The sequence below is a fragment of the Pieris napi genome, chromosome 3 (genome assembly GCF_905475465.1).
Source record: "Pieris napi chromosome 3, ilPieNapi1.2, whole genome shotgun sequence".
Classification (NCBI taxonomy): Eukaryota; Metazoa; Arthropoda; class Insecta; order Lepidoptera; family Pieridae; genus Pieris; species Pieris napi.
Window position 1 is genome coordinate 7,922,804 of NC_062236.1, and position 60,948 is coordinate 7,983,751.

General features: G+C 32.7%; 1 protein-coding gene across 1 annotated transcript; it reads left to right on the forward strand.

The window, feature by feature from the left end:
• The first annotated feature begins 2,664 nt into the window (after positions 1–2,664).
• Positions 2,665–58,576, forward strand: LOC125063779 (homeobox protein BarH-like 1b). Its single transcript, XM_047670398.1, has 2 exons — positions 2,665–3,250; positions 57,635–58,576. The coding sequence occupies exons 1-2, from the start codon at positions 2,734–2,736 to the stop codon at positions 58,024–58,026; spliced, it is 909 nt and encodes a 302-aa protein (XP_047526354.1). The 5' UTR covers positions 2,665–2,733; the 3' UTR covers positions 58,027–58,576.
• The last annotated feature ends 2,372 nt before the right edge of the window (positions 58,577–60,948 follow it).

Below are 60,948 nucleotides of genomic sequence, written 5' to 3' on the forward strand. Positions count from 1 at the left end.
GGAATTCAAAATTGTAATTGTAATAACTATTAAGTTTGTTATGGAAGAGCTAGGACCCCTGACACAGGTATTTTTTACTTATAAATAATAATAATAATAAATAATAAAAGCCTTTAATAAGATAGAAAATTTTACATAATTTTAAACTTAAACTAATAACACTAGTGAGTCGGTGACACCGACAACCCTTCTGTTTGCCCAACTTTGGCAAAGGCCTCCTCCATTTCTTTCCACTCTGCTCTGTTCTGAGCTTTCCTGGTCCAAATTTTCCCAGTTACGGATTTTATTTCGTCTTCCCACCTTCAAACTGTCTACCTCGTTTTCTTTCCTTATTTCTTGGGTACCAATATATTAATTTTTTACTTATAAGGGTTCCCAAATACTTTATACCTAATGTATTTTTTATGATGATTAAACATGTTTTTATTTTATTTAGAAATAAATTGCCCCACGTTCTTTTGCCTTCCACCTTGACGACAACCAGCTTGTCCAGGTTACCTGGTTCGCGACAGGTGATATGACCAAAGTAAGATAGAACTCGTGTTGTTGAGACCCTCGTACGAACTCTGAGGCTGTAACCTAATAATTCTAAATCAAAAACACCAGAATAACATAGACGTGAAACTCAATTTTCTCGTAAATAACAATAGGTTAACAGCAGGTGCGGTTAACAAATCATCATATAATAATGAATAATCAACCCAAGTCAATGTATTAGATTACTTTTTCCACACCGTGGTTGCTCGCGATGCGTGAAGTTAATGTAAACAAACAAAATGGCCGCCGTGCGTGTGTCAAATTTAATGGAATTAATTGGCTTATATACGGTTATATATGATTTAGATGGTTGAGGTGTCAGTTTTGAATGATTTAAATGAAGGCGATTCGATTTTTATATTACCTAATATATCGTTGCAAAGAAATTAGTACATTCAGATTGATTAACTTTTTTTTTTATAAATGTTTTCTAGATCATTCCCCGACTATGTAGTCGTCGGAGATATTAAAAAAAATACTTGGTTTGACTCTCGATGCTAATTGATAAACAGATCTCCAATATATGCAAGAAAGCAACAAATATTTTCAAACAATAAGCAAGGGCGGCGAGAATTGGCTGGGGTTTACATCGAGATGTAATTCGTATTAATACAGATTGATTAACTTTAAAAAAACAGCGCAATCAGGTATACACAAATAGGCGTGCAAATGTCATCATGCGTACCACCTCCTTTAATTAATTATAATGCGTAAAATCCAGAGTAATGTGTTGGTAGAAGGAAGAAATCGTGGCAACGTTAAGGAGTCAACCGGTATTGCGACTGCGGAAGAGTTGCTGGCTCACGCTTCACGTACTGACCGCCAACCTCTAGTAATGGAGAGGCCTTAAGATAAAAAATATCATAATAAGAACAGTTAAGTTCTTTATAATTGTTGTCAAAACTTATGGTCTAACATATCTACTAGGTTTAGGTAGTTGAGAAAATCTATGTTCCCCGATTTCTCGAAGATGCTTGGGCCTATTTGGAAAATTATTGTTTTTAAATTTTCAAGTAAAAAGTAGGTATATAATTTAAGGTTTGTTGGTAGTTGTTAAGCATTTTGCAAATTTTATAATAATTCCTCTTTTGTTTTTGAATACCACAATTTCTTTTAATATAATATATATCACCTAATGTTAGTGTGCCCATGGGCCATAACATTTCAAGAAGGCTCGCAAGTGCGTCGCCTGCCTTTTAAGAATTGGTACACTCTTCTCTTGAAGGAGCTTAAGTCGAATAGGTTCGAAAAGACTTTCTAGACTAAGTGAAGTGTGAAAATAAAGACCACCGATGTATGGATAGATAGAAATGTTGAATTTTTAAATTAATACGGTATATAAAGCAGGCTAGTAGTAGTTTAGTATTAGGTAATGTATAAAATAATAAATGGTAGGTACAAATTAACTGTTTCTTTTGTCTGGTCTGGTCCGTATTCCAATAGGTGCTTCAAGCCTGAATCTCATCTGAGCACTGTCTAATTTCTATTTCAAAGTTCAAATAAAAAAGCAAGGCCTAACCTACCTAAGAAGTTTAATCATTAACATTTTAAAATTAATTTGGTATAATCTTAATAATATTGTACCTACCTAATACAAAACAGCAATATCATGCTAAATTATTAAACTCACAACTCTAACCCAACGACGTCATAAATAAGTTTATAAATATTCAAAATTCAGAGTAGGAGACAAAAAAACGATACGGCATAACATGTGGTGCGCTCCACTATAAATCTAATAAGCAATTCACGCGACAGACAATTAGCCGATGAACTATAAATGAAGAAAACTGGCAATTTCTCGAGTGACAAACGTCACTCTTATCGGCGCTAAATAATGGAGCCGTAGTTAGAGCCGCGTCTTCATCCTGGTAATTAAACGAGCCTCCGCTCCTGCCGAGCTAAATTAATCACCACGAATCTTTCCCCCCAATCCGAACGCGATTAAAAACTTTTATTGGAGCGCCATGTGTGACGGCCCCGTGCAGTCGGCGAGCGTGCATCGACCAATCAGAGGACGCCCGCACTAACGCCGCGAGCGCTGATTGGTCGGCGTAAAACAGGCCACGCCCACGCATCCCGCCCGCGGCAAGGTTGTCACACACTACGTCAGTTGATCGAGGCGCGTCGATCTGTCAGCCGTATCCTATGTTGCATCCGATTTCTGTGAGTTGTGTGATGGATGTGAATTGAACTATGGAGGAGGAGTCAATGTCAGGGCACAGCTGTTCTGAGGACGATATCAGTGTTGGGCGACCGTCGCCGGCTCCGTCGCGATCGCCGTCACCCCAGGACTATTTCCGGCCTTTGAAACGGTTGAAGATGGCCTCCGAGCCGGTTGAGGAGAGGCGCGGCGATGGTGTGAAAAGTTTTTCGATTCTGGACATTTTGTCGCACAGTCCGCGGACTCCGCCGCGTATTGTCAGGCCGTGGGATGCGTCGGGGTTCGAGCGCTTGCAGCGGTTGCAGCGTTTAGCTGGCGCGGCTTTGCTGGACGGAGAGAGATGGCGTTTGGCAGCGCTAGGTCTTTTACGACCGAGAGAATTGCCAGCTGAATGCTGCGATTCAGCGTCGGAAAGGTCTTCCTCAGCGTCTGATTGCTGTTCGGAGCCCCGGCGGCCTCCGCAGCAGGGTTCAGCTGCCCATACGCCACTAGATGCGCTATTCCACATGACCAGCAAAACATTTGAAGCAAACAGTCCTGACAATGGAGGTAAGTCATTGAAATATATTTTATTCGCATTAAAACATTGACAAAGTTATATTTTGTGCTAAATTATTAAAATAAACTCCAACTTAGAAAATAGTTCCAATTGGAATCCAGTTCCAAATGTTTATTTTAAAACCTAGTTCAACTGTTATTATGATTAACTGAATGTTTATATTATAATTTAATAAGTATTATGAATATTATCTAACTAAAAGGGTTTGAGAGCTCACTGAACTGAAAGCATTGCCTTTAGCTTTTCAAACTGGCATTAAGTAAATCTATCTAAACAAAAACACATTCCATTACATCAGTTATTTAGAAATATTACCCCACAGATATTTATTTAAATAGACCTTTCATGATGTTGGAGTTTTTTATAACATAAATAAAGTTATTACTGAAACATGGAAGTCATATTTCTGTCATCCCCATTTTTCTAATCAAGCTAATTTTTAACTGTAATTAATAAAATAATAAAGCCCATATGTGTATTGTAACAGTTATCCTTCATAATTGTTAAAACTATACACACTATTGAAAATTCTACAATTTAAATAAAAATTTAACTAATATAAATTAAACTTCGGTCCTTATCCAATTCTTAGTTGTAAAGCCCTTTTCACGAGGTTTAGATACAAAAATCAAAAAACATTATTTACATTATATATTCTATGGACTTTCATAATTATACACAATATAGTTATCCATTTATGTCAGATAAAAGATATATTCTAGCCTAGGTACATAAAGCCAGTTTAGAGTCTATGGACCTTTACCCTATAATTTATTCTCTCGGAAATTCTACAATCGCTGCCAAAAAAGCAAAATACTAATTGACTAGCGACTCGTCCCGCCATTTTTAGCTTTGCGTTGTAACAAATGATTTAATTCCTCGGAAATCTTTTCCATTAAATGTTGATTATAATGGCTAAATAACTAATATAAATCAAATATAATTTTGTACATAACATAAGGTATGCCTAATGGCTCAATTACCTATTCATAGTTCGTCCTTGGTCCAAATTACGTTATCTATATTAACGTTTCAATCAGTAAAAGCACTTTATTTACTTATTTCAATATTTTATTACATTATTTAGTAATCTAATTTCGTAAAACGTGAAAATAAAAAAGGTTAATTAAAAATTATAAGGTATACATTTATAACTATTGTATGTAATTTCGTACATAGAATATAAAATAACCATCAACATATAAGAATATCAACATATTATACATAATATAACCACTTTCACCAATACAACAATTAGATATTATTAATTATACCAGGATAGAATCAACTACAGATGCCTAAATCCTGCTTTAAAATTTCCATTTGAAATTGGAACAAACTATTGGTTTTTTTTTGCAGATTTTATGGCCAGGTAGAAACCATTTGAATACTGGACATAGACTATAAATTACAGTCTATACCTAGGTATATACTTGTCAATACAACCGTCATCAAATACGTATTAAGACTTCAATTGGCTCCTAACTAATGATTCCTATGATTACTTTTACTTCTCAATTATAATACTATTAGTATTTAGTTTATACATATATGTATTAACTGAAAGGCGAAATTTTACGTGAAATTAGAAAGTTTTATATGCCAGATTTCTTAATTTAACAAATTCACAATTTAGGTATGATAGATATAAGTATCTACATATATATGATTAGTCATTAGTTGTTTGACTTAAAAGTATAAGATATAATTACTTTGCCTTCAGGTTAGGAATTTGATATGTATCACGATACTAATATTTGTTCTAGTTTTTCTCCTAATTCAGTCAAGCCTTTTCACAAGTTACAATTCCATATACCAGCTTCTAATATCACGTTATTCATACTATTTTATAGTATTTAATTTCTAATACAGTGTTTGGTGCTATCCTATATGTATTTGATTAAACACTAGTCATATTTGACAGATAATTTATAAAACTATCACTAGTAAGTTCAAGAACACAAAAAGTTTGTGACATTCAACGCATTTTATCATTTTAAAAGATATTTCTTTTAGTTTAAATTATGGAATAGTATTAATCCAGTGGCTCTAGAACTCTATGGGTCTTCGCTGCAGGTTGCATACGTTTCTTTAATATTGATTTTATAGACAAGTAGAACCTTCTGTGCCTGACATATGTAATTTTTAAGGTTTTAAGACGATGTTTCTTGCATAAATAAATTCAGAATATAATTTATACATGTCGGAAAATATTTCTTATTTTACATTAACAGTCCTCTAAGGACATAGAACGGATGAGAAGAAATAACAAACACACATATAGTCACTCTTTTAATATTAAAAGTGTTTTTCAGAATATTTGTTACTAAAAATCTGATAAAAGCCAAGAGGCTGATTGCAGATGGATGAAGCATAAAAAAAAAGAAAAAAAAAAAGAATATTTGTTAGCAATTGTAAACATTATACCTAGCATGCCTCTGATCATATGTTAAAGCAGTTAATTATTGTAATTAAATAAGAAAATCACAATAGCAAGTTGTAATTGCGCAAAAGAAAGAAGGAATTGGTGCAACCCTGATTCGAAAGCACGACCTCGGGATTGAGAGCCGTACGTACTGCTTAAGATATTTTAACAGCAGTAATGAATTTCCAAAAATTTTTTGATATATATTCATTAAAATTCCTATTTAAATGAATATATCAGAACATGTAGTTTTATATGTATGATGATCATTAATTTCCAATTTATTCTATGAATAAAACTTTGACCTTTCGAGTTTACTTCATTAGAACTAAAGGTTTACGATTTACCTCAGCAATTATAATTAAAACGAATTATAGCTTTGTTATGATGTCTAGTCTCGGGCAGACACTTGCTTCATTCTTCATAGCCAAAAAGATACTTGTGTAAAGCTAAAAAGTGACTAGTCAACTACGAACTCTTAAGTATTAGGTATACCTAATAACGAATTTTATAATCTAAAAGTATCTGCAATACACGTGTACGACTTATCTGTTCTTATAATCTATGGTGTATTATCTCTATAGAAGGACTTATCAAAAATTTTAAAAGGATGAATTCTCTGTTTTAGTTAGAATTAGGCCAAATTATCACAATAATATCATAATTGCATTAAAATGTACTTAAGATTTCTACTTGCAGTTGTACCTATAGCTTTAAAAAAAGTGTTGTAAAAGTCCCGATACAAACATTTGGGCCACAATTCAAAACCTAAAACTCAAACCGTAAAGAATTATTAGATACTACATTCTTAAAATTGCACTATTGTTACTATCTATAAATATACTGGCCATCAATCACATCTTGCCTTTTAGAAAAAGAAAATAAATGTCATTGAAAAGTATTTATGTCAGATTTGAAAATCGAACGCTAATGATAGTTCCGGACGCACACGATGTCTTCTTTCCCATTGAGGCGTACACTTATTGGGCGAATACAAAGAGATATGCTAACACGGCTAATATCGAGTGCTTTGTGTCGGAATAGGTGATTATTTTATGATTACAGAGCGGCTTTCGTAATTGAAAGATTTCTGAATGGCGCATCTGCGCGCGGCGCGAGGCGCTCTGTCATTATTCGATCGTGTTTTTTTTAAATTGTCATCGATGATTTTGGCAATTACTATGTTGGTGTATTAAACATTCATGAGGCGTGTACATACATTCACTTTTATTACATTCTTTATCTTTCAATGTGACCATGATATTCTTTAAGACTATAACGAAGAACAATTTTGATGCAATAATATCCCTTATATGAGTAAATTTATTTCTCAACTTTAAATTCAAATAAAACATTAATGGCATAATAATAGCAAATCAATGAGGTTCTAAAGATCGCATGCATATGCAACCATTCAGTCTTTTGAACACTATAAGTGTAATTTATACGCTTCTTGCAAAAACGCCATTGTTATTTTACAAAAGAAGACATCATATTAAAGGGCATTCCAAATTTGAAAAAGTCAGAAGGCGGGATGTGTAAATGTTGCCATGAAAAAATCGATGATGTTTAAATTAAGAATACGTTATTTTATTATATTGGTGCAAGACGAAAAAGTGAATTATTTAATGATTTTAATTTATGTTATCTTAAGTCAAATTTATACTCTATTATTCCGTCTGAAAGACTTGTATCTTTAGCCAAAAAATAGGCTCATAAAAAAACAGTTAAACCAGTATAGGTTTAAATTTCTCGTTATCTGGCCTATAAGTTTAAAAGATACTTCGATTTTGGGGTAAAAATTAGGGCAACTTTTAACCTGCTTTTGATTTTCTATATTTAATACGATTACATTACATTTATATTAAAAGTAAAAACGACCCTTCATAAGATATTTCTCACCCAGGTATAAATTAAAATGCATTCTATCATAAGATAAAAATATTAAAGTCATTTGTCATTGACACCCGTTGATTGAGGAAGTAATTTCTCGTTTTCCTAAACGGAAATGTTTTTTACCCCCACCGGGGGGCAATAATGATCGGAACATCTATATTATACCAACCATTATATAAATGTAACACGGATGTAAAATCGTTTCCATAGACAATGATTTTTTTTACTCCATTAGTAGGTAATCTGTGCCGCGTTTCCCGCCATATTTAAATTACAACGATTTTGTTACAGAATTGCATACATTTAATTCTTTCTTATAGTAGCAGTGAGGTTTAAGAGCCTACCACGAATTAGATTAATTCAGCTTCAACATACATTACCTATTTTAATTTATATCTTTAGATATACTTATTTACATTTTTCTGTATACCAATGTACCTGTAGTAATAGTTTACATTTATGAAGAGATTATTGTGATAGGATCTGGATTAAAATAATATGTTTAATGTCCATTTGATAACTATATCCATTGTTAGGTGTTATTTATATACAATTGAGATGAATTTACGTAATTCTATGTACATACCAGTATAATGGATAGCTATTAAATACGTAGAATTTTACACAAATCATAATTATTCTTACCACAGCATAGACTAAATTTTTATTTAAGTTGCAAACAATTGTAAACCCACAGATTATCTGCTATGATAGTTTCAATATATTTTTTATAGATTACAAATAATTTTTTCCTATTTTTAGGCAATATTCTGTAAATTTTATTATATTTACTATTACCAGTAAATTTCGGACACGTTAACTCAAATAACTGTTGCAAATAGACATACCTAATAATCGCGGTACTTATATTATATAATAAACATAAAATAGATACATAAATCCTCTTTTTGGCAATTATATTAACGAATAAGTCCATTCTATTAGAAGTCTAGATGCTAACTAGCTGACAATGACAGTTGTAAACGTTTCGTTATATGTAAATAATAACTTACCAATATTCACGTTTATATGTTTAGGACGCTTTATTGAAATTAGTCCTAAACCAAAGACAACTTCATAGATTTCTATATAGTCTGTATGTATTTCGTTTTTCTTTCTAGATTATCTCTACGATTACATAGCATTAAATTAAAATAATTAAACCCACTATAAAAAGTTTCAATAATTCAATCCCACTGTTCGAAATTATTACCCCACAAATTGCCCGTGTGGGGTCCGAAAGGTGTCAGAAACGGCACGTTTCTATTTGAAAAAAAGAAAAAAAGGCGGCAAAAAGCTCCCGCCATTATACCGCATTTATAGTAAACCATAGAATGCTGACTAATTGATTTCGTAGTTCGATTAAATTGGAAATCGATGGGGTGTTTCATATTGTTATGGCAAAATGGGGGTTGAATTAAATTTCCATGTGAAATAATTACGATTGATTATATACTTTCTTTTATTCACAAGACATTTTGAAATCTGTAGGCAATCTGTAGTTTACGGTACCTGTCATGGTCATGAAATTATTTTGACAGTTACTCCTGTCAGGTCAATTGTCAATTATGGAGAGTTAAAAAATAAATTTTACATCCTTTTGCGTGTATTTATTTGTGCTCTGTATGTTTCGTGTTTATTTAAATTATGTCCGTAGTTGAAAAGATTTAACTTTGACATAACGGCTGTTTTTATATTATTATATGTATAAATAGCGTTTACTTGATGAATACTGCGTTAAAAGGTATAGACAGCATTAGAAATTATTCATAAAAATCAAATCAATGTAATGCTTTTTATCTCTTTCTGGCAAACTGTGTTCATGCTGTGATGATAAGAGACAGAATATTGTTCGGTTTAATGCAATTTGGCCGATTTATAAGGCGCAAATGCAAGTGCAACATCCAATAAAAGCATACCGTTAGTACCTAGGAGTTGTGTTTTGTATAATGACTATCAATTTATCAAAAATACAATTTTGTAATGTCCCAAAAATTATACTGCAAGGTGCATTATTTGTCTTCCTCACTCATATAAAATTAGAGCAGGGCAGGTGCGGTTAATTTAATTATATTATTCGGATACCTTCATCGTGTCCTATCTTGTCCATCGAAATACAAGTCATTCGACGAAATGTGGTGCAACTTTTGGGGGTATTTTTTGTGCATGACTTTTGTTAATATTAATAACGTTTCTTTTTCTAGCTAGGACTTACCTAAAGAAATTAAAAAAATATTAGCCAGCTGCTTCAATTAAGTTTAATTAATTTTTAATGTTACCATGTACACCTTAAATAGACTACGATTTCAAATATCTCTTCTGTATTCTGTAACGGAATAAAACCTAAGTAGTAAGTTGAATATTCGTGAATATTAATAAATTATACCAAATAACATGATCTATGGATTTATATGTAGGTAAGGTGCACTATCTTGGATCGTGGGGGTTATTTTGTATGCAGCAAGTCATTATTTAATACCCTGACATTAGGACACCCCGAGTGCCGAATTACAGGGCTTTTTGTAAATAAACCGACCGAAGGGTCAAATTTATAGAAAATTAACCGACATATAAAATGAGTGTTTTATAAATACATATATATGTTATATTTTATACAAAAATATCTGGATTTTATCAAATTGTAAGAAAAAGTAAAAAGGGGACAAAATTTAAAATCATTAAAAAATGCATATATATTTGAATACTAACAATTATTCAAGAATATTGTAATATGTAGTTAAAAAATCGAAATTATACACCTGTCCAAACTGCACAGTAGTGTAGCGATGTGTCCGAAGATTCACCTTTCCAGATCCGAAGATAATTCCCAAGATATTGATTTAGATAAGTTAATAGATTCCTTTGTTCAACGCCGACGTTTACAATAATTATGTGTTTTAGTGATGGTTCTGAGTTTTCATCAGGTGGTCGAATTAGGTATGATTTTTTTTGTTTCATCGATTTTTATTGTTTTTTTATAACGTAATGTAAGAGTAAAGATGTCGGTAATGTAAATTATTAATATGATTTACGTTTTTAGATATATATTGTATACGCATAAATATTCTGTTAAAATTAATTCGAAATATAAACATAATTGCTAACTAGGTAGGTATATTTAATAAATTCTATACATTATACATACAAATAAAAATATACATAATACTATACATTATTTTTCTGTTAATATAAAATATATATCTTTGAATACAAAATTTAAAAAAAAACTTAGGTGTGTTCATTTGTTTCTTTCTATGCTAATTAAGCCTTGACGTTTTTCTTCACCGAACTAGCTAGTTTAAATGCGCATATAGACAATCCATTGGTCCAGCCCGGATTCAAACCTACGACTTCAGGGATGAGAGTTACACGCTGAAGACAACAGCTCTTCCTATTTATACTGTTTTGCGTTATCTTGAAAATTGTGTTAAAAATTTAAATTATCTCACTTTTATAGCTTATTAAAACATATACCTAAATTATTTTAATTTCTTTAATTTGCAAGTAATTTATATTTCAATGCGGTTGATTGAAACAATAATTAAAGTAATAATTATTCACATTTAATACTTAAATAACAATGGTGTCGAAAACGCCATCTGTACAGATAATTACAGCGTAATACATACAAAACCACAGCTAATCAAAAGAATCTTCATTTTCCAAAAATTGCGCATCTCATTCAATTCGCATCACGACTTGTTGCATTCATATCGTTCATTCATACTCATTCAAGCGAAAGCCACCTCAAAGGGCACAGATTAAGAAACATATTTGTTTAAACATATTTTGACGCATAAAGATCATTGTTCCAAATACTAACAATTGAAGATGTTAAAAATTCATTATTGAATTGAACAAATGCTTTTTCAATTATTCTCAATTTTGTTTGTGGTACACTCAGTCATAATAATTGTAATATATGAATTACGACGCAATAACATCCAATATATTTTTTACATCATTATAAATATAATATAGTAGGTAATATAGATATATAATTATAGAAAATTTGGTTAACGTGTACTTTTAATGCTGGCAGCATTTCATAGCTGCATTGCCATATTTATTTGTGAACAAGGAAAGCCCCTGCTCTCGGGTCACCGGTACTATCGACCAGGGGTCAACTTAAATCTTTAATTAGCACCTGTGCCCTTGAACCCCACGGCCCAAGAGTCCACTCCAAAGAGAACAGAATCAAAGTTGAAGAAAATACATTTTTTTTTATTATTTACAGCCAGCTCTGCGAAAAAATCAATAAAGGAATAAATACAATGAAATATCATGAAATAATATTCATAGTTCATTCGTGTCTGCTCAAGTTTTCTAGTCAAGTTAATAGTGATAATACGATTAGGTATTGTTATCAATAACTTTTTTTTTATTTTTTTAAATTGTCTCTGCACAAAGGCACAATTTTAATATTACGCCTAACTTGGCTACTAAGTAATTTAACCCTAACCTAATTTACTAAGCAAGATACTTAACATAAGAAATTGTCAAATAACACTATACAGGGTGGCCAAAAAGTCGTGGATCAAACGCAAATAGGGGATAGATGAGGTCATCAGCGGCAAAAAATTGTTCTACGGGAGGTCTCTAAGGTCAACCCTTGCAGAGTTATGATTTATTTTGGTTTTTATATGAAAATTGACTTTTTTTTACTAATTCTTATTGAAATTCGAAAAAATCTACATCCTGTATCTTTTTCATAATATCCACTAGATTGGTACTGATGAGTTCTTGCATTAGACATACTATTTATAGTTGTTTATTGAGTGTATTGAAGATAATATTAAGTTATACGATGTAACAATTTTTCAAATCATAACTTTTTGTTTATTTCGGACCCCACTGTGAAAAAAAATTGCTCCACCGAAAAGTGACCCTATACTACAAGTTTTGGCGCATTTGATATGGATTCTGAAAAGGTATTACAAGTGGCTATGACTCGCTCTTATATCTTTCAAGGACGAAAAAACAACAACGATTGGGTTTATTTACCTACCTGTGACCAGTACTGTGTGAATCAGACTAGATTCAAAAAAATGGACAGATGGCTGGAGTTACGTAGGAATTTGATTAGAAGGTGCAGATTAAGTATTATGGTCAGAGTCAGGAATTTTGAGCATATTTTATTGTAAAATATTTTGTTTCCTACAAACAACCATTGAGAAATAATTGTTTTAATACACTTATTATTTCACAATCGTTGTTTGTAATTCTTTATAGAAAGATGTTAGAGCGACTCATGGACACGTGTAATACCTTTTCAGAATCCCTATTAAATGCGCCAAAACTTGTAGTATAGGGTCACTTTTCGGTGGAGCAATTTTTTTTCACAGTGGGGTCCAAAGTAAAGAAAAATTTATGATTTGAAAAAATGTTATATCGTATCACTTAATATTATCTTGAATACACTCAATAAACAACTATAAATAGTATGTCTAACGCAAGAACTCTTCAGTACCAATCTAGTGGATATTATGAGAAAGATACAAGATGTAGATATTTTCGAATTTTAATAAGAATTAGTAAAAAAAAGTCAATTTTCATATAAGTACCAAAATAAATCATAACTCTGCAGGGGTTGACCTTAGAGACCTCCCGTAGAACAATTTTTTGCCGCTGATGACCTCATCTATCCCCTATTTGCGTTTGATCCACGACTTTTTGGCCACCCTGTATACAGTCTCTAATAAAGGAAAATCAATCAGTTCTTGGGTACTGTTTTAGAAAATAATAATAAATCTTGTAAATATTTCAGTACAGTGCTGAATAAATTAAAATTCAATAACAAATTATTACCAATCTTAACTAATACAATGTTGTATATAAACACGATTAATACGGTCTAATTATAATTCTCACACATTATTCAAAGCTGATAAAGCAATCTATTAGCCAACAATTTGTCACACATGATAAGACTTGATAAGAAAACTAAACATGAGCGCCAAGTTGATTGATTTTTTTTTAATTCGTGCCGGGGGCAGGCTTAAGCCTTGCGACCATAACCAGTTAATTGAATTATGTTTGTTTATGTCTCTGGTGACTCTTTAGAATGACGCGCTCGGATTGGTCGATTCAAATATAGAACAATGGCGGACGGATGACAGATATGCGCGATAAATAACAGGGCGGGAAATGGAAAACTTTACGCTATCTTTATTAGCGGAGAAGGCTATTTGTTGTTAATTTGTTTTGAATTGTCTTTTGTGAGGAAACTGTTTTTAATTTGGTTTTAAAGTAGGCATTAACAACAGCAATCAGTGGCAGGAAAACTGAGTAACAATATTGTTATTAATTTTTTACATTGAGGCCAAAGTGAGTCTAAGTCAGTGTTTCCTAACCTCTAAGAATTGTTCCCTTAAGAAACTTAAATGATATATTTTAGGAAGAAATTTTTAACGAAACACAGTAAGTAAATTTTTAAAACATAATATAATGAAAAACTGAAATTCAAATTCTAAATAATTTCAATAAAATTGAATAGCCATCTCTAATTGCCTACTGCGGGATGTGGGCCGGTTTGGGAAACACTGGTCTAAGGTAATCCTACTAATAGTAGTATGGATGGATTTTTGTTACTCTTTTACGTAAAAACTACTGAATGAATATAAAGCGTGTAAAATAGATAATTTTATAGCTTCTGGTATATAAGGTAGATAAAATATGTATTTCACGCTACATCATTTGGACAATTGTTATTATAATCCTGCACGGTCGAAGTCGCGGGTACCAGCTTGTACTTAAATATAATAATTGTTGCTAGCATCACCTTCATGCTACCTCTTGAAAAATACTTTAAAACTTGCCAAATATCTCAATTGAGCCGGCTTCCGCGTCTCAAATTGAATGCGGTTTGAGATAAAACGCAACCAAACCTCTGGTACAAATACGACCGCAGATGACAAAGTGTTTTGCAACATTATTGCATCTCGAAATTATATCTTCTTTATTGTCCTGGCGATTTTGTAAGGTGAGAATAATTTAATTGGCGGTTGGGGATTATGGTTTGGGTTTCTTCACCTTTTTACTTGGTACTGTGCAGTCGTTGAAAGACTATAGCGGGTCTTGTTACCTATAGTCGAATTTTTAATTAGACGAAGTCAACTGACGTTTACGGTGTTGTCAGTTTTTAATGAAATAGTGTTGTGACAAAATAAATACCCGTGAATTAATGATCGGTGATGGCACTAGTCGCCGCGCCGCGCTTTGTAATAAGACGTCAAAAAACTGATTGTAGTTACATAGTACTAGTACCTAACTTATATCAGAGCACTTTTATACAATTTTGAAATAGAAATAATATTCTTTTATTGTTTGAATGATTGACTATTCACACTCATTGTTCATTCATCTGAATGAACAAGAACTGAACGCATCACTATTACTTTAAATATGGCAACATTATTTTACAAAGTGACATTAGCTACTGTCAGTTGGCTTCGTCTAATTAAAAATACGACTATAGTCGTTATGTAATAAGAACAGCAAAATATTCAAATTCAAAAGTAATTTATTCATATATTGACAAATACGTCCCCATACTCACGGATATGGGAATATTAATTCCTATACAGTGTCTAATTATGATCAATCTTTCATTATAAGTAAGAAATCACGAAGTATTTTCATTAAACAAATAGCGCAATAAGCCGTCTATTTGCTCACAATACTGGCCGTATTGTTGTTCTAATCCTGACTTGACTAATCGACTACCATTATTAGGACTCGTTTAGAACGGTAGCCACATAAACACATGCGCGTGCGCATATTAAGTACCTGATCATATGAATACAACTAAAATGTAGAAAACAGAGCTTCATGCTAAGTAATATCACGGTTACACTACCAGAAGGCTCGCGAGTGCGTTGCCGACTTTTTAAGAATAAATGATTTGGTAACTCGACGTTATAATTAACTAACAATTTGTTTATGCATCGAAACTGTTTTAACTAGGTGTTAGGTAACTAGTAAGTATTTTTATTAAGGATTTAATTATTGTATGTAAAATTTTATAAATATTATATTGACATAAAATTAAAGCTGTATCCAAAAATATTTGGCCTTTCTTCATCCATTATTACACAGCCGATGTGCTAATTTTTCGTATAATGAAGAAAAACAATGTAAAAAAAGATGTCCTAGACGCAAAAATCCACTAATAACTATTCCCCGTTACGTAGTAAAATAACGTTAGAAACCAACTTTGGTATATTCGTAAGGCTTTCCATATAAAACACCCTAACCACAAAGTGTAGAGTAATAGAGTTTTTAATTAAACTCACCGTAGCTGTGATTGAATGCGAGTATTAATAGCCTGGCCAATGGCAGCCATAGTGCACTAACTATAGCACCTATTTACTAAACAATCGGAAATTCTTGGTTTTATGTCTTTAGTCATTTAAAAATAAGATATTCCGTTTTTTTGTTTAAGTTTACTCAAAATGAGAACAAAACGCAAATGCCAAATCTTAATTAATTAAGATTTTTAAATTCTTTACCGTTTTCATCTTTGCTGACGTTATTTATGTCAGAAGTGTAACTACAGAATTTACTGAAAACAATTGATGTTTTAAAAATAGAATGTAGCTAAAAAAAGTAAAGTCAATTCAAAAATAGAATTCTACAAAGTTGACCAAAGAGGTCTGTAACCTAAAGAGTTTTAAAATTGGATCCATCGCATTTATACGCCTCCAATTGGCTGAATATAACACAAACCACATGGAATTCTTTTTTAAAGATCCATTTGTACCAAAGTGTTCACAAGACAAGCATTAATCGGGTTAATGGCTCACAATTAGTTCCAAGTTCGACCACCGACGGCGCAACATCTGTAGGGAACCGGTTACAAGTTTAAAAAGAAAAATTGTTGCAAGAAAGTGTCTATAAAGAAATTTGCCTCTAAAAAAATAATTGCAAATTACTTTGAACTTTTATTCCTATTATATCGCGTACATGAGTTTAATAACGAAACCTTGATATTTTGTAATTTTTCTCTACTGTAAGCGCAAGATTAAGCCATTTCATCGATCGATCGATACTATCTAGATCGATGTTCAATTTTATTACAACCGCTCATTATAAATTAGAAGCGCTTTGGATGGTTACCCGCCACTTATACAGTTCGAAATTTAAATTTTGTTTTCTTTTTAAATTCTTGACATTACAGGGAGACCACATAGGTTACGTAAGAATAATTCTCTTTGGTGCCAAAACCTATTCAAAAAAAGAATAACAGTGGAGTTTTAAATTTCGAATGTTGTGTTCTGTTCTAATTCTTTTTCCGAGTAATAATCAAAGTGAATTAATCGAAATTAACTTTAATCCCATAGTAATGAGTCTATTTAAGATTAAATTGCGGTTTTGAACCTTATTCGAATGACATAAAGCGACAGTGAAAGGCGTAAGAAATTGACTTAACTTCAGCACTTCACGGGTAAATGCGGGCAGACGGACAAAAGGGCGGTTCTTTTGAAGCTTAGTAAGAGTTACACGGCGGTATTGACTAATCGTTTAGCTTTTTGTATGTTTGTGACATAATATAGAGCTAAGCTTGTTAAAAGGACCGCTTTTACTACGTTAGGTGCGAATAGCCCCTGAGGGACGAATTTTACTTAAGTAATAGAATATTTAGTCTGTTTATACTTTATAGGAGGTTATTACTAATTATTTATAATTGTTTTTGGATTTGTTTTTCTTCCAAATCTCTTATACATATTATACATTATATTTATACTGTCCTATTTATTACTATTATCTAAATATTAATACATAGTTGTGAGCAGTCTAAGGGGCTAGATGTGGCACGGCGCGCGTCTCAAAGTCCGTGGTTTCAAGCACTTTTAATAGTTTTTCTATCTATGAGGGTACTTAATTACTGCTTATGCCTTTAGAAAACAAAACGACTCAGTTACAGATGGCTAATATTATGCGCTTAATATCTCTAATCGCTGTAACATTTAAAGAAATAGTGCGATAGATTTTTAATTTTAAGATTATTTTATCTAGATGTACCAATATGTTTTCCAAGGTACTAATTGCGGATTTGGAATTAATCAATGTACGTAAAGGCGGCTCGCTTTGATCCCGCGCCCTCCAATTAGCGCGCCGCCGACTGCCGACCGGCTTTATGCGGTTTCACCAATCTTAGTGTTCCATACAAATCTAGTTTAGTATGATCATTTCTACAGTTGGTGTAAATCTTTTTTTGACGTGATAACGTCTTTAAAATCGTTTTAGTCGGGTGACATGTTCAGAAACTTGTGTCACACCAAAACCTCACGAGCGCGATCGCAGGTATAACGAGAGAGAGACGGACCGATCTCCCGTCTCATCTCGAGCGCTGCCAGTCATTCCGTGAATGTATGAAGAAAAATGTATATCATAGTCGAATAAGTAAACTTGTCATTTTACACCCGAAATTTATCATCAAAAGTGTGAATAAAACGATAGATGTAATTTAAAATTTGAAAAAATTGTTATCTTCATTAAATCCTTACTTCCCAAAAACTTATATCACCAATAAGACGTTATCACGTAAACATCTCGATCGTAAACCTACTTTACAAACAACCAATATTTTTTAAAACAATCTTATATCTAGACAGAATGTTCGCTGTGCTTTGCTAGCTTAAGAATCAAATACCTATAGTGGAACCGAAATCAAGATTAACGATGAATATCAGGCATTTTTGTTTAAATCAATAGATCATGCGCACAAATATCTCCTATATCCCATTGGAATTAGACGAATGGAAATATTTTTGTCTCCGCCCGAATGATACAAATACAGTTATGAACTTTTATATTCCGTTTTAACTTACAGAATTTAAAATTTAGTTCTTAAATGAGATAGCAAGAATTAAATGCCCAAAGAAACAAATGACTTATACATTTTCTGCAAGTACTCAAATCGTATGGACAAGATAACAAGAAACTGTTTAAAAATAATTTAATATATTCCTAAACATTATAAACTTCATATTATTTAATATCTTGTTAAGTACATGTATTAACAATAGCATTAATACCTAACGATGTCTCAACACCCGAAAAGGATAAGCATTTTAATAAAGCCCACCCGACAACACAACCTACACACAATAAATCTTTACGATTCTGATTTTGCATGAATAGCCCTTTGCCCGGTAGCCGAGATAAAAATAAAAAAGTTTGAATATCAAAGCATTGCCGCGGTCACGTACAGGTTATGACGAGCAGCGGGTGTTAATCGAAATTTAAAAAATTTGATTCAAATTTCGAATTCTTATGTGACTTCGCGTGTTAAGTTTTGTCTATCATAGATTATTGTATTATCTATTACTATAGAACCATGGCATAGATAAAAAAGGAGGGAAAGCGTGCGAAGTGATTAAACAATTGTAGTTCATAGATTTTGCATTTGTTAATAGGTGGTCAAGGTGGCAACACTGGATATTCAAAATTCGACCACAGACTATTCTTTATGATATAGAAGTATTTGGTCCAATTACGGTCTTTTCCGTGAATGTTAAACATTGCCATTTTGTTTAGCTTTAGCTTCGAAAGCAGATAAACAGACAGAAATATATTTAAGAATAAAATAGATAAATAAATAGCATGAAGATAAAAGTAAGGATCTACTTTACCTGCATGAATTATCTGGGAAACAAAGCAGACCTGGAAGATTAGTGTTTTAAGTAACAAGACATTTTATCCAAGTTACAAAATTAAATTATTTTTATAATAAAAGTTTTAGAAGAGGATTGTGGCTAAGCTTAAACGCTCTGTCAATTTTTGAATTTCACATATTTTTAGTGTGTGACTTTAGTCAACAATGTTCCTGTTGAATACGAATTTAAATGTCAAGGTTAAAAAAAATCTTAAGAGTTTAATATTCTATTTTTACCTTATTTTACTAAAAATGTAGATATTAATTGTGTTCTTGCGTATTTTCTTACGCCTATCTAGTGATGCCAACTCCTAAAGAATGTTCCCCCAAGGACCCACTTCAAATACCCGTAAATATCGATTAAAAACTCCCGTAAGTTTTTGCTGTAGTCTGTTTGAGAGGTCGAGTCGTCTAAAAAAGTATAAAAGTTAGATTTTGGAGTATTGTAGCTTTTTGATATTTCAGTTAAAGCCACGCTTGAAGTGGTTATTTAGTTTAGTTTGTTGGTTATGTTCTATGCTTAATACAAATTGAATAGAATCGTTTGTTTTTTTTTAATCCTATTTAACCCCCTAAATTAATATACCCTCTAAAAAGCCCCCTAAACGTCTTGATTCCCCCTAAATTTGGGGGGAAAACTCCCAAGTTGGCATCACTGTTCATAGACAACTCGATTATATAATTCATATTACCGATGTTCATTCAAAAATCGACTACCTTGCGGTCAATGAAACACAATGTCTTTGTGAAACGCCGAAGCTATTAAAGTACCATTAACCGGCACCCGAGACGAACTGACTCCTAACTTTCGGTTTTATAACTATCTAACCCTCAAACTTATAATATTTTGACTTAATTTGTTGCAAATTAGCAGCAACCTAGCTGTGTTGGCCTATAGTGACTTCAGCGTGCGAATCTCATCCCTGAGGTCGTAGGTTTGATCCCCGGCTGAGCACCAAGGACTTTCAGAGTATGTGCGCATTTAACATTCGTTTAAATGGTGAAGGAAAACATCGTCAGGAAACTGGCTTGCCTTAGACTCAAAAAGTCGACGGCGTGTGTCAGGCACAGAAGGCTGATCACCTACTTGTCTATTAGATTGATGAAACAGATACAGAAATCTGAGGGCGAGACCTAAAAAGGTTGTAGCGCCACTGATTATTTACTATTAATATTACTTAGATAAACAATTCTGTCTTTTTTTATTCTTCCGTGTTTTCAACTTATTCGTGGGATATTAAAAAAAACAAATGAATACGAGTACATACTTATACATCATTGTTATAAATCTCAAATAGCTAATTAATAATTGGTCCATAATTATTGTGTCACGTTGCAATTAAATCATTGTATCATAACTTAACTGAAGTTTTTCTCAACCAATCAAGAAAAGAGCGTACCAATTCTTAAAAGACCGGCAACACACTCGCGAGCATTCTAGCGTTGAGAATGTCTATAGGCGATCTCACATAACATCATATGAGCCTCCTACCCGTTTGCCCTCTGTTCTATAAACACATTCTTTAAATGGAAAACATTTAGTAAGATTTACGCATTAAAGTAAAACTTAAAATTAATGTAGTATGTAACACCGTTGTATTTATTATGTATTATATATGTAGTTTTCTTTAAAAGTATTCATTTAAAGATTTTCTTTATTAGCAAGCAATACCGCATAACATTCCCTACCAAATAATTATCTAAAAATAAAATAAACATTTATTTAAAGCAATTTTATTCAAGAACTAATATGTTTTAACATTCTTTGCCTGAACAATGGACACAAGACTAGAACTACTTGCGAACGTGATCACTGCTAACACTGCTAACATTGCTCATCAGCTACCTTTAGCTGGTGACCACAGGACTTCTATAGTCCTATTAAAGGCACCAGCCTCTGACAAAGGTGGTCATCACCTGCACTGTGTACAGGTAAATAGCAATACTGTGAAGAGGCAAATAAGCTTTATTAGTTTCCGTACTTAGACGCCCATTTGGTCCGATGTGTGTTAAGTCCTGGCTAATTAATCTGCCCCTTCCAGCTCAGAAGTAACCGGGGCACTTCTCAGGCTTAGAGTAATTCCCTTAATTCGTTACCCTTTATATAGTACCCATATTTGGATAGCACACTTTACTTTAAAACTAAACTTTTGATACATATTATGCAACGTAATCTAAATAAAATATTGAACATGTCAAAAGATTACAGTAATTAAATAATACATCTTTGTTTATGGCGGGTTAAACTCATTGAAGTAATTAATTCCACTTTAATTATATTAGTAAGTATGTGTTCTATTTATTCAATAACATTCGGAAAACCATGATTAAAAATATAAATGGTGTTATTAATTTACCGAAATAAATGATGATTTGTGAACTGCAAAAATATAATACATAATAGGTATTTATTATACTTAGTTGGAAGTACTTTACTATAATATTCATATAAATTCTAACGTTATACATTTCTATATTTTAGTACCACCATATATAATACAACCTACATGAAACCAGTTTGGGCACTAATTCACACTAATAAACACATCAATCTGTCCGTTCACCGATTACGTCGAAACTTGAAAACCAATATCGTATTAAACCTAATAGTCTACGGATTATAATAATAAAACGTTATTTATTAACTGTCGGTTAAAATTCTCATTTGCGATCCTAATATCATTTAGTCATTACTTTTTATTCTGTTTTTGTATGAAATCTATTGATATTTTATATTCTTACAGCGACTTTGTCTATTTATTGTAGAAAACTTTATCATATGAAATTTATGAATGACAAAAACATTTTCGTGTAATTATTTAATATTTTTGTATAATACGCTGTGTTGCCTAGTGGCTCTGCAACTCTCATCCCTGGGTTCGATCCCCGGCTGTGGATTAATGGCCTTTCTGCTTAATTGAGCATTCAACATTCGCTCGAACGGTGAAGGAAAACATCGTGAAGAAACCGGCATGCCTTAGGCCCAAAGGGTGTGTGACAGGGCTACTTGCCTATTAGAAATGATCACGGAACAGGTACAGATTTCTGAGGCCCAAACCTAAAAATTGGTATAAAATAAGCGTGATAATTGGAACCGGAAATACTTTAAAAAATTAAATTAGTTAATGAATACGACAGAGGCCTCAAAAATAATATTGGAACGAAGTTCCTTATCGCGCGTTGTGAAAGGGGGCTAGACGGAAAAAGTTCTTACGAAAAGTTGTCACGACACTTTTTTGCTATTTGCTATTGTAATACACCGGTTCTCGTCCGATCACCGAGGTTACGCAACATCGGGCGAGGTCAGTACTTGGATGGGTGACCGCCTGGGAACACCTCATGATGTTGGCTTTTTTTTTTCGTCGTAAGATTGGTGTCGAGAAAATCTATCATACTGTTATGATAACAATTAACATATAAATTAATCGAAAGGAATTTCGTTCCATTCGGGTGTCCCTTGACACCTCTAAAGTTTTATTTAAATATTTGTCGCAGACGTATTTCGCATTTGCTTGCGAACAATGGGGCTACCGCTATCTATGGTTCTAACAATGGTTCTAAACTTTGGAGTCAACCATACTTATTATAAGAAGCTATGTAAAAATCGTATACGATAAATGACACAAATTCAAAGAGAAAGGGCTATATTAATTGACTTCGTAAGCCGATTAATTTTAATTTAATTTTACCAACATTAATTAACACGTAAAATTATTCAATACTTTTCAACGTGTAATTTATTCTAAATTCAAATGATAATTTATACGCTTTCAATTTTGAAATGGCAATAAAATTTTATTAAAATAGATTTGGTAACATTAATTTGCTGTGAAACAGGTGTACTTATTGTTTTATTTATTTGTGCGCAATTAATATTAATTTAATTAAAATTGATTAATTGCTTTGATAACTTAATGTCTGTGTTAAGCAAAATATGAGTTGCTGCGTAGAATGGAATGTTTTTCCAAGTTAGGGAGAACCGGGCGTTATTGTTATAGATTATAAATTGTGGTTAAAATTCAAAATGTTTTCTTTCATGGGGCTAAAGAATATGTACGGCTAGAAGATCGTAGATAACGATTTTTATATTAATAAAAATATTTGCCAAGCACAAAATTCGGAGATAGCTGGAGCAATTCCAGTAATTTATTATTTGAACTTCGAGGAAGGATTTGGTGATTCTATTATTTTTTTATAAGATTTTATTGTTTAGTTTTTTTCCCTAAAGTTGCCTGGAAGAGATCGCTTGTTAGCGATAATGCCGCCCGTTACATCCCTTATAATTTTTAAATATTATGTTATTTGTTTTAGCGTTAAGCGTAAATAAATAAGGATGTTATGGAGAGAAAGATTTTAAAAATATAAAAAAACAATTTCAAAATTTAGTTTTGTTTAGTTCTTAGATTATTATTCCGTACAATTAATTAAACAGTCTGTATGAGGTAAGTTAGCTAAAACGGAAAGCTCATTTGAGCTTCCATAGTTAATTTCTAACATTTATAATTATCCGAGAAAAAGTTGACACTAAATAGCGTAACAGTAATGATTCGGCGCTGTTTGATGTCCGATTTGGTCCGTTAGGTGACGTCACTAAATTGTCTAATTCATCGAGTTGATTTGTGACGCTTGATATTAATCGTTTCGTACTCCCACGACATCTGTAAACTATAGTCTTTACTCTATACCATAGAGTATCATAGACTACATCATCTATAATAATCTATGCTCTGTCTAGGTATGGTGGCCTATTTTTTTATTCTATCTGTGTTAAAATTTACTATTCAATAATATCAATACTTTTTAATTACTCTATGATTTAACAAAATTTTACTTTTAAATGGTTCATTAAAACAAAGAATTAATTTCTGTGTTAACAATAAATGTTTTTATAAGTAATATAGAATAGAATGATGTCCCAAGTTATCTGTTGAAAAATTCAAATTTCGATTGCATTATGCAATATTGTCTGTGGAACGTAATTTTACTTTCAAACACTTATTTATTAATCAAAGCTTTAAATTTTATTTAACAAGTTATTAATATGTTATATGCGGGGATAAAAAAGCGGGCAAAAGACAATGCCTCCTGGCCGTCGGTACAGATCAAAGAGGCCGCTTGATGGATTCACACCGTGGCATATTTAAAGACATTACATCATGATTGAAGCTAGTTTCAAAACGATAATTTCGTTGCCCGAAGCCATTTAAAATTAATACGGTTTTTATAGAGATAAGTAGACACGGAAAATCGCGGGTTTTACAATTTCTTTTGGATGTTTTTAATAGTACTTAGCTACTATGACATTTAAGACTCTCAATATTTATTGATAAGGAGATTTTAGAGATCAGAATATAAGAACTTTTGTTCTTACATTCATTTGTATATGGTCAGGGATTTCAAATACCTATACAAATAATAACCAAAATATAATCTATAAAGGCGATAGATCTATTAGTATTTAGTCTTTTAGTACACACACGACTTGTTTAGCGTAAAACACGTCTAAAATCTATATAAAGAATCCAATTAATAACACCATTGAGCCTTACATTTTCTATATAAATCTTCATAAATATTAATTCTGTCCGTTTTAATAAAATTTATAACCTTTCAAACAAATCCTATTTTGCGTTATTTAAAAGGAAATGCCCATAATCCTTATCTGTAATTATTATCTTTGGTTGTAAAACAATAATTTTCTGTGGTATTTAGTGAACAAAACTGTGACCTGTCAAGCTGTCTCCGTAAATAACGATTGCTGGCTGGTTTTAGATAAGTAATGATATCGTAAAGTTGTGGCTAATTAATGAAATCCGACAATATTAAACTATTATGATTGGCTAACATGCGATGCGGGCAGTATTTATTGCGAAAACGGTAATTCCAATAAAATAGACGCCATGGACTTTTGAGACGTTGTTTGTGTCGTATTAATATATAAAACAATGTCGGGTTCTAACTCAAGAACGGCTGGACCAATTTTCATGGTTTTGTATTGTTTGTATTTGTCTTTCGAATAGCAGAACATTAAAAGCAGTGAAAATTTACGAAAAAAAAAATCCAACACAAAATATTAACGGATATCGTAAAATCCCCTCCAATTAAAGAACATATTTGAATCGATATATCTGATCCACAATATTCGGATCGAAGGTTCGATCCCCGGCTGTGCACCAATGAACTTTCTTTCTTTGTGCGCATTTAACATTCGCTCGACGGTGAAGGAAAATATCGTGAGTTAACCTTGCCTTAGATCCAAAAAGACGACGGCGGGTGTCTGCAGGCACAGGAGGCTGATCACCTACTTGCACATTAGATTAACAAATGATCATGAAACAGATACAGATATACTTTTTTTTATTTTAGAAAACTGTTAAACGCTAATTAAAAATGGAATAAGACTTTTTACAATTGTAATGGGCAAGATAAAGCGCGAAAAATATATTCGTATCTATTCAATAACTACCATAATGAAGTCTAGAAATATCTCGATCTAGTAATCAAGTCTGAACCGGGCTCATTACATACTAACGATGTAATTGGCAAAGCTGGAGTTAATATATGAAATCGTATAATTAGATAGTCTGGATACTTCGTAATTGAGATTCTGTAGTTCACACCTCTTTACAGGTTTTAAAATAAAAGCGATAATTTTAGGATTCATAGTTAATATGGAAGAAATTGTTGACTATTAATATAATTTTTAATGTACCTGTATTAATGATGTAATTTACATTTTACGAAGTTAATAGTCACCTAGGCGGCAATAATACACGCTTTTGTGTCTTACGCCCGAACCCAATAACCTATCTCAATCCATAAATCACCATCTGAGATAGTAGGTAGTCTTAATATAGGGTATTTCAACAAGAACTTTGTTTTTCAATTGTGGCCACACCGAGAACGTGATAGTTTTGACATTTAGTTTTTGGCGGTATTCGTAGCAGGTGCTTTGGCAATTATTACAATGAATTCAATTTCGCTCGAAAATCGCATTAAAATAATTCAAATCCACTATAAAAATGGTGGTTCTGTTAAAGTTACATTTCGTAAAATTCGTGATATTTTCGGCCAGCATAATCGTCCTTCTGAGACCGCTGTTAAGAATTTGGTCGCGAAATTTGAGTCGACAGGCTCGGTACAAAATGTGCCAACACCAACACGTGTTCGACCGGGTCGTTCAACAGAAAACATCGCCGCCGTGAGCCACAGTGTTGAAGAAGATCAAAATTTGTCAATTTCACGACGTTCTCAACAATTGGGGTTATCCAAAAGCACAACATGGCGAATTTTGCGAAAGGATTTGGCTTTGAAGCCTTACAAGATTCAACTGGTGCAGGAATTAAAGCTGATCGACCATTCAAATCGCCGCAGATTCGCTCAGTTCATTCAGGAACAACCTGCTGGTTTTTCTGAAAAAATCATTTTTTCAGACGAAGCCCATTTTCATTTGTCAGGGTACGTCAACAAGCAAAATTGTCGCATTTGGGCTTCTGAAAATCCTAAAGCAATTATTGAGAAGGCTTTGCATACTCAACGTGTTACTGTGTGGTGCACTATGTGGTCTGGAGGCGTGATTGGGCCGTTTTTTTTCGAAGATGAGGCTGGAAATGCGGTAACAGTCAATGGATCACGGTATCGCGAGATGTTAACCACTAAATTTTGGCCTATTATTGATGACATGGATATCACTGAAATGTGGTTTCAACAGGACGGTGCCACATGTCACACAGCCAATGAAACGATCAATTTATTGCAAACCAAATTTCCCGAGCGCATAATTTCGCGAAATTCAGCTGTTAAGTGGCCAGCCAGATCGTGTGATTTAACACCACTGGATTATTTTTTGTGGGGCTATGTTAAAGACAGAGTCTATACGGAGCCAATCGAATCGATTGCAGCCTTAAAACTCAAAATCCGTGATGTCATTAACGAAATAGACCCTCCATTTTGCCAAAAAGTGATTAAAAATTTTGATGAAAGAATCAACATCTGTCAGCGTGGTCGTGGTGGACATTTGCCAGATATTATTTTTCATTCATAATTGCCAAACTTTTCTCTTTGTAATACAATAAAAATTTTATTCATTTTCCTCTAAATTCTTTGTTTTATTTTGTTTTAGAAAACAAAGTTCTTGTTGAAAAACCCTTTACAAATGTTGTACAAGTGTGCCAATAACCAAACGAGGGATTGTAATAGTCATCTATCAATACAAGCTATCGATGGGAGGTCGTATCAGTGTCTGTGGATAGACCTTTATATGAAAATGACAGCTGTTGACGAAAGATCGATTTCAACAGTTAATTTTAACAGATTTTAACATACCTACACCAGTTTTTTAAATAATTAAAAAAACTGTTTGTTATGTTTTAAACATACACATGTATATTTTATCGTCATTTGTAGATACGGTAAAACCATACTTTACTTTATTTGGTTTACATTGATTATCAAATATTTGTGAAAACTCGGTAAAACGAAAGACAAAGAGCATTTTATCCGTCACCAAAAATGGATTGTCTTCGTAGGGTTTGGTTATTGGGATGCAGATATTAGATCGACCGACTGTCACGGTCAGATTGTTTTCAATCTGAGATTGTTGATTGATTATTAGGTTCAGGCGTTATATGGTAACGTTCGATCATATCTTCGATTCGAACGCTGATCACCTCTTTGTCAAAAATTATCTAATAAGGTTTTAGTAAGAGTAAAATCGTGCTCTATGTACAGTTATAATTGTAATGACATGAATGTTAATGTCAAAATAATATGCCCAAATTAAAGGCTCGTTATTTAACTCGTTTTGTAAGTGCTAAGGTCACACAATAAGGAGGTACCATTCCATATATGAGGAATAAAGCGAAAGAGGTCGTAATTTGACTACTGTTTTTCAATAAAATATTGAATAAGTTGTTTCTGTCACGGATGCTTCTTCCTTAATTAAAGCTGCAGCTAAATACCTAATTCAGATAATTAACCAACTGACCGGTTTTGGTAATAAAGTTTTCACTTCACACCTTTTTACATCCAAATAGAGGAGCGGTGCTGTAAAGCTAATCTACTATTTATAATGCAGTAAAATACTCGAGTATTCCGATTCTATTTGATTATCCAACTTCTTTTCTTCATTATTTTTATTGCCCAGTCACTAAAACTTCGCGGAAAGGACCAAATACGCCCATATTGTTTTTAAATAAATGATATGAGTAATCAAACATTGTCTGTTGGAGTTATACTTCAATAGAGTACAAACGTATCTAAGTACGTATCAATACGTACGGACGTACACGTATGTGCGTATTTAAAATATGTGCTATTGTATGTTTTTTGACGTGATAACGTCTTTAAAATCGTTTTAGTCGGGTGACATGTTCAGAAACTTGTGTCACACCAAAACCTCACGAGCGCGATCGCAGGTATAACGAGAGAGAGACGGACCGATTTCCCGTCTCATCTCGAGCGCTGCCAGTCATTCCGTGAATGTATGAAGAAAAATGTATATCATAGTCGAATAAGTAAACTTGTCATTTTACACCCGAAATTTATCATCAAAAGTGTGAATAAAACGATAGATGTAATTTAAAATTTGAAAAAATTGTTATCTTCATTAATTCCTTACTTCCCAAAAACTTATTGCACCAATAAGACGTTATCACGTAAACATCTCGATCGTAAACCTACTTTACAAACAACCAATATTTTTTTTGTATGTATTACTCACGAGTATTAGTCGTGAGTAATACTCAAAAGCCTGGCCAAGAACGTCGCAACTTCCAAATGCAATTAAATTATCTAAATGTATTTTAAATTTCCCTACTTTAATAGCTTTCATAAATAGGAATTGAAAAGCCCTGAGGCAGACTCGAGTTACCGTAACTAAGTGGATGCGTCGTTTTGCATCTAGTCATTTTCTAGTTTACCGTCGGTAACAACAATGCGATAGGCTATTTAGTATTTAAAGTGCGTCATTACGATTTAGGTGAGCAAGTTTACCGCTGAACAATGGTTGAAACCGGTGAAACTTGATATTATGTTGTCTTGAAACCGAGTGTCTCTAAACAATATGTATACATCTTGAATTGTGGTCCAAATTCAACAATTTTTTTAATTTATTGATGAAAATTATTGCTAGTTAAAGCGTATTTAGAAAAAAATCAGTGGCGCTACAACCTCTTTAGGTCTTGGCCTCAGATTTCTGAATCTGTTTCATGATCAGTTTTAAATCTAATAGGCAAGTAGGTGATCAGCCTCCAGAGCCTGACACACGCCATCGACTTTTTGGGTCTAAGACATGTCGGTTTCCTCACGATGTTTTCCTTCACCGTTCGAGCGAATGTTAAATGCGCACATAGAAAGAAAGTCTATTGGTGCACAGCCGGGGATCGAACCTACCTCAGGGATGTGAGTCGCATGCTGAAGCCACTAATTATTCGTAGGTTATGTTATATTGGTAAAGATAAAGATATAGAGAAGAAAGATAGCATAGTAACACCCAAAAAGTGTCGAGGCCTCCGAAACGAGCGCTTCCTGTCCTGTGAGGAGGTGGTCCTTTCAATTGCAGGCTTCCAGATGCATCGAGTCCTCCTCTACTCTGTCAATCCAGCGGTACATAGCCCGACCTACTTGTCACTTGGCCCACGCGCTCAAGCTGCCGGTGCCAACGCATTCGATGGGACTTGACTATAATGTTGGGCTCTACCAACTCTTCTTTTTGGGCATTTTTTCGGACTCGTCCTCCTTCCCTGTTGACCCCAGAATGTTCTCGAATGACCAGTAGCTTCTACTCCTCTTTAATGGTTATGGTCCAAGACGTACAGTAAGACTGGTCGTATTACAGTATTGTATATACATATGTATTTTAGTAATTCTCCTTAGAAGCTTGGATATTAAGACCTTGTGTGAAGACTAAGAATATTTAGTATAAAAAGCCTCTAACTATTTATTACACATACAAGCGGACGTGTCACATTGTAGGAAGCAATTTAAAAAAATTGATGTATTGTAAACAAAGAGATAAATTATCTGAAATAGCTGTATTATGTCTTAAAATGCGAAGGGAGTAATTTTCTCAGTTAATTCGTAGTCAAATAATACATGTATGAAGTGCGGTAACCCGCCCTTGCCCTAACCTCAGTTAAGTAACATGTTATTGTATGGTTAAGCGTATGTTATAAGCGCAGAGCGAATTAGTTTGTATCATAAATTTACAAATGGTAATACAGTGTTGAGAAGAAATAAAAAATGACTTTAGCAGAGTCTTTTATCTAATATATAAAATTCTCGTGTCGCAGTGTATGTAGTTAAACTCCTCCGAAACTGCTCGACCGATTCTCATGAAATTTTGTGTGCATAATGGATATGTCTGAAAATCGGACGACATATATTTTTCATCCCCCCGTAATGTTAAGAGTAGTCCCCTAAATATTTTTTTTGTAATTTTTAGATAATTTTTAATTTTTTTATGATACAGCATTAGAAAAAACATACAACCCCTAATTTTCACCCCTCTCTGCGATCAACCCCTATTTTTTATTATAAATGATATACATGGCAAAACAACGTTTGCCCAATCAGCTAGTGATATAATATAATACATTTTTTAATTTATATTTACGGTAACAATTGTAGAGTTGCAAAACCTCACAGTAATATCACTTGTTACGAACATTTTTACCATTAAATGTCGAAGTAAAACATATGATTTAGGGCCCTTCAAAAAGTGTGGTAATAACTAAAAATCCTACAATACACTCTTATAAGTCCTATGGTATTTATTCTTAAAGCTACAGAAATCTGAGTCCCAGACCTAAAAAGGTAGCGCTACGATCTATTTAATGTCAATGTGAATATGTCACTGCTACTAAAAGTTTCGAATTGTAATAAATTTACACATGAAAGACATGTTTTCACCGCTCGTAACTCAAACCACAGACAACAGAGGATTACAAAAGATCATGTTATCCCATTATCCGTCAAATCTGCCGACATTACAGATCCTTACACTAATTGTTCACATTATCTTATGTTACATGTGTCTTAATTGTTATTAAATACCCTCAACAAATTAATCTCCAGAACAAGTATTTTGTAACAGAAATTTGTGAGATTCAATTTGCAAACTTTGAAGAAAAATTGTGTGTTTACGATTAATTTACCAATACTCGTGATTATTGTGTGCGTTTCACAAGACATAGGTAATGTTGTGACAAACAAAATCAATAACAAATCATCTAAATGTATGAAGAAATCGTATTAAGAATATCATCCTCAAGTTACCAATTTGTTTTAACGAGAGGGTAGTCATATTAAACGTATACGATTTTAAAATGGAGAGCTGGTATTGTTTTGTTTTATTAACTACGCTCAAAGCGTAAGCAATTATGCTATTATATGACGTTTGTTTTGTATCATCTGTTGAAATTTCGTCTTTGTACGAAAGTAACTGGGTTGTTCCCATATATATAAAAATGAATTGCTGTTCGTTTCGCTAAAACTCGAGAATGGTTTGACCGATTTGGTGGCTTGAAGGTTTAAACAGTGGGATACACAAATATTTTTTTCATTTTTTATGTAATAGGCAAACGGGCTCACCCGATGTTAAGTGATACCGCCGCCGATACACTCACATTGCCAGAAGACTTGCAAGTGCGTTGCCGGCCTTTTAAGAATTGGTACACTCTTTTCTTAAAGGACCCTAAGTCGAATTTGTTCGGAAATACTTCAGTGTGCAGCTGGTTCCACGGTATATTTACAGATTTTAAAATATCAAAACCACTTCAATGGTTTAGAAAAACAGTTCAATTACATAAACATAATAATCATTAATACCATATAAAAACATAAAATATACATTAAAAATTATGGAAGGCAAGAGGATGCATTATTAGGAAAGAAAGGCACTTCGAAAATCAACACGGATATAGAGCTTAGTAGCGCGTTAAAAAATAAAAAGAATAGACAACGTTAATTCTAGAAGCAATAATAATCTAAACATTAAAACGGTACGCCGGCAGGCCATATAAATATATCACACAAAATATATTGCAATTGGGCCAAAAAACTAACGGATATTGTTTAGACAGTAAATTAGTAACATCTTTGGGTTATTGCAATGTTTATTTAACAGTAAGACAAAAGAGGACCACACATTGCGTAAGACCGTGTCAAAAGTTGCCAGTTTATTTATTCTTGAAACTTTTTGAGTGTGGTATCCCGGCGAGAAGTCGGCCAAACCATGATGCATTAATCGGGTTTCGATACTGAGGACAAGAAAGACGACACACTACGATCACCTAATCATCAAGGATTTTATTGCGTTAGGATAGATATATAGATAGATGTTCTGGTGATAAAAATTTATCTCGACTATTATTATTTTTTCTGACTGTGAGACATATACATGTTTTCATTATACATATATTTAAATATTAGGTACCTATATTGAATTTTATAATACAATTTAAAAATTCTTTTCCTTGATTCTTAAAGTAAAACAATTTCTAAAAACAAAATTGATAGAAATAAATATGTATTCATTTTTAAAGAATATTCAAGACTTTTACACGATACGTTGTACATGGTTGGCAAAGTGTAAAATTGCATTCAAACAGTTGTTCTCTGTAGTATTATTAATATCGGAGAAACACATTTATTTAAATAAAACTGTATTCAAATGTATTACATTGTAGTCACCAGGATTGCTGATAACGTAGTACGAGATAAGTATCTAATACATTACCATTTCTACCCGTATTTTTCCCATTTCTCATTTCTAGTTTATTTAAATGTACTACTTGCCTAAATCTCAAAGTATTTAGGTAATAATCTATAATCTCAGAGCTCAAAATTTTTGCCAAACATCTAAAACCACTCATAACTCGTGTTAAAACGAAACACGTGCCTTAAAAGGTTCGTATCTATGCCCACTTATGAAATGTCATAACATTTGGTACAAGCTCGCCGGCGCCGAGAGTAAAAAACAAGACTGTTTTTTGTTTTCGACAATTTTTAGCCGTTTTCGTGGAAAGTTGAGGTAAAAAGTTGATATTCGTGCAGATTCAATAATATGGTTTTATAAAGCTTTGCTCTTTTGATTACAAATTTAGTAATTGGATTAAAATGGATTCGATTTTTTTATCAAATAGTAAATCACCCACAGTGTTCTCCATACCATGTAAATATTATAAAAATTGGCATCTAATATATATATTAGTTACCAAAGTGCAATTAGTTATCCAGGAACGCTCTTTTAAAAAAAATCAGTGGCGCTACAACTTTTTAAAGTCTAGGCGTCAGATTTCTATTTCAAGATCATTTGTCAATCAAATAGGCTAGTAGGATATCAGCCCTGCGATTCTGTAACTCACTTCACGAACTCACACAGCGGTTTTCGCATCGGCGGTCGCTCTCAAATCAGTCGTGAAGCAGTCATTTTATGATTTGGCATTCTGAAAAGGTGGGAGCTTGTACTTTATTGTTTATCAGAATGCCAAATCATAAAATGACTGCTTCACGACTGATTTGAGAGAGACCGCCGATGCGAAAACCGCTGTGTGAGTTCGTGAAGTGAGTTACAGAATCGCAGGGCAGTCTCCTGTGCCTGACACGAGTCGTCGACTTTTTGGGTCTAACGCAAGCCGGTTTACATCACTGTTCGAGCGAATTTTAAATGCGCACATAGAAAGAAAACCCATTCATATGTTCCATACATACGACCTCATTGATGAGAGTCGCTATTCGAAAATCTTATATTTTATTTAAAATATAATGTCACCAATAAACGCCTTTATATAGGTAAGCTTATAAAGAATTGAAGATGATAGAACAACGGTTCATCTAATTACAAAGATTTAGAACCCATTAGCAAGAACAAAACGCTTATTCAATAAAGAAAATCACGTAATAAATATAGGTGGTAGCCATTTTGAATTATTCGTCCCTTAAAAACACCGATTCCAATTTATAGAACACTTGTATTATATATAAATTACCATCGTAATATTAAATCTTAGTACATTTGCCTCGATCAAAGCTTATTTAATTTGCCACTTGATTGAGCCAAATTTATTACGCCATTAATTACAAATAAACTGACGCTACTGCTAAGTAATTTAAATTTAACGGACATTGCTAATAACTTTATACAGCGTGTTTAATCCTTACACATTATTAAAGTCCTCTGGTCGCGTCTGTATTTTCTCGAACAGATTTTTGATCACCAATAATGTGATGAGACCGAAGGCAATAGTGTGATTCCTGAGTAAGGTTTATTGATTATGGTTTGCTGAAATATAAAATCTTTGTCGCAAAAAATCTTGCCAAAGTACAATGTTAATAAAAAAAAATAAAAAACTTTAAGATCTAAATTTATTGTCGAAATACTAAGGGCCTATTCTTATCTAAAGTTTGATAGCCTCTTAGGCTAGACACATATTTACGTATTTTTTACTAACATATGTAAATAGTCGATTTTGCCGCTCAATTATTTATTGATTAAAGATAAAATGTGATTGATTCGCCGGGACTCGATCTCGAGACCTCCGTACACTCAGACATATATTATGTAGTCATAACATACTGGATAGTAGAAAGATTCTTGGTGTTTTTTTAAGTCACTTAAGTTAAATATTTCTTGTAGGATTGTCAATTACCAAATTATTTAACAAAGTTTTCCCTACAATACACCCTGTATAATACAACATTTCGCCCTGTCATTGCTTTGTTTTTACAGCTCCCGTTTTAAATAGGTTTTTCATACGTATAATGTCGAATCACCGCTTTTTAAATTAGTAATACGGTGGCGCCCTCTGCTAATGAAGATTTCGTCCGCCATCGTTTTTTGTCAGCTCTGTTTGTTTTCAACTCCATCAATTATTGCCCAGGCTTAAATTAGTCGTGTTCGCAAGGTGTCTCGTTTACTCTCATATATTTAGCCTATTTCGGTCCTTGTCGCTTGGTTGTTTGTTTTGTGCGTGACGTGCCACGCCCACGTTGTTTCGCGCCGAGCGGTCGCTTTGACCGGTAGTCGGTAGGACTCGTTAAGGTTGAGTTTTTTCTGTCGTTCTGTGTGTGTCCGGCCTAATATTTGTATACAAAAAGCCTATTTGTATGGTGGGAGGCGCTTTTGTTTATTTCGCGCGTTGATAATTAGAGTTTTTTTAATAGACCAAATTTAAATACATTCGTAAAACTAGAAAGATGTAGTACAGTAGTAGTACATTGTATTTCTTTATTTCTCAGTCTCGTAATCCTTTAATATCTTTGTAAACCAGGGTTATATGCCACAAGTGTTAACCACTAAGCCACGGAGGCGGTCATACTAACTACCCAGGTCAAAGTTGTTTCAACTTGTTATTCGTGACGATCGTTATTCAATGGACACGCGAGTGCAGCTAATAAATTATACCACTATAGGCCCTTTTGTTAAAATACATAGCTTGTATATGTCAACGTAAAATCGTAAAAACCGTTAGATTGTAATCTATCTCGCGAGATTGTAAAGTGTCGAAAAATTGTGAACTCAACGTACTGCTTACAATTTAACGTATTAACATTCGGTAGATTATGATCTATCGAAGTGAAATCGTCAAATTGTGAAACGGTAAGCACCTCGCGCGCTGATTTATAATAATACATAACTTCAATCCGGTTAAACAGTTTTTTCTTTAATACGTTAAATTGTAAGCAGTACCTTGAGTTCACAATCTTTCGACAGTTTATAATCTCGCGAGATAGATTACAATCTAACGGTATTTACAATTTTACGTTAACATATACACATTTTGTTTGTTGTAAGCCAATAAAATTGCAGTAATTGACGAAAACAACAGCGCTACAACCTTTTAGGTCCTTGTTTCTTATAATAGGCAAGTAGGTGATCAGCCTTCTGTCTGATCATGCCTCTAAAGCATGCTGGTTTCCTCGCGATGTTTTCCTTCACCGCATGAGCTTTGAATGCGCGCATGGGCATAAAGTTCTTTGGTCGTGGATCGAAGCTGCCATATCAGGGATGAGAGTCGTACGCTGAAGCCACTAGGCAAACAGTGTTCCTGGCTTTTAACGACAGATATAGTTTTACAGTACACTTCTTTGAAAACGACATTTCATTTCACGTTCACGGACCTATTCATACAGCGCATAGTAGAATATTTGTACCTATATATTATATTGTAACCTGGTTGTACCACAAAGAACGGTTCGGTGGCCGTCGATACACAATTCATATTAAAATAATAAGTCCTGAGTACATACCTCGTTAATGTCTCCTTACAGGAAGATAGGCACACAATATTATCAGCCGTAAGGATTTGGATTAGTTTTAGTTTGGGCACAAAAAGTGGTTAGACTGATGATGATTGATATCTTGCCTCACAATAGTTCATAAACACGCACTTACTATAAAATTATAAATAGTGGACGTATCTATAATCAACTATAATTAATAAATAGTATATATGTATTATCCAAATAAAAAATGCTAGATGCACGAGAACACGTAACCCGAAAGAATCTCAACAATGACTATCAAAAAATGTGTCGATCGGCCGTGCGTAAATATTTGGCATCACCCTCATCAATTTTATAAAATTAATTTAATGTATTTCGAACACTAGTTAAATATATTAATCCTACAAACTAGGTAAAGCGCTTAACTATTCTATAAGTAACAGGTATTTTTATTAGTTCTTTAATTTATAACTCACAAACTTTTTGTCCTACCCACAAACCTACCAAACCTTATTTTAACAGTATTTACTCAGTATAACTGCGTTTACAAACACGTAATTCACCACATTCAATATACACAATTTAAATTGATAATCTTAAAACAGCAAAGGGTGACACTGTTAACAATTAACTAAAACAGCAAAGGGCAGGCGGCGAAGGCAAAGGCCTAATCTTCGCTAATGCCGAAACTAATGTTCTGAGGGCGATTCGATGCGGCAACAACAGATTGTGCATTTGTACAGTTTAATTTGACATAATGTTAATACAAGATTTTGTGTCATTAGGCATAATATTGTTTTTAGTTTTCTACTAAACATCTTGATTTTTGAGTTTTTAACGTTGTAAAGTAGGTCTTCTCTGTGGCAATAGATTTACGATATAATATCCTTTATGACTTTAAGGGTCTGTTTCACAATGTTTGGATAAAGTACCAAATAGCTATGCAATACATAAATTATTTGTAAGATAAATTGTGCTATTTGACATTCATCGGACTCATAGCTTATGATGGACTTTATGTGACGAATAGCGCTATCTGACAGTCGTGAAACGCAACAATAGTGTTTATCCTACCAATAAGTAATAAATAGCTAATTTGGAACTTATGTAGAACTTATCCGTACATTGTGAAGTTTTTATTTACCCTTACCCTTAAGTTTTTATTTTTTATTTTTTTGACAATTCACACCAATTGACTTAGTCCCATGCTAAACTGGTGAAGCTTGTGTTATGGGTACTAGGCAACGGATATACATACATATTATAGATAGATAGACATATAAATACATATTTGAACACCTAAGCACAACACCAAATGCTCATCACATCGATGTTTGTCTCAGCCGGGGATTGAACCCGGGACCCATGGATTTGCAGTCAGGGGTACTAACCACTAGACCTGTGAGTAAGTGTATTGTGTAACTACTATTATTGCACATTTATATAAGATGTCGGTAGTTTTAGATTGTTTTTGTGCTTTAAAAATACTTTAACAGTACGTAGTATATCGTTTCTAAAATATTTCATATATAGATAAAACTATTTATATTCTATCGTAAAATGTGACGTTTAAAAAGAATAAATTCAATAACGCGCGTAGTGGTTCGTAAAATGACAAAATAACAAAGTGTTGCCGTCACAAAGCCGCGATTGTCCCGACGCGGTCGGGCAGATAACTCGGGGTTGCAACTTTATATCAATAAATTGTCACTACTGTTCTCACTTGGAGCGTTAAATTGATATTTTTATTTTATTTGACTAAGCTTAAATACAGTATTAAATCGGTTAAGAATTAATATAAATACCTCCACATGCAATGATATGTCTTTGTAAAGAACGAAGGTTAATCAAACTTAGTTTAGGTTTAATAGTTTGTTTACAAAAATATTTAGTTATGCTAACCTTTACTTGTAGTAAATACTTTTTGGTTAGACAGTCTCAATCTTCATTAAACCTAACTCAAAATATCTTTATTCATGTAGGTAAACAAGTACACTTATGAATTGTCAGAAAGAAGTTATATTAATTGTAAATTTACATTTACTACCAGTTCGCAAGTCAAGGGCATAGATCGGGTAAGAAGAACTGGCAAGAAACTTTCCGCCACTCTTTTTAATCGCCAAGTATTGAGTCATACAAATTGTTTGAACTGGAGCAAATCAATCTACTACTCGTACTATAGCGTTCAGAGTCCTAGTAGTCTCTTCTTACATCTTAACCCGCCCCGGCCTAAGTTCATCGGGTCGTATGATTTAATTCGAGATACTAAACACTTGTGAATGCACCTGCAAGCTATAAAAAGTCACGCTTAAATCAATAATAAAAGGGCGCAAACATATACAAGCAAGGCGGTGAGCCTATGATTTTTCAAAATAAATACGCAAATGATTGTATATGAAAAATCAATACTGACGGTGGAAAGTGTTGATAAATATCTAAAAAAAATATAACTTTCAAACGCACTACAACGTTTTTTCGTGAGTCGTTTAAAAAAAACAACAAAGAATTAGTAATAGAACAAACATTTTAATCAATAATAGTAATTAAATTTTAAAGAAGCTCTAGGTTTTAATTATTGGCTGACTCGTTGGGTTTAGTTAGGAATTTTGTTTTACAATAAAACAAACGAATATATATAGAAAAATATCCACCCATAACTTACTAATATAGGTATCAAAATAGACAACAATAGGTATTATAGACAAGATGCAAGATATCACTGGCACACTAAAAATAAAAAACAATGATAAATTCTCTACTTTTAATTCCACGCATACCTAAAGTTTGAAAGATTGCTGTTTTGACTTCCATAATTTAATTCCATATTTAAAAATCTATAAAACATGGTTGTTTAAAGGCCCATTTACATGATGCCATTTTCTTGCCTGTAGCATACAATTATGTCGACGCAATAAATGAGTTGCATGGTCTAAACAAAACGTAACATTCTTGATCAATGGGAAAAGTTTCCTTTCAAAACTATCATTGATGTAAACAGCACGTACAATAATTTCTTACGCAATTCTTGTACGCAATTACCTCTTCATTTGCAAACATGAGTACAGTGATTGAGGGTGTGTTAACACGTTCACTGCGCCATCATTTTTAAAGAACTTTCAGCTGGTGCTTTGGAGACCTAAAAGATCTCGTAACAAGCCTATCCCTTGGTGCGTATGAGACCTTATCAGTCTCCTAAAAATACACTTTTGAAAATAATTTATATCTTCCAAAAAAACAATGACATATATTTTGAAGTTTTTGTGGGTGAAAGATAGCTAATTGCTTTATATTTTGCTAGGTTCGCACGCAGTTACGACACTAGAATAAACTACAAATACCAAAAAAATATTAGATATCGATTGTATCTCGTACCGCAACCGAAGATAGTTCAATATGTGTAGTAAGTAGTGATGGGAATAAAATAATATCTCAGTTATCGATTCTAAAAGTTTTATTAATTATGCAAAGTGTTTTTCATTAAAACATGGTAAGCTCATTGATTGCTTGCACATTACGCGCAAATGGTAACAATTCGTTTAGTTTTTTAGAAGCATCAGTGCTGTTTAACTGCTTGTGCTCCAACGAAAAAGGTTAATCGTTAAATATTTCATAATCAGAATCACTGTCATTATTAGTCAATGGGGGGCAAATTTGAACATTTTCCAAAACAAATATTTTACTGGACGATGCAGCAGTATAATCCGGCGTTGATTTTCACCAATAAAATAGATTTTTTACACTTTTTTCTTTTAAAATCACTCATTGTTTATCAAAAATAATCAACACGCTGGTATATACGCGAGTGTTATTTCCAAAACGTGCGTCTACGAGGCGTACGATTTCACGAGTACCGACATATCTCCTAACGCAAGGAGCTAAAACAATTACAGTACTGTGCGTTAGGGACCTAATCCATCTCTAATTTATTTTTTAATGTCCTTGAAATTAGCTTTTAGTAGGAAGCAAATAGGTATGTATATTTGTCCTGCTCATCCTTAAAGAACTTTACAAGTTAGATCCTCCCGCAAGGAGTGAAAAAACACGATTATGTTCAAGGCACAATATAAAAGTCCTGCAAGAGATCAGCCCTGCGATTCTGTAACTCACTTTTCGAACTCACACAGCGGTTTTCGCATCGGCGGTCGCTCTCAAATCAGTCGTGAAGCAGTCATTTTATGATTTGGCATTCTGAAAAGGTGGGAGCTTGTAGTTTATTGTTTATCAGAATGCCAAATCATAAAATGACTGCTTCACGACTGATTTGAGAGCGACCGCCGATGCGAAAACCGCTGTGTGAGTTCGAAAAGTGAGTTACAGAATCGCAGGGCTGATAGATCTCGTAATGCAACGAACGTGTTAAATTAAATTAATTTAAATTTTTTATTTTGTTTGTTATTTCCTTCGGTCCGAAACCGTCAACTACAAATTCCTGTGAACGAAAGCATTACGTACATTGGTTCTTATAATTTACATTTTCGGTATCCCATAAACACTCATGACTGCGATAAATCTCAAAGAACTTTATTAATTCAGTTCGAATTTAAACACCTTTTTACTCATATTCATACCTCTCTGTTAAATGGTTCTAATCTTTTAAAAATACTGAGCTCTGGTGGTGAGGGTCTATTTTAAAAAACAACAATTTATGTTTATAAAGAGCCAAAGATATTACACTATCCGCGTCTAGAATAGAAGTACTAAAAACAAAAAACAAAGAAGTACAAGAAACTATCTTTTTATATAAAATTCAAACAGGTATTCTTTATATTCTAAACTAAAACTTTTTCTTTACATGTGACAAGTGTTGCCTGGCTTTATTACATTAATATTTACATATTCAAACTCCAACACTCTTCTAAAATATTTAAGACTTGAATGAAAAATTTGTCAATGCAAATACGTGCAATACTTGCACGAAAGCGCCATTAAATGGTATACGCATTACGCACGTACAAGCCTGTGTTTAGACAAGTCTAAACTTGAAAGCAATAATCTCCTTAAAATAGTTGCATTGGTGTAAACAAAAGGCATGTGCAATTATTTCCTTGTCAATACTTGAATACAATAATTGCATTCAAGTTTTCAAGTGTAAACAGTTGCATACAATTCTTGAACGGCAATTATTGCGCTTCATCTATTGCATTCAATTATTGCTCTGGTATGTACAAGAAAATGGCATCATGTAAATGGGCCTTAATACTTGTTGTCAACAACTCAACCTTTTTTCTCTCGTCCTATAATTTCGTGTTAATATAATGTATCATCAAAATTTCGTTCGTTAACTACATATTATTTAGATCTTTAAAATGCAAATCCCCGCGGGAGAATCACACATACTAATTAAACATAACGGTCTATTGCTGATTGCAGAAGCTAAATCTGTCTAAGATCTGAGATCAGATTGCAGAAGATTTATGTCTCTCTGTCTCATAAATTATCTCAGTTTTCTTAGATTTAATCTAGTTATTTAGGCTCCATTTACGAATAAAGCTTTATAGATATTAGATTAATCATAAAAGCTTTAAAACAAACAGCAGGGCAGTGTTGGCCTAGTGGCTTCGTGTGACTCACATCCCTGAGGCCGTAGGTTCGATCCCAGGCTGGACTTTCTTTCTATTTGCGCATTTAACATTTGCTCGAACGGTGAAGGAAAAGTATCGTGAGGAAACCGTCTTTCTTTAGACCCAAAAAGTCGATGGTCGATGGTCAAGCACAGGAGACTGATCACCTATTATATTGACAAATAATCGTGAAACAGATACTGAAATCTGAGGCCCAGACCTAAAAAGGTTGTAACGCTTTATTTTTTTTAATAATGTTATCATCGCTACAGCACCATTTTTCTTAGGCGTGTAATCGGAGATGCGCCTGGATTTTTTAAACGAAATTCCTATATGTACAATTGTGCGTACGTCAAGATACTAGAAATTTTTCCTTAACGTATCAGAACGAGGAGTTCTTTAGAATTTCGATCGCAAACGTATATTAGTATGCATTTGCGTATAGATTAGATATGGTGCCGTGCATATGACAACTGTCTTACAAAGGAACGAATAAAAACACCTCGGTAACTATTACTCCACTGCGCGTGCCTCATAGTTCTGAGAACTTGTTCATTATACATCGATTTGCTTTTTGTCGGTTATACTTTAGAGTAACTACTTTGCTACTTAAATTTACGTCTTAATGTGATACAATAGCTTCTGTAACTCCATATTTAGGTCGTTACTTGACAAAGTTGAATTGAAGGACTTCAAATTAAAATGTTTCTTTTAAATTAGTTTGCATGGTGTATTCAGAAGAATTGAGCGCTATAGATATCAAATTAAGGTTGTTCGAACCTGGAAAATATTATATAATAAAAAGAAACTTTAAATCAAACTTAAATATACCAAAATTGTTATTAACTATTTTTTGTGTGCACCGATAACACACAGTGCACAGATAAAAACCACCCCTGAAAAAACAGAAAGCGTAAAAAGCTGTCTTCAGTAATATGAATCGTTTTTACATACAATTTGAATAAATCGAATACTATCGATTATAATACCGATACAGACTAATCGATTAGAATCCCGACGGGGCGCAGCCCGCGACAAATCCCGTGACGCGCAGGTGGAAGGTAGTCATTTGAAAATGGAACCATTTTCTTTTTCCATTATTTGATATGCTCGGGTTTTGATGCGTTTCGATTCTGTTTTTATATACCATAGTGTATAGATGTACCATTGACAACGGATGTTGAGTATTTCTCAGGAATCTTCCGTATAGCAACTAGCAAGCTTAAACTTAAGTCATCCTTAGAATATCTATCTATATAATTATGACGTTAACTTTAGCAATGAATAATTAGGCAAGTCCAAGTTCTATATTCAAAATACAAGCCATCAATACGCGCGAATAAATTATAAAATAAAGAAAGCTTTCTATAATCCTAGTCCTCCCATCTAGAATCCTAGCAAATACTACCTATTTTGGATATACAAAATTTGTAGGTCCAGTGATTAAAATAACCGTTATCCTGTGAATATATTCCGTGTTATTTTAAATTATTAGTAGAAGGTGATACGTAACATAAAATTCAAGATAAGTATGGCTCCAAGAACATAATATGCAAATGCGCAGGCATTGTTTATACGATTTCATATTACATCTGATATGATTAAACACTTCAGAGTTATGGAAAGGAACGTGTTTTATGCAAATATATGTATCTGATATTAGCTTTATGGTAGGCTGCAATCCATTTTATAAAACGCGGAATAACTCTATGGATAATTTAAATTTAGAATGCATTTGAAGACCAGCGCTCTTGTTGTTTGTGATTGGCATAGAGACTGTCTTCTTTGTTTTTGGTCCATAGATGTCAAATAATAAACAGGCGTCGGGATTTGACGTTATTCAAAAGCGTTGCTGTGAAAGCACTAGCGGACAATTTTATAATTTCAAATTAATATGTGTGTGTGTATGTGTATTAATTGTAATATGTGTAAATAGTAGACAATTCATTGCATTTCATACTGAAACACCACAAAAATCTTTATTTTATTTTTGTTTTATTTTTTATAACAAAAAGCATATGATTCTCGATACAATCATTTGTTTAGGTACCTATATGCCGATTAAATTATATTTAGCCACATTTCAAGATTACAACGGTTTTCAAAAATGCTGTTTCACAATAGTGGAAGTACATTTATAATAATATTTGATTACAGGTGTCTGTTTAAGTGCAATATAATTTACAAAGTAATAATTAACGAACGAAATGCTATCTAACCTGACTAATAGCACAATTTGTTACTCACAACATTGTAGAGGTAATTGTCTCTGGTCTGTTATTTTGTATTAATAATTGGGTACACAATTACATGCGATGATTTACGTGTTAGCTTTGCAAATACGTTTCCATTTACGGAATATTTTATAACAATAAATTATGTAAATATTCATAGCTGACGCCGCTACAAATACATAGGAACACTGTACTTAAGACATTTGTTTATCTGTATGAGGCAGACAGTTTTATCCCTATTTTTCATATTTCATTATAAGCACAGGCGATATGTGCTTTTCCATAGTAATCAAACCAGTAAATAAAACCTAATTTTTTTTCTGCGGGTAAGCAATCAGCCCTAAGGCTATGAGCGAATCTGTTCTGTGGTGCTGTCATGTGGGGGGTTACCATTGGAAGCATCTACTCATCTTCTACCTAGAGCTTGTCTTCTAGCTCTAGAATATGGTGACGTTTGAGTCGTCTCACATACTGTTTTATGGAGAGATGGCAAGCAAGTTCGTTAGGGTGACGGGTTAACCGCTCTTTGTATTTAGCTGCCAGTCTCCGGATTTCCTCTTTGATAGTTCACATTTAAAAGTGTTCGTGAACTTCGTTGTTGGTTATGTATGTACTTTTGCAATTGCTCTTAGGATCTTGTTCTGTTGTCGCTGGAGTATATTTATGTTTGGTATCACTTGCGCTGCCCCACAGTTGGAGGCCATATGATAAAGTTTTTCACACTATGCTTGATACACAAATACATTGCGTATTACAGGTGCTTAAAGAGGTAAAGTAAACAATAATTTGAATGTATGTAGCCTTGTATATTGATATATATCTTACCATTATACTGTATACATTCAGGGCACCTAATAATCTAGCCGACGGCGGCAAAATGTATGAGCTATTTGTTTGATAACATTTTACATATATGCTTTACTAGCCGTTTCGCGCCCGCTTTGCTGGACGAATTAAAATAAATTTTATGTTTCATTATTTTATTTTTTTTCATATTTTTATTATTCTTCTTTTTAACTTCCCGCTAAGAAAATTGAAATATTTGAAATATTTACGTTTAGAGGTTCTAGGAAGCCTCCCCGAATGTTTCCGCGGTGAAGTCCGTATGGATAAATTTTCATAAAAGTAAAACAGCAATAAAAAAATGAAGGAACGTTGGAATTTAATTAATAAATAGCCATAAACCATCTAGGAAAAATTTCGCATGGTGGTAGTTTCATGTCGATACGATCAGTGGTTTAGGCGTGATTGAGCCTCAAACGAAGACCATTTTCATTATATATATATAGATTTTGATCGTCGGAAGTTACTCGTACGCAATGTTTTTTTACTGTTTATATAAGGTTTAGGTAACTCCTAGTTTCTTTAGTACCATGGCAAGTTAAGCCAAATGACCATTGTGGCTTTACCGTCTCAATGTCCTCAAATCAATTTCGTCCCTACACTCGAAGAGACAGTTATGACGTGTTGGGGCGTGTCCTGCAGCGCCCTCTGTTCATTTGTCGAGCCATTTGGTCGTAGGAATGCGGTGTCATCAGTGTTGAACGGAGCGTGAAATGGAAAACGCCCCGATAGTGACAACCCCCATACCCCATACCCCGACCCTTAACGTTCGCTAACAAATTCTTGAAGTTAGCAAAGAGCTGTCTCATTTTAACTTACGTACAATTATCCGAATGTTATTCTAAATTTAAATTCATTCGTCCATGATTCGTTCCAATTTCAAATTTGGAATCAGTGTTTTCTTATTTTAAAAAATATATTTTAATAGTGGTAAAACCTTTTTATTACAGATATTAAAGCTTTTTTCAGAACATTAAAATCTATAGATTACTTCAACTAATAAATATTTGTGTATTGTGTACAATATGACACCACGAATACTATTAAAACCGATCAAACAATTTGAATACAAACCCCATTTCCCTACAAGATTACGTAACGTTTCCCTTGTAAATTCCAATTACATCTGTCTGAGCAAGTAATTGTTACAAATGGAATACGATTGAAGTACCCGGTATCCTTTTAAATCGTCACCCTAAGCTGGTATCGCATTTGTTTGCTAAAGGGATACCAAAACGTTTGATTACGTGACTTGAGTGAAGATGACCTGTTAGATGACTTTTTCAGAAGGAAAATCCCAATTATTAAAACAATACCTTTTTTTTAGGCTTTGTACATGTTTAATATATTACTTTACAAGACCCTAAAATTAATTAATAGTAACTTTCCTTAGACTCAAAAAAGGCTGGGTTCCGAAACAAGAGAATGCCAATAATCAAAATAATACTAATTTGTATCCGCGCTTTTCTGTCAGATTTGTAGTTTATGCACGTCACGACCTGTCAATGTTCTTTTTTTATTTACAAACTGTACGCTTCCCTCTACCATAGATTATAATCACGATCACTGATAGCGTGAATCAAAGTCTGCGAGATAAATCGCTAAAAGGGAATAAATCTAAATCGTCGTTGACGTTTATATTGCAGCCCACACCGCATCGATTGTTTCCCGCTGTTTTCCCAAAGCGCGGCTTTGACACAAAATTGGCGCCATTTTATTGAAATCGGATACTTGCATCAACATATACTATTTTGAGTAATTGTTTTAATGTATCGCGTTTTAAATCAACAATTTTTTTGTAATCAGTCATATATGAAATTTCCTAAATTTAAATTATAAATGAACAAATTATTAAGACGTGTAATTTGTACTCAACCGAATAATATGATGTTTATTGCATGACCAGTCGAGATTAAAGTAGGTTGAATATTTGATACACAGAAGTCATCAATTTGTCCGTATAATATACCATTAAATGATCATTGTCTTAATGTTAATATCATAGAGCGGACATACGTCTCAATTAGCCAGGCATGTAACAAATTGCGGGGGACGAAATTAGCTAACGTTCAATCCCTCAGGGCTAAATGAAATATTGGCTGGTATTAGGAAAGTTTAGCTTTTTTATTTCTTTCTCCGGTAATAGCTTACGTGAATTTAAGCTAAGCTACTGACCAATTATTGAGTGTTATGAGTCTTTATTTGTTTAATATTGTGGATTATGTTGGAAGTTGCAAAATTAGATTTAGAAATGCAAGTAACTAGTATAACCGTGTTTAAGGTCATCAAACTTGTGTGCCTATTCGAAATTGGTTTTACCGAGATTCGAATCCACGACCTAGTATACCTGTACTAAAGAAAAACGCTTTTACCATTTAGTCGATACCAACTCCGGGGAAATAAATACAGATAATGCAACTTTCTCTGCAGCTGTGATACTTTTTGACATTCAATACTTTTGTCTTCAGTCACCGTGACCACGCACGCTGTAAAGCACGCGAAACGTCGGATAAATTTAAAATTATGTCAAATTATTGTAAATTTATAATAATACATAACTTTAATCCGGTAAAAGCGTTTTTCTTTAAATGTGTAAAGGTTATGTTAATCAAAGACAATACTATACCTGTACTAACCACTAAGCCAGGGAGGTAAAAAATTGCATTTTCACTTACTAAATTTCTACTTTGATGTTCAATGATTTTAGTTTTTTTTTCTAAAAATGCCACACAGTAAAATGCCACCCTGGCGTTAAATATATCTGTCAACATGACACATGACATAATGCGTCGCACTGACAAGCAATTTGCTCGAGTGTGGCCAATATTTCATTAGAAAAAACTGCAGTGGAAATACTGGAATTCTAATAAAAAGTTCTTTAAAGTATTATATGGTGTTACTCTTCCTGTATTTAACATATATAATAAACTATAATTTATTTAAAATCATGTACCACAAAGAACGATTCGGTGGCCGTCGATACACAATTCATATTAAAATAATAAGTCCTGAGTACATACCTCGTTAATGTCTCCTTACAGGAAGATAGGCACACAATATTGTCAGCCGTAAGGATTTGGATTAGTTTTAGTTTGGGCACAAAAAGAGGTTAGACTGATGATGATTGATACCTTGCCTCATAATAGTTCTTAAACACGCACTAAACACTCACTATAAAATTATTAATAATTTTTGTTAATTTTTATTAATAATTTTAAATATTTGGATAATATATATATATATATATATATATATATATATATATTATCCAAATAAAAAATGCTAGATGCACGAGAACACGTAACCCGAAAGAATCTCAACAATGACTATCAAAAAATGTGTCGATCGGCCGTGTAAAAATATTTGGCATCACCCTCATCAATTTTATAAAATTAATATAATGTATTTAGAACACACTATATTATGCGTGTATCTAAAAAGAAACTAGTTTTATACTAATTTATAATTTCCGTCCCTGTTATTGTACAACAATTTATAAAAAAACATTAATTAGTAAATAATTAGACACAAAAAACAATAAATGTCATACAAACAGAATATATATAGTAATGAATATAATGCAAAATGACTAGTGACGCCGATATTATTATGAGTTGTTTTGGCTCATGTTATAGAAATGAACTAACAAAATGAAGACATCTATTGTGAACAACATCCCATTAGCTCATTAAATTCGTTTACAAATAAAAGCGTAGTTTTTGTAAACGAATTCACTTTTAAATCTGTCAGCGGGGCGTTATGTTTTGGTACACATGGTAACACTTCCTAAGACCGCACACAAAATCGGATATTTTATTAGGCGACGATGTATTTGTCGTTTATTTAAACGTTTTACTGCGGATTATTAAATATCATTTATGATTGAATACCTCAACTAGGTGTAGGTGGTAGAGAAATCTCAATAGTGTATAAAGGAAACTATCAGAAGTGGTTTATCTGAAGTCTGTTAGCTTATTTTATTATTATTTACATTTACATATTTTATATATTATATAACGCATATTTCTATTGTATATTACGATACATGATTAAGTCTTTAAATAAATTATACCAATAATAATATTGTTTTACTTAGTTCTATCATTCCGGTTCTATTTCAAAACATAGATACAAAATAAATTTGTAAAGTCTAAAGAAATCGAAAGCCAAAAATAACCGGTATTATTAACAACTATTCTGTTGACTTCAGACGCTCGCATTTGTCATTCTCCTACCGTAACGACACTATTAAAAGAGCATCTTTCATCCACTCTATAAATAGTCATATGTCTTTATTCCCGCTAATAACAATTTAGGCAATTAGGTGACAAAAGGAAGTGTACCTTTGGGGTGTCCCTAGGGATCCCGCAGCCCACATTATTGCTCTCCCGTGATTTATTAACTGCTACCAATTTTATTAGTTTGCTATCTATATTTTTCTTCTTCTAAAAAGTGACGTTGTCTTTGTGTATGCTGCCAGTTTTTTTTTAATGTGTGATTATCCAAAAAGTTTTTATGAATACGAGGAATGGAATCATCTGCATCTTTTTAATTTATGCATGGATGTGTTCTGTATATTGCAATTATAACAGTGCTTTCCAACGTCCCTCAAGGGAGCGATTTGATTGTTAAGGGGGTTATTCCATAATTCCAGCTTTACATTATATGTTTTGAAAATGTATTTACTATGTTTCGTTAACAACTTCCTAGTGATTTCTTCCTCAATCCTATCATTTTAGTTTCTCAAGAGAACATTTTTTTTTAATATTTAAAATTTTGTAGGTATGTAACATATGGGGGCCATAAGAATTTTAGAAAAATTAAGATGAGGCTTGGGGCAAAAAACGTTGGGAAACACTGGATTATACACTCTATGGCATTTGAAGTAACTGCAAATCAAAATTTAAAATTGGTTGTTTTGCTAAATACAAATCCACGATTTAAACGTATTTTAGTATTGTGAGTTAATTAAAAAAGACATAAATATTCAATCAGCAATATTTTATGTTTTATTCGTGACTTGTATAATTGTTTGTTACTTGATAAGGAGGTAATTTTAAAGTAATTATTTCAACTCTTTATAATAATTGTCTTTCCTAATTATTCAAGAAACTGTAGAGGTATTTCCAGAGTTATAGTACAATGTAATTTTAATTATAAGAGTAAATAAACTAAGTGTTGTTCTTACGCGTGTGTAACAATGGGGCGATTACGTACAGGTATTTTTGTTTCCTATCAGATGGTGCAAATAAAATGTGAAGGTATTAGGAAATGTTTAACTCCAAGTACATGATTAAGTTAGCTAATCTATATAAATAAAAATTAATGGCAAAATATGTTGCTAAGCTCAAACCGCTAGACCAAATCGAGTATTTTTTTTTAAATTTATTCCTTGAACTCTGAGGAGTTATATGGACATGTTTCACATGTAGCTATTAAAATGGTAGGCTAAGTAATCATATTAAGGCGCAACGAAGTTCGCGGAATTTGTGTTTAAATAAAAATAATATTATAAACAAGTCAAACAAAAAACCATAACACAACCACAACCACTTTTTAAAAATCGACTTAATGTACTACTTTTGGAAAAAAATATTATTCTATACATGATATTAGTTTGATAATGTGATATTTTATCACGACAAATAATATAATAATTTACTAATTGATATGACATAATGTAAAATGTAAAATTCCTTTTAAGACAAATTTGCTCGCCATTATGTGTGACAGAATATGCGAACTTTCGATGTACCACAATAACATTTTTGTAAGCAATAATAATTAATTATTATTATTATTGCTTCACATACACAATTAAAGATTTCTTCACCGTTCAATTTAGGATAAAAACTGGTTATTAATAAGGTTTGTAATGAAGGTATATAACAATTATTAACTTAATTTCGCATTACAATTTGACAGTTATAGAATGATGGTTACTAAGATTTATACGAAACATCAATTACACTAATTAATTAGGCACCAATATTACTTAAAACAGAGCCACAAACGAGCGGGAGGCAGTAAATAAAACATAAAATCCTTCAAGTGCTCTTAAAATGGATTCAAATGGTTTGTTGTGACTACTTGGGCTTGAAGAGGTTGTAAAAAATATTATCAGCCGACAGCCACTTCAAAGGGGCGTAATCTTAGAATGCCGTAAGGACTTGGAGATCACATTGGGACCATTTTCAAATGCGGCCTTTTCCAATGTTTATTTATTTCTTAATCCTAAGCTTACATTAATATATAACAAACTATACTAAAGATATAGCCAAAAATGGAATACATATTAAATACAAAATGTTCAAACATTTCAAAAATCACTAAAAATTATTAAATACATTTAACTAAGTAATACCTAATTCGGCTGTGTGTGTATAGTGCGAAAGTGAGGGTACGTGATAGTTGTGTGCTTATCATGCAGATATTTAGCACTATGGATATTCTTAATACTAACTAAGCATATTCCGCGATAGCTTAAACAGGTCGAGGCTTAAATAGTGGTTGTTGTATTACCGGGCTGCGCGATATAAAATTGAGTTTAAATATACATCTTGAACTATTAAATACATTTAAAAAATCTAGTTTAAAAATGGTACCTTTAAGTAGTTTGTGCTGAAAATGTATAATTTAAAATAACCTTACTCCAATACGAATAGTTCCTTATGTTGATTAACAATCTACTTCACATAGTTTGCCAACGCGTAAACTATAATTATACATTGAAAACAAATGCGCTAATTGTTGAATGAAAACTATTCATTAGTAGGAGTCGGCAGCGGCTTTTCTTAAGATAACCATCGCTCGTTATTCTGTCACGGCCGATGCACTAACTGCCGGAGTACATTACGCGTGCACTGTTTTTATATATTTCGAATGTTCGGAATTTGAAATTTTAAATATTTGTAATATTTATGGGCTAGTAATTTATGGATGCTCTAGAATTTAAGCGCCTCTTTGGTGCATGCCGGTGTCGCCAGTTTAGCAGAGACAATTTTTTTGACAGTTAGGTATAGTAATGATTTCGAAATTATATCGGTAGCAAATGTATTCGTTTTCGAAGGTAAGCGAAAGTACTGAATGTCAGTTTAAAAATAATGATTATTCTAATGAAAATATTGTTATACAATTTTCGTAACAAACGTAATAAATCGTTAAATTAAGCCTTGTTCGATTATTAACCTACAAGACAAACGATTATGTGGCAACACAGACCATAAATTTATTCACGATAAATACAATGTGCAATTAACTAAATTTAATTGTCGCGTAGGCATGACAATATCACTTGTGTGTGACATAAATGCAGTATTGGGCCGTTCATATTACGTAAACGATTTTTTTTAAAATAATTTATGATTAAGTAAACATTGATAATGTATGAATCTGTTCTGATTTCCTTTACGCCAGCGATTTCCCATTATCTGCCTGCCCCTTTACTTACCTACTTATTACGTTAGTATGTTAATATTATTTATATAGCAACACTTCAAATTCCAACAGCTGTATATAAATAAAAATGAATCGCAAAAGTCCAAGACGGCTGGACCAATACGAGTATTTTTCTTCAATTTATTCTCTAATTCTGAGGAAGATTTTTTGGAGAGAAAACTTGGAAAAATTATAAAAAGTGTAGTTTTTTTTTGTATTTATATTTTTATTCTGGAAAAGGGAATAGAGTCTATGGTGTATAGCAAAATATTCCATATGTTGGTGAACACATGGAACACCTCTATTACTTTTATGACTTATTAAGTTTTGAGAGTTATTCTTTTAAATGGATCAAATCGCAACAGTTTTACTACATGATATTTACTCTACCGTTATTTCGTGTGCAAAGATGAAAAAGGATCGTTTAAATTTTTATTATACTTATGTAAATAAAACCCTTCAAAACTTGGTGTGTTATAGAATAGAGCGTTTACATATTAAAAAGTTTAGTCCTACATTATGTGTTTGAGGTTAGTCTTTCTAATCGAATTCCCAGATCGATTGACGATAAAAATTGCGGTTTTAGCGGTAATGTTGGATCAATTGAATAGGTAATACAATGGTCAACGAGCGTAAAACCAATAAACGTGACTTCTACTCCCGAATATTGTGTGAACTAGGTCCCTGCTCCCAAGTCTCGTGAGAATGTGGTTTGCGGGATTTTCCTACTCAATGTTTTTATTTATTTTTTATCCATTTAACAGCTTATTGACAATCCACAGCTTTTTTTTAAAGATAATATTTACAATTTTTATTTAAAAAATAAGTATATTTAAGTAAAACGGAATACATAATAATTAATAATAGGATAAGACAATTTAGTAATAATTTATTGGTTAAGGTGTGTGTGTGGGTATGTGAAATGTGTAAGTGTGTGAGTCTACGTTTCAATGTGATTTTAAAAATCCATTCGATGTGCTTATCTCCTTCGAAAAGATGCGTTTGGAGATAATATGGAATAAATTGAGGCTTGCGTACTCCTTATTATATAGATTTATATATAGATATAATACGTGAAAGTATATGAAACAGCTCAGTATGAAGAGTTATTTGATGGGATTCTAAGTAATTCAGGGAAGTTAAATATGATTGTTCCAAAATCTATGTTTTATAAAGACACATTAAGTCTGTTCTCTTACATCTAAGTGTATATGGTTCAATTTGTATTGACATGAAATTAATGTATTAATAAAATCAGAATTTGGTTATATGGAGCTTAAAAAACCTAGTATTATTTACATTATTAAATATTTCCTACGTGGGTTGAAAATTCTTGCTAAATAGATATTGACATTTAACATAGTTCCTAGAATAATCAGCACATACATTAAAACTGTTTGAATAAATATTGGAAGTACAAGCTATTAAACAAACAGAAAATCGATTATAAATTATGTCAATATGACGGATTTGCTAATTACACACGTATCTACGACGAGGATTATGACTAAATAAGCGTTGTACATATATATAGCCAGTTTGCATAAAATATAAAAGTTTTTTGTAGATTTTATGTACAAAAAAAAAACATTTTATAACTTTATGGCTAAAAAAGAAAGCAGTTGACACATATACATGACACATTTCTATAGTGAAAAAAAAGTTGATTATGTCAAATCTTGTTTGAATTTCGAACACTAACTCTGTACAATATTTGTATCAAATCTGTCACCAAAAAAACCGGATACTTATCCCCAATTAAGAAGCTCAGAGAATGGTTACGGACCATTGTGCCGGCATGTCTGTCTGTCTGTCTACAAACGGCGGTAATCGCCCGTGATGGGAGTCGAACCGTTCACTCGCGACGCCGCTTTTAATGTGAACCGCTTCATTTTGAAAAAAATACAGACTGAATAATGTGTGTGTTAATTTTGGATAATGACTCCACGTTTGTTTGTTTTGAGACAGCTTACAGATGGATAAAACTATTTCATTTCATATTTTATGTAGCGTAACTTTATCTCATTATATTTGTAAAAAAATATATGAAATTTATCATTATTGCATGCACTTCTATAATCTTCTTCACTGTGAAAAAATAACAACTAATTAAAACATTATAAAACCTCTTCGCTACACGTAACTTTTTAATTCAATATACAACACTATCAATTAACTGTTTAGTTGTCGCTGACAACCATCGACACGTCGTACAAAAGAATTCAAAAAAGGAATCGAAAAGAACGAAAGATTCAAAATAGCTCCACGTAGCACATAAAAAATCTATTTCTAGATCGGTCCGTGACCGTCGAACGATTTTCTACCAATCAACCGATCAATCAAGTGAACGATGAATGAAACACACGTCACTTGATTTTGCCACGCTTTTTTCGCTAACGAGTCTAGAATTTAGTTGAATTAATTGATATTTTGACCGTAAATTTACTGATTAAAAACGATTATATATTCTATATATATTCACTATTGCGCATACCATCTAAACGTACGAGTACCTTTTGTTAGTAGTAATCTTGTTAAGTGTTTTATGAACGAAGGGTCAACTTGAGAGGCGTAATTGAATATCCTGTCTTGTTACAGACCCATTTAGGTGGAAAACAAATGAGTCTCAGCACTCACACGACTTCAACCTATACTCGTATAGTACCTACTTTAGTCCAAAATTACTTATAATACGTATCTTCTACTAATCTGACTGAATTGCTTTCATCGTATTTGGGAACACTTAATTACGGTAACATAGATAATATAATGAATCCAATCTATGACAATATAGTCTATAGAAAGCGTTCATCTTGTTATCAGGCACTAAAACATTATCCGAGTCTATGACACTGCAATAAAGCGCCCGCACGGCTAAAATGTAACTCCTCTGTCATAAAAGGTATCATAAAAATACGCTCAGCTATCTACATTTTAACGAGCACACAAAGACATACGGGCATTCCGTTCGAAGTATTAAAAAATTAATCAGTGCCAACATTGTATCACCCGTTCTTCATTTCGTGAAAGTTCAATGCGAGTTTATTATCTATATTTTGTCTATTGATGAAAAGAAGGAAGAAATACATTTTTGCATATGAAAATTTATTTATATTTTGGTGTAAAAACAAACTAGACATGGTTTTTCTGTCCACTAGGCCGTCAAACAAGTACTATTATAATTACTATATAGCGTAATAAGTCGGTTTATTAACATTATTATTAAGCCCATCAAAATATTGATGAATTATAGGTAGCCGATGCAAGCAACCTCTTTTAAAGATCATACATATAAATCTTCCTTTTAAACCCTGCCTATTTATGAAAGCTCGAATATTACTTTATATAAAGAACAATTGATGAAATATTAAGCATGTTTCCTCGTGTTATTCAGATCAATGGTATGTCAGCGGTGAACCGCACATATTAATAAAACTTAACGTTGTCGTTAAGTTAAACTGCCTATCCTTTGTATGATACAGAGGTGCTAATGTATAATTTCTTTGAAACGTATTTACAACTTAGCGGCTAAGTATCCGCGATGCGTCATTAAAAAAAATATTCAATGCTTGCAATTCGCTCATACAAAAGTTATGGCAGACATATTTAATAGTACTGGATCGATCTATTTTCTTTTGTTTTTCAAAATATAACTGATTTTACTAATATTATTTCTTAAATATATTTAATAAAAAATAAATTTTATTATAGAGTTTAAAGGTTAGCCAATAAAACATTCACAACCCACAAGGTGCTATTTTTTATTCTAACATCGTTTGATGCAACCTTTCAAAACACATTAGGCAGAATTCCATTGAGTCACCGTCACGTCCAATTTCAAAGAAATCGAAATAAAGAGAACAATTTATATAAAATCGCGTCGAATCGCTGCGCGGGCAATTCACGTATTAATCACGGCCTAATCGCATCCTTAACTAATGCGAACCTCAATTAGGACTGAATAAAACACCCAAACTGCCAAAAAGGTAAAATTCAAAGACATCGTTAGGATTTGTGATGTAAAAAATTCTTAATCTGTCATGGTGTGCAGTCTGCACCTGACGCAATGGCACAATTCGCGCCAATTTGTTTCTGTTGTCGTTGGCTGTCACTCAGTTTCAATTACATTCGTATTTTAAATTTCGAACAAAAGGATAATAACACAGATAGCGTTTATTAGAGTAAAGAATGTAAAGTCTACGTAATTCAGGTATTTAGTGAGTTAACAGTTTCCCATCTGTATCACGATTATTTAAATGAAACAAAATACCATCACGTTTTGTTCTTGCAACCGTGATGGGTGCGTAAAAGTTTTTGTCTAACTGATTAAACGATTTACGGTTCAGAAGTTCAAAATATTGTTCCTTTATAGGATTATAAGTTAACCCCAAATACCCTCAAACATTACACATTCCCTCACACACCTCAACCAATCAATTATTAGTAAATTGTCTTGGCACCTAAGTACATAATCTTCGTCGTATATTATGGTGTAATCAGTTTTGGAAAAATTTTGATTTAAAAATTGTAAATGTTATCTTAATTAAAAATCTGTGGATTATCAATAAACTGTCAAATAAAATGTTAAATTAAAAATATATAATAATACCTTTGCATCAAGCATAATAAGAACTTCTTGTTGCTACTTAGCTACTAATTTTCAACGGTTTATTAATAGACTGTAATTAAAAAATGTTTCTAAAATGTGCTCCTCGCTCAAATGTCGAACAGCGTGTAATCAATATGGCATCTCGTTACTAGCTAGGGCTGTATAATCAATAAAGTTGGGAGCTCGATAATCGATACGCACGGACGTAGTATCGACAATTTCGTGACGCTCTTTCAAAATGTTGACTTTTTATTTCAATTAACTTCATACCTCGTTACTTTTTTTCCTTAAATACGTAGAAATATGTTGTTACGGACTTGTGGGCATGGCTGCTACAAGCTTTTCAAAGGTTAGCTTTGATAGATGGTTATATAGTTTATATGCCGTATCTTATTGATGTTTTTATAAGGAAACAAATCTACTTTCCCGAAAATCTCAAGCAATAATAGATGGGTGTGTAATCTTCATTCTTCTCTTGTTCCAGATGGACAGTCAAATCACCTGAACCTCTTCAACTCGCGGCCTCAGCCGAAAAAGAAACGAAAGTCCAGAACGGCATTCACAAACCATCAGATCTTTGAGCTGGAGAAGCGGTTTCTATATCAAAAATACTTATCCCCAGCCGACCGAGATGAGATAGCCAGCTCTCTCGGTCTGTCCAACGCCCAAGTGATCACATGGTTCCAAAACAGACGAGCGAAGTTGAAACGAGACATGGAGGAGCTGAAAAAAGATGTAGAAAGCGCTAAAGTCCTCTCAGCTCACAAGAGTTTCCTCGAGAATGTCACAGACTTGGGCATTTTGAAGAAGAAAGCTATGAGCATAGGGGCCAGTGAAGAGGCAGCGACGAATTTAGTTGTGAATGCGTCCAAATGAAACGAGGCGGCGCGTTCTATCGCGCCAGACGTCTATGACAGGCGTTTACTCGATTTTTAAAAATCGAATCGAACTATTTAAATGTCGATAGAACTTTATCGAATGTGCTTCGAACTAGTGTTTTTATTTAATATGTATATAATTAGACGCTGTACAAATGAGTATAAATGTGATTTATTTAAGTACTTAATAGAGATACTTAATTTATTTATTAAATCTGGCATTAAGGTCGTCGCAATACAACAATATAATATATTTTAATTTATTAACAGTTTTCCATTTTAAATCAATGATATCCCATATACGAAACTACCAATTACTTGTCGAAGGTTTTAAAGGTATTTTTCAACAAAACAACTGCGTCAACAACTCCTTACCATACATACAATATAACCATGATGTAGAAAATTTGTTTTATAAAAACATTCCTCGCTTCAAAATATTACTCCAGAGAGATATTCTGAAACTTATCCTACCTTTCAACTTATATTGGTTCAAATCTATCCGAAGATACAAACTTCAAAATTAAATCGAAATTGATTTTAATCACACTGGTTATGATCTTCAATATTTAAAGAATAGATAAGAGAAGACAGCTCCAAATTTCACTAAAGATTTCAATTCCAAAATATATTTTTAAAAATTCGTGTTTTTTTGATAAGTCGAGGTTTCTTTATAAATGCTGGAAAAGGTGAAATTATTGTTGAACATTTTGGATCGCTCGTGTATAATGAGCATGCGCATGGTATTTTTATTATGAATTTTGGGATATCATTGTTACTATACGTGCAATAAAATTTGTCTTTCATGCCAGATATTAACCCTATTGTAAATATTATAATGTACAGATTCCTAGCGTTAAGTTAGCTTTGTGGATCACTTCAAAATTCATTTATGTTTAAACTATTTTAACACAAATTCATCTTAGTAAATTTTAAAATATATACAGTATTATAATTTCAGCTATTGTTATTTTATGAATACAAGATGAATTTATATTGTAGTACCAAAATATGTTAAAAATTTAGTTGAAATTTAATTTTGAAGTGAAACAACATTATTTTATTAACGTGATTGTAAATTTTCTTTATGTCGGTAAACTTAGTATATTGTTATGAATAAATAGTAGGAACACTTCTTTTTATTTCTCAATAGTAATTGTTTTACTGTAATAATATATATTAGAAACGTTAATGCATTATATAATTTGTCAAATACTTAACATGTAACAACAAAAAGTGCTTTATACATTCATAGTGCAATTATGAAATTGTAATCGATATTTTTATCTGTATTATTTCTTTCTCTATAACATTAAAAGTGTAGTGTATTAAATGTAAAAAGGTGTTAATATTGTAAAGTTGTAGCGGAATATTAAATTAGCATTAACCCTCATAAGCGTAAATCTGTCAACTGTCAACACATTTGACACTTGACGGCTTCAATCGCTCAGTTTATGATTAGAGACGCGTTTATCTGTCTTATTGAAGAATCGATATAGAGAAATGAATGTGTCAAGAGTTTCGACGTGTCTCTTGATTTTAACTATTCCTAGGTCTTGACATGTGTTTTAATCTCGTTCCTACTATACTTATTACTTAGCTACAGCTATGTGCTATGCTGTCGTAAATTGTTCTTTGTAAATAATAAAATTTATGTGTTCTCAACTATTTGTTTTTTTAACTACTGGTTTAATGCATCAATTCAAAATGTGCCAAGGATTTCATTGCTGGATCTAAAACGTATTTTCAGACAGAGGTTACATCTAATAAGTATTTTTGATTAAAAGATTATTTAAACAGTTAGCTCCTAATATAAAGGAGTCATATATTTCGGTATACCTATTAATACTTGCTACTATTTTGTTTATAGTTTTGTTTTCATGAAAGCCTGTTAGTTGAAAATAAGTCGTAATAATTAAAATTTTGTACTTTATTCATATTATAAATGAAGCTTTCATAAATATTCAGAAAATTATTTATTTTATACATACTTTTCCATCTAATATAACTACTATTACCTCATTAATGATTGGAGTTGACAGCGGAACAACTTACCTCAACTAAGGAACAACCAGCCCCTTTGTGGGGCGAGTTGTTCCGTGTCGACTTGCTACAAAAAAAAACCTGTGCCAAAATATATTATTATTTCAATGAATTTCACTTTACAATTTGAAACAAGGATAATTTCTGATTATATTTATACAGGTATCGTGGATTTTAATCTTTCTATAACATTCATATTACGTTTTACTCAAAAATCGGAACTTCGAACCCCGGCCTCCCCTACATACAAAACGAAATGACTTAGGAACGACACTAGGGGGAAATGGTATTCAGGTTTCGATTACACGACACTTTATTAAATACAAATCGAAGGTTCGATTCCAATTTAAAAACTTATTTAGCTTAGAGGGCAAATTTCCTATGAATAAAAATGATATTGTTGAATGCGCCTGTCATGCTAAAAACACGACAAACCAAAAACTTTTCACTGTTTCCTGAAAAAACTGTTTTATTTGTAGGTACTGTCTCTCCCTATTCTACTCCCGTATTTCAGAATCTAACACGTTTTTGACATACTTAGGGCTAAATCTCAATTCTGAAATTCCTTAGGCTATATAGTTTTATTATTTTAGGTATGTTTACACATTTCGAAACACCCTGAATCTTTAAAATTATAAAGCTTAAGCAAAAGTATAATAAAAAATGCGGAAACCATAATATCTTAAACATTTTATGGATTTTGTAGTGTAATGCTGGCAGAAATGTCTCTCATATAGGTTTATTTACGATGGGTAAACCCTAGTTTAATGCATAATACCGTAAACAAATTAGGAAAGGAAATATTATATTACAGAAGCAATCTTTTAAAATTCACTAGTTATATAATATAAAGAGGAAACAATAGTACAGACAATTA

Bases quoted from the DNA above. Each gene is read 5' to 3' on its own strand.
- LOC125063779 (XM_047670398.1), top strand. From the start codon at position 2,734: ATGGAGGAGGAGTCAATGTCAGGGCACAGCTGTTCTGAGGACGATATC. The intron at 3,251-57,634 runs GTAAGTCATTGA...CTCTTGTTCCAG, and splicing joins AAACAGTCCTGACAATGGAG to ATGGACAGTCAAATCACCTG.